Source organism: Heterodontus francisci, chromosome 11, assembly GCF_036365525.1.
Source record: "Heterodontus francisci isolate sHetFra1 chromosome 11, sHetFra1.hap1, whole genome shotgun sequence".
NCBI classification, from domain to species: Eukaryota; Metazoa; Chordata; class Chondrichthyes; order Heterodontiformes; family Heterodontidae; genus Heterodontus; species Heterodontus francisci.
Window position 1 is genome coordinate 108,341,813 of NC_090381.1, and position 72,089 is coordinate 108,413,901.

General features: G+C 43.6%; 3 protein-coding genes across 3 annotated transcripts; 1 reads left to right on the forward strand and 2 right to left on the reverse strand.

Moving 5' to 3' along the window:
* Positions 1-106: 106 nt before the first annotated feature.
* On the reverse strand, positions 107-9,289 carry LOC137375069 (extracellular calcium-sensing receptor-like). Its single transcript, XM_068041697.1, has 6 exons — positions 9,180-9,289; positions 8,177-8,468; positions 4,768-5,604; positions 4,406-4,633; positions 1,107-1,230; positions 107-1,020 (listed from the first exon to the last, which is right to left on the reverse strand). The coding sequence occupies exons 1-6, from the start codon at positions 9,287-9,289 to the stop codon at positions 107-109; spliced, it is 2,505 nt and encodes an 834-aa protein (XP_067897798.1).
* A 9,170-nt stretch (positions 9,290-18,459) lies between these two features.
* On the forward strand, positions 18,460-34,719 carry LOC137375070 (extracellular calcium-sensing receptor-like). Its single transcript, XM_068041698.1, has 6 exons — positions 18,460-18,674; positions 19,716-20,007; positions 25,745-26,581; positions 27,126-27,353; positions 32,661-32,784; positions 33,806-34,719. Exons 1-6 carry the CDS (start codon positions 18,460-18,462, stop codon positions 34,717-34,719), a joined length of 2,610 nt encoding a protein of 869 aa, XP_067897799.1.
* Positions 34,720-59,591: 24,872 nt separating this feature from the next.
* Positions 59,592-70,919, reverse strand: LOC137374955 (extracellular calcium-sensing receptor-like). Its single transcript, XM_068041568.1, has 5 exons — positions 70,662-70,919; positions 68,332-69,165; positions 67,934-68,161; positions 61,882-62,005; positions 59,592-60,505 (listed from the first exon to the last, which is right to left on the reverse strand). Exons 1-5 carry the CDS (start codon positions 70,917-70,919, stop codon positions 59,592-59,594), a joined length of 2,358 nt encoding a protein of 785 aa, XP_067897669.1.
* Between the last annotated feature and the right edge of the window lie 1,170 nt (positions 70,920-72,089).

Genomic DNA, 72,089 nt, shown 5'->3' on the forward strand with positions numbered 1-72,089 from the left:
TCCAGAACGAGGTTATCGAAATAAGAGAATAGGATTCATCTTCTTAGTGTTCATTTTGTTTCGATCAAAGTATCGTTATCAGTGGATTTTGTAATTAGAGGAGTCATCAGGTTTGCTTTAGAAAGATTTTACCCATGATATGTTTCTTAGTATTTTTTTCTTTCTTCAGTAAGATAATGTAACATTTCGGAGCAAAAATACAGGTAAGCAAGGCAAAGCCGGAGGCCAAAATTGCGAATATTTCCACAGCAACAGTATATTTTCCAGGACAGCTTATATAAGCTGGAATGAAAGTTATCCAAACTGCGCAAAAGATAAGCATGCTAAAGGTTATATGTTTAGCTTCATTGAAATTATCTGGAAGATGTCGAGCTAGAAATGCAACAGCAAAGCACACACAAGATAGCAATCCAATGTAACCGAGTGCACAGTAAAACGCTATTGCTGATCCTACATCACATTCGAAAATGATTATGTCCTTAAAGTAATCGCTATTTTTCAGAGGATAAGGTGGTGCTGTAATAAGCCATACAATACAAATTAAACATTGTATAAGTGTAAGAAGAAAAACAGTCATGCGTTGTTGAATTGGTCCAAACCACTTCATCACGTTATTGTTAGGAAGGGTTGCATTAAATGCCATCACTACAACAAGTGTTTTACTCAGAACACAGGAAATACAAAGAACAAAAATCACGCCAAATGCTGTGTGACGGATTGTGCAAGACCAGACTGAAGGTTCTCCAATGAATGTTATTGAGCAAACAAAGCACAGGATTAATGCAAAGAGAAGAAGGAAACTTAATTCGGAGTTGTTAGCTTTAACAATGGGAGTATCTCTGTAAATGTAAAACAAAACAAACACACTTGTTGTGAAGCAGGCTCCAAGCAAAGCCACAGACACTAGAATGGTTCCCATCATTTCTCGAAAGGAAAGAAATTCAATTTCCTTCATAATGCATCGGTTTTGTTGTTCATTTGTTCGATATTCCACGGGACATTTAATGCAATCTATTGAATCTAAGAAGATGTAAGTTGTAAGAAGAAACGTAAATTTGTAAACATTAAATCTGCATGATACATTTTATGCAAGAGTTTATTCTTACCAGTAGAATTGCTAATTTCACCGTAGGGACATTTCATACAATCAAAACAACAAATTGGTTGTCCTTTCCTTCTTGCTTTTCGTGTTCCATGTGGACAGCTTTCAGAGCAGACTGCTTTTGGAATCTAAGTTCAAGAAATACAAGCAAGGATTCTAAGCTAATCACAGCTGTGCAAAAACTACCTTTAATATATATGATTTTCTCCACGTTTTCTAACAAGATACATCAATATTGTTATTCAGCATAAATGATGGTGACTTCTGACAGAGCGACCACGAAGCTGCACTTTCCCATACATGCGCTTTTTTCCCCTACTCGAGTAGATATCCAATCTCCAGTTGAAAATTGCTTTTGAATCTGTTGCCACCACGCTTTCAGGTAATACATTCCAGATCATAACTCACTGTGTAAAACCGTGTAGCCCTCACGTGCTGTTATCTATTATCTTTAAAATGCCAGAATGCTAGAATGAGACTTACCAATGATTCTTGTTAGAAATTTGACCAGACCACCGTGGCTAAACACTTCTTCCTTTGATAACTCTGTGACTATACGAACTGATACTATTAATACCTGTTAGCTTCAGCTTCTATATATTAGCCATAAATCTTTAGCAATGTGTGTGCAATAACACTAAGATCATTTTCTCTCTCAACCTCTTTCAGTATTACTCTCTGCAACTGATTCATGTATTGTCTTTTGGCGTTTATCATAGAGTCATATGGCACAGAAGCCGGCCATTCAGCTCATCGACTCGGTGCATATCGACATGCATAACACTACATTTATCTAAATTAAACCATTTGCCCTTGTGTGCCCACTCCTCCAGCACATCTAAATCCTTTTGAATGTCATTGCTCTCCACTACCATGTTAACCCTTGTTCAGATTTTGGTGTCGCCTGTAAATTTACTTATCCTACTCCTGACATCAATAAAAACCTTGAAAAGTAGTGAACCTAGGACCAATCTCTGATACCAAATAACAACATGTCTCCAAAACAAACCCCATCCATTAACTACAACATTTTGAGTGTGGCATTGCCTCCAATTCCAAATTCAAATTTCTACTGACCACGAGATTCTACCTTATAAAATAAGTTAGACTGAGGTTCCTTATCAAATAGTTTCTGAAAGTCCAGGTAGACAGTGTCTATTGGATTTTCCTCATCTAGTACCCTAGGGACTTCTTCAAAAAAATTATCAAATTTCTGAGGCATGACCTTTTTTTTGAAGCTGTGTTGTAATTTTTAATGGACACTTCCCTTACACAATGATCATAAATTTCATTTCTTACAATCCCTTCTAGCATATTCCCATTACTGGATTTCAGGCCTCGAGTTTACTAGGGCTGCTTTGCTACCTTTGTCCATACATGACCTTTCATCCAGTCTAAGGAAGTTCTTCCTGACTTTATTCAACTAATAAATGTGGCATTATAAACATCAAACTAATAGCAATGTCACCTTGCATAGATTAGGAAACTCAAAATTGATATGGTTCCATGTCCAGATAATGTCTATTCAAAATTAAAGATATGGGCTTAGGACTCACCGAGCATCCATTCCATTCCTTTAAGCACCCTTGAATGGATATTAACTGGATATGGATCCCTATCAATCTTGAGTTTACCTGATCTATCTAAGATGACATTACTATTTATTTTGTTATTGATAAAGCTACTCAATGCTGAGTTACCTCATCTGGAACATAAGCATCATCTATAGACGTATAGACTGACGTGAAGTAGTTTTTTAGCAGCTCTGCCATTATCTAAGAATCAGTTTTAATCTGTATTTAATGATCTTTTGACTTCTGCTAAAGCTGGAAAAGCCTGTGAGAAAACTCGTAGCTCATGGAATAAAAGGGACAGTAGCAACATGGAAACGAAATTGGCTGAGTGACAGGAAACAAAGAGTAGTGGTTAATGGCTTGAGGAAAGTTTGCAGTGGAATTTCCCAGGGGTCGTTGTTAGGACCCTTGATTTTCATGATATATGTTAATGACCTAGCCCTTGGTGCACAGGGCACAATTTCAAAGTTTGCAGATGATACGAAACTTGGAAGCACTATGAACTGTGAGGAGGATAGTGTAGAATTTCAAAAGGACATGGGCAAGTTGGTAGAATGGGCTGACAGGTGGCAGATGAAGTTCAATGCAAAGAAATAAGAGGGGATTCATTTTGGTAGGAAGAGCATGGAGAGATAATATAGAATAAAGGACAGAATTCTAAAGGGGGTGCAGGAGCAGAGGGACCTTGGTTTATATGTGCATGCATCATTAAATGTGATAGGACATGTTGAGAGAGCAGTGAATAAAGCATACAGTGTCCTGCGCTTTATTAATAGAGGCATAGAGTATAAGAACGAGGAAGTTATGTTGAACTTGTGTGAGACACTAGTTCGGCTTTGGCTGGAGTATTGCATCCAATTCTGGGCAGTGCACTTGAGAAAAGATGTGAGGGCAGTGGAGAGAGTACAGAAGAGATTTACGAGAATGGTTCCAGGGATGAGGAATTTCAGTTATGAAGATAGATTGGAGAAGTTAGGACTGTTTTCTTTGGAGAAGTGCAGGCTGACAGGTGATTTGACAGAGGTATTCAAAATCATGAGGGGTCTGGACAGAGTAGATATAAACTGTTCCCACTCATGAAAGAATCGAAAACGAAAGGGCACAGAAGTAAAGTATTTGGTAAGAGAAGCAAAAGTGACATGAGGAAAAACTTTTTTCACGCAGCGAGTGGTTAAGGTCTGGAATGCACTGCCTGAGAATCTGGTGGAGGAAGGTTCCATTGAAGTATTCAAAATGGAATTAGACGGTTATATGAAAAGAAAGAATGTGCAGGGTTATGGGGAGATGGCAGGGGAATGGGACTGAAGCAATTGCTCTTTCTGCTCTGTTGAAATTTTGTGATTCTGTGATTCTGATACTGGTACAACTACGCATCCTCTTTTCCACAGATCGCTTGGCTCATCTTATGGTTGCTTTTGTCTCCCTTTTGAGAACAGATTATGAAGAAAACGAAAACTTTATGTTTGGTTTGCAGTTAGCTTTGGAAACTGTCGCGAATTGAAATGCGTGTCAGACCAAATAAAGCACTGTACATTTCAACAAATTTCAATTACTGACCGGAGGTCGCGTTTTTTTTTAAGCATTCAAACCGCTCCTAGTTGCAGGATTCGTCTTACTCATCTGGCATTTGGATAAAGAAACATTGTACTTCATAGTTTCCCCTGCGACTCGGCGAGGTTGAGAAAACAGCCCACTTTACTAACTGTCTTTCTACACTTAGATGTCTTACCGTAACTTCACCTCCATTCCAGATAATTTTCTCTTCCTTGATCACAAATGTTTTTCCTGGCGGACCAGAGGCATCATAATATCCAACGTTAACAATATCGACACCGCCCAATACATTTGGTTGCCAGTTTACAATGTCATATGTTGCGACCGTGTCCCCATTGCTGTTAAAATAGACTTTTTCACCAATCTTGGTAACGAAATTAACCGTTTTCATATAATGAAGCAGCTGTCAAAAAGAGAAAAGATGGAAAAGGGAGCAGAAAATGTATTTTATATTGATTCAATGTAGGCTTTCATTCTGATAGAAACCCAGAATCTAACGAATATGCATGTGAATGACGTATTAGCATATCTTCTTACCTGCCAAGGTTGGAAACTTGAAATATTTGCACAAGTGCTATTAAAAAATGGTCCCTTGCCATTTTCACACGAGATCAAATTGTGAAGTGCATGAGCTATAGCATAAGTCGCTTTGTATACGTTGTAAGTAACCCTGTACTGAGAAATATCAGTAAATGCATTGCGTACAGACTGCAAATTTTCTCCACCTGTACAGTCCTTCAACTGCGAATGCATTTTGACTTCATCTGTTTCATTGTTCGTTTTTCTTAGAGTGCAACCAAAAGTTGTCTCCCAAAACTCCTTCAATAAGATGTTTCCCGGATATTGAGATGGGTGGATTTGCATTAAAAAATCTTTCAAACCTGGTATATCTACTTTACGAATTGCAATCCCAATTGTACCAGAAAAAAAACGGTAACTTTCTTCAGAGGTGAGCACTGATGTCGCGGCCCATGCTTCACTTCCTATCCATTGGATGTCAGTGACGTTTTGTCGAACGATTTCTTTCACTAAAATGTTCATATCCGATTGTGCAAGAAAGGCAAGAACAACTTTGGTAGAAGATGCCCTAATAGTTTCCAAAGTTTGATGCACCTTCTCCTTCGCGTATGTTTTATGAAAAGACTCAGAGAAAGCAATGCAAACACCCAATTCCTCTACGGCTTCTGTGAAAGCTTGCATTCCAAAGTTACCATAGTCATCGTCACTTTTAATCGTCCCGATCCATTTCCATCCAAAATGTTTCACAAGTTGAGCTAAAGCCCTCGCTTGAAAATAGTCGCTCGGTATTGTTCTGAAAAATGACGGGTATTGAATTCTGTTACTCAAGCACGCACAGGTGGAAAAGTAGCTGACCTGTGGAATAGTAAAATTGAAACACTAAGCAAATGATATTTCAACGGCCATTTCCAACCAGTGAGAAACTACTATATGCAATTCCAACTTTGTTCAGCATTTATTTCATCGTTATCACTTCACTATTTTCCCCATTTTGCAACCCAAATTTTATCCAACAACACGGTTGATTCAGCAGATTAAACGCTCATATAAAATAAAAGCAAAATACTGCGGATGCTGGAAATCTAAATAAAAACAAGAAATGCTGGAAATACTCAGCAGGTCTGGCAGCATCTGTGGAGAGAAAAGCAGAGTTAACGCTTCAGGTCAGTGACCCTTCGTCAGAAAGCTCATGATGCATCAGAGTTCCTTAAGTTGAAAGTCAAGCCCTGCGGGCCAGCGTTTCCCTGGTTGATTTCCCCAGTCAATTTCGTCTCATCCGGGAACACAGGGCTGCGGAATCACCCCTACAGTGCCAGCATTTCCGATCAATGCGCTGCATAGGGCCTTGTTGACACCACATTTGGAGTACCATGTACAGTTTTGGTCTCATTACCTAAGCAAGGATATACTTGTGTTGGAGAAATTTTCTTAGCTTTGCTAATTATTACTTAACTTTGTAGAAGCAGAAAAACAGGACACAGCTTGTAGCTAATCTAACCACTATCAACGGTCATAAATTGTAGACAGAGCAGCAAACCACAATCAGACATTACGGCCAGATATGGTGTCTGGAGTGGGCATTGAATTAAGGAACTAGCTTGTTATTGTTGAAACTGATGTTTCGCTGACCTCGGACCCTGCATTATGCACCGTTACGTAGGCAGTCTTGTGGGTGCTTATCTAATTGTGAAACTGTAAGCTCTGCCTTTTTTATACTATATAAGTCCATGGCGATCTGTAGCTGTTTGGGAGTAGCGCTGGACCGCATTTAGGTAAGGTGTGCTGCCCCATGATATCATGCAATAAAGTGTTTGATTCTCAACGTCTGAGTCCGGAGAATTTGTTCAACAATTGGGCACAATCTGGATTATCTCCAACAACTTGCCTTGGGAGGAGTGCAACCAAGATTCACTAGACTATTTCCCCAATTGAGGGGTTGTTTTATGAGGAGAAATTGGATGGAAGCTTACTGCCTTTAAAGATGTTCAGAAGTCAAGACCAAAAGCGGGACCTGATCCTGCTCGGGAGGCCTGGCTGTCCATATGCATGAGCTTAACGAAGGGGACCAATTAAGAGGCCTCCTCCAAGAACCATTCCAGCTTAGGTTAGCGGGTTAGGATGAGACAGCCAGCTGCCAGCGTTGACCTGCTGGCAGCCCCACCAGGTGGGGTGGGCACTGCAGGAGAGCATGAGGGCGACACAAGGTGGAGATGACCCCTGATGAATTGCAAATTATTTTAAATAATTCGTAGCCACAGCTGCCAGGCCAAACTTGTGGCGGGAAACACCTGCCACATGACGGCCTTCAGACACACCTGTGGACGTATGGTAGAAGCTGTTGGGTGTTGGGGACTTAAACACAGGAGGCTTCACTGGCATCCTGGCCTGCAACTGTGAGGCCTCCTCTTGGGGCCTGCCAGCCTTCACCCACAGCTTGGGGTTGATTCACTACCAGTAAGATCCCAGCAGCATCACCAATCTGGCCCCATTTGGGCAGGTTCTAATTGCCTACGTGCCGCTGCTGGACAATTAGCCATGTTCATTTCTCAGGCACCTCTGGCAAGATCAGCTGACCCAATGTGCCATTCTCAAAAATGTCATCTCCAAAACCACCTGCATGGTTGGGTAAGATTCCACTACTGAGTAGGCTAGGCCTATATTTCCTGGAATTTAGAAGAATGAGAGGTGAGCACATTGAAATATAGATAATCCTTAAGGGGCTTGATAGGGTAAATGCTGGTATGATGTTTCCAGTGGTTGGGGAGTCTGAATTAGGGGTCACAGACTGAAGTGAGGAGAAATTTCTTCACTCAAAGGGTTGTGAATCCTTGGAATTTTCTATGGAAGAGGGCTGTGGATGCTCAGTTGTTGAGTACATCCAAGATGGAGAACAACAGATCTTTGGATACAAAAGGAATGAAGGGTACGGGGATATTGGGAGAGGCGGAGTTGAGGTGTAAGATCAGTTATGATGCATTGAATGGTGGAGTAGGCTCGAGTGATCCTATTTTCTAATTTCAAAATAACTCATAACATTGAACCGTTAGCTGAAATAAAATATATAAAGATGCATTTTTTTTGTATACGTTGCATGGATTTTAACTGCAGTTTTAGAGAAAGTATAAGGAAAGCGAAAGGGGGAAAAAAAAGATTTCATAACCTATCGAATAGCCGCACGGTGATTACTCAGCACTAAAGTCAACGTTTATATTACATGTAAGAAATGTTCTTGGGTTTCTGAAGTTTAATTTAAATACATTTGCATGGAATAGCTTATTACAAAAAAAAAGTGGATAAAGATTTCTTTTGGAGGAATACAATTTTTCTTTCAGAGGAATACAATTATGTGGAACGAATTGGAAGTTAAAGATCCGTTAACTTTTCTGATACGTTGCTCCAGTTATGATATATCTACTCGGTAACTTACCATGGGAATCCTGAAAGAACCGATTAAACTCGCTATGGCCATAGACTGTGAAGATCCAGAGTCACCAACAATTGCAGGCACGGTGGAGAGTTTTTTGCAGTTTAAATTTGAAGATGATCCTTCCCTTCTGTTCAGGAATTCGAAAGCTGCTTTGAGAGAGAGCGGTGGCATGGTGCATGGATCATAAATACGATACCCCAGTGTAAAGTTGGAAAGTAGCTTTGGGTCTTTATTTACTTCTTTGATTGCAAAGATCATCGTCAGTACAAAGCGAAAGGCTCGGAACCAAAACCTGGAGAAGACACATTGCTGTGTTAGAAAGGCAAAGCTGTCTAAAAGAAATTGCTTTGTCTTTGGAAGATATGATATTGATATCTCTCTATTCTGAACAAATGCCAGAACTTCTTAGATAGAACGAGGCAGTGTTTAGGGATCAGATTATATTTGGAAACAATGGTTTGAAGCATTATTTGCTCCATGCTAAGGGTTATGTTTTAATGTTAAATTAAATACAATGCTTTCAACCACAATTTTAGTGTTCACTCTCCAGATATGTCCTCAAGAGTCTTAAATAAAAGTTGCGGAAACTATATAGACTGCTAACATATATACAGAGGACTTCATTTTTTCTCCTTTTCGAAGTATGTTGGGATTCGTGGGTTATTTTAAGACACAAATACAGTTATTTGACATGTTTGCATGGGCCATGCAAAGAAAGAAAGCTGTTAGATTAAACAATCCAAGGAATATTTAGGATTGTGAAACTATTCCCTTTGAAAACAATGCACACAACCATTTTCTCACGCGCAAGCGTTGCTGCATTAACATAGTTTAACCTACAGATGAGTTGTTTATGATCAATTATTAGATCCAGTTATTGGTCGCATATTTGGTCCAGGACTAACAAACAGTCTAAGTGTCTGACCATTTCATCGCTGAACATCACACCATATGAATGCAATTGCAATATTAGCTAATTACTAATGTTCAATCTATCACTTACGTTTTGCATTTTATCGCTGGTGGCTGGATATCAAACAAAAGATCTCGATGTTCAACATTAGCATGAACACTGAAAACCCCGCCAAGAATGATGTCTCCTTCTTTAGACATCCCGGCTAAATCATCCATCTCCCAACGAGTGCAAGTTGGTCGGTCCGTCAACTGCACAGGAACAAGTTCAGCTAACAGGAAACACCATAAAAAATAACGATCCATCCTTAAAAGCTACAATTACAGAAGAAATGCCAAAGTACAGTAAATTTCCTTGGCATGCTGCAAGTGTCATTTATAACTCCTGTTGTTCAACCAAAATTGATGGAAATGTTCAGAAAGGCTAAACAAAGTAGTGAGGATCCCCAAAAGGAAACAAGTCATGACTTGAAACAGCCCTGGGCAAAAAAGCAAAACACAAGAGCAAGTCATTTTAATAACACAGTCAACAGTCGATGAAGTAATGTGTTGACGTTGTTTCGTTGTTTGGTAGAAAAATCAAGCAATATGGGAGTTTTCAGATTTTATTTTATTCATGCATAGGATATGGGCAGCATTTATTGCCCATTCCTAAGTGCCCTTGAGAAGATGATGGTGAGCTGCCTTCTTGAACAGCTGCAGTCGATGTGGGCCAGGTACACCCACAGTGCTTTCGGAAGGGCTTCATAGGATTTCACACAGCGCCAGTGAAGGAATGGCAATATAGTTCCAAGTCAGTATGCGATGTGGCTTAAAGGGGAACTTGCAGGTGGAGGTGTTCCCATGAAATTGCTGCCCTTGTCCTTCTAGGTGGTAGAGGTCGAGGTTTGGGCGGTGCTGTCTAAGGAGATTTGCTGCGTAGCTGCAGTACATATTGTAGGTGGCACACACTGCTGCCACTGTGCGTCTGTGGTATAGGTAGTGAATGTTTGTGGACGGGGTGTCAATCAAGCGGGCTGTTTTGTCCTGGATGGTATCGAGCTTCCTGACTTTTGTTGGAGCAGCAACCATCCAGGAAAGTGGAAAGTATTCCATCACACTCCAAACTTGTGGCTTGTAGATGGTGGACAGGCTTCGGGGAGTTAGGAGGTGAGTTAGGCGCTGCAGGATTCCTAGCCTCTGATCTGCTCTTGTGGCCATGGTATTTATATGGCTATTCCAGTTCGGTTTCTGCGCAATGGTAACCCCCAGGACGTGGATAATGGGGGATTCAGCTATCGTAATGCCATTGAATGTCAAGGGGAGATAGTTAGATTCTCTTTTGTTTGAGATAGCCTGCCTAGCACTTTTGTTTTTAGAATTAGAACATTACAGCGCAGTACAGGCCCTTCGGCCCTCGATGTTGCGCCGACCTGTGAAACCATCTGACCTACACTATTCCATTTTCATCCATATGTCTATCCAAATACCACTTAAATGCCCTTAAAGTTGGTGAGTCTACTACTGCTGCAGGCAGGGCGTTCCACGCCCTTAACTACTCTCTGAGTAAAGAAACTACCTCTAACATCTGTCCTATATCTATCACCCCTCAACTTAAAGCTATGTCCCCTCGTGTTTGCCATCACCATCCGAGGAAAAAGACTCTCACTATCCACCCTATCTAACCCTCTGATTATCTTATATGTCTCTATTAAGTCACCACTCCTCCTCCTTCTCTCCAACGAAAACAACCTCAAGTCCCTCAGCCTTTCCTCGTAAGACCTTCCCTCCATACCAGGCAACATCCCAGTAAATCTCCTCTGCACCCTTTCCAAAGCTTCCACATCCTTCCTATAATGCGGTGACCAGAACTGCATGCAATACTCCAGGTGCGGTCTCACCAGAGTTTTGTACAGCTGCAGCATGACCTCATGGCTCCGAAGCTCGATCCCCCTACTAATAAAAGCTAACACACCATATGCCTTCTTAACAGCCCTATTAACCTGGGTAGCAACTTTCAGGGATTTATGTACCTGGACACCAAGATCTCTCTGTTCATCTACATTACCAAGAGTCTTCCCATTAGCCCAGTACTCTGCATTCCTGTTACTCCTTCCAAAGTGAATCACCTCACACTTTTACGCATTAAACTCCATTTGCCATCTCCCAGCCCAGCTCTGCAGCCTATCTATGTCCCTCTGTACCCTACAACATCCGTCGGCACTATCCACAACTCCACCGACCTTAGTGCCATCCGCAAATTTACTAACCCACCCTTCGACACCCTCTTCCAGGTCATTTATAAAAATGACAAACAGCAGTGGCCACAAAACAGATCCTTGCGGTACACCACTAGTAACTAAATTCCAGGATGAACATTTGCCATCAACCACAACCTCTGCCTTCTTTCAGCTAGCCAATTTCTGATCCAAAGCTCTAAATCACCTTCAACCCCATACTTCCGTATTTTCTGCAAGAGCTTACCGTGAGGAACCTTATCAAACGCCTTACTGAAATCCATATACACCACATCCACTGCTTTACCCTCATCCACCTGTTTGGTCACCTTCTCGAAAAAGTCAATAAGGTTTGTGAGGCACGACCTACCCTTCACAAAACCGTGCTGACTATCACTAATGAACTTATTCTTTTCAAGATGATTATAAATCCTGTCTCTTATAACCTTTTCCAACATTTTACCCACAACCGAAGTAAGGCTCACAGGTCTATAATTACCAGGGCTGTCTCTACTCCCCTTCTTGAACAGGGGGATAACATTTGCTATCCTCCAGTCTTCCGGCACTATTCCTGTCGACAATGACGACATAAAGATCAAGGACAAAGGCTCTGCAATCTCCTCCCTCGCTTCCCAGAGAATCCTAGGATAAATCCCATCTGGCCAAGGGGACTTATCTATTTTCACACTTTCCAAAATTGCTAACACCTCCTCCTTGTGAACCTCAATCCCATATAGCCTAGTAGCCTGAATCTCAGTATTCTCCTCGACAACATTTTCTTTCTCTACTGTAAATACTGACGAAAAATATTCATTTAACGCTTCCCCTATCTCCTCTGATTTCCCACTACTATCCTTGATTGGCCCTAATCTAACTCGAGTCATTCTTTTATTCCTGATACACCTATAGAAAGCCTTAGGGTTTTCCTTGATCCTATCCGCCAATGACTTCTCGTGTCCTCTCCTTGCTCTTCTTAGCTCTCCCTTTAGATCCTTCCTGGCTAGCTTGTAACTTTCAAGCGCCCTAACTGAGCCTTCACGTCTCATCCTAACATAAGCCTTCTTCTTCCTCTTGACAAGCGCTTCAACTTCTTTAGTAAACCACGGCTCCCTCACTCGACAACGTCCTCCCTGCCTGACAGGTACATAGTTATCAAGGACACGCAGTAGCTGCTCCTTGAATAAGCTCCACATTTCGATTGTGCCCATCCCCTGCAGTTTCCTTCCCCATCCTACGCATCCTAAATCTTGCCTAATCGCATCATAATTTCCTTTCCCCCAGCTATAATTCTTGCCCTGCGGTATATACCTGTCCCTGCCCATCGCTAAGGTAAACCTAACCGAATTGTGATCACTATCACCAAAGTGCTCACCTACATCTAAATCTAACACCTGGCCGGGTTCATTACCCAGTACCAAATCCAATGTGGCATCGCCCCTGGTTGGCCTGTCTACATACTGTGTCAGAAAACCCTCCTGCACACACTGGACAAAAACTGACCCATCTAAAGTACTCGAACAATAGTATTTCCAGTCAATATTTGGAAAGTTAAAGTCCCCCATAACAACTACCCTGTTACTCTCGCCCCTGTCGAGAATGATCTTCGCTATCCTTTCCTCTACATCTCTGGAACTATTCGGAGGTCTATAAAAGACTCCCAACAGGGAGACTTCACATCTCCTGTTTCTAACCTCGGCCTATACTACCTCAGTAGACGAGTCCTCAAACGTCCTTTCTGTCGCTGTAATACTCTCCTTGTGTGGTGCAACTGCTAATTTCTGTTTATCAGCCCAAGCCTGGATATTGCCTGGGTCTTGCTGCATTTCTCCACGGACTGCTTCAGTATTGGAAGACTCACAAATGGTGATGAACTTTGTGCAATCATCAGCAAACATCCCCACTTCTGACCGTATGATTGAAGGAAAGCCATTGATGAAGCAACTGGAGATGCTGAAGCCTAGGACACTGCCTGAGGAACTCCTGGAGCTGAGATAATTGACCTCCAACAGCCACTACCACCTTACTTTGCACGAGATATGACTCCAGCAGTGGAGAGTTTGCCCCCGATTCCCATTGCCTACAGTTTTGCTAGGGCTCATGGCTGCCATACTCGGTCAAATGATGCCTTAATGTTAAGGGCAGTCACTCTCATCTCAACTCTGGAGTTCAGCTCTTTTGTCCCTGTTTGAACCAAGGCTGTAATAAGGTGAGGAGCTGAGTGGCCCTGGTGGAATCTAAACGTGAGTGTCACTGAGCAGGTTATTGCTAAGGAAGTGCTGCTTGATAGCACTGTCAATGACACCTTCTATCACTTTACTGATGATCGAGAATAGACTTATGGGGTGGTAATTGGCTAGGTTAGAATGTTGTCAAGGCCCATAGCTTTTGCAATATCCAGTGCCTTCAGTCGTTTCTTGATATCAAGTGGAGTGAATTGAATTGCCTGAAGACTGGCTTCTTTGAAGCTGGGGACTTCAGGAGGAGGCGGAGATGTATCATCCACTCGGCACTTCAGGCTGAAGATTGTTGCAAATGTTGCAGCCTTATCTTTTGCACCGATGTGCTGGGCTCCCCCATCATTGAGGATGGGGATATTTGTGGAGCGAACTCCTCCAGTTAGTTGTTTAATTGTCCACCATCATTCATGGCTGGATGTGGCAGGACTGCAGATCTTAGATTTTTCCATGGGTTATTGGATCACTTAGCTCTGTCTATCGCATGCTGCTTATGCTGTTTGGGATGCAAGTAGTCCAGGGTTGCAGCTTCACCAGGCTGCATCTGGCATGCTCTCCTGCAATCTTCATTGAACCATGGTTGATTCCCCATATTAATGGTAGTGGTAGAGTGGGGAAATCTGGGCCGTGAGGTTACAGATTGTGGTTGAGTACAATTCTGCTGCTGATGATGGCCCGCAGCGCCTCATGGATGCCCAATTTTGTGTTGCTCGATTTGTTCGAAGTCTATCCAATTTAGCATGGTGGTAGTGCCACACAACACGCTTGCGGGGCGTAAAACTGGTGGAATAGAATCATTGCACTCGTTATGTACTCCACTGGACTAACCGTTCCATTGACTTCAATGGAGAGCAATATGGAGTGTGGTGTGGGGAGACCGATCCCATCAGTCTGTTTTACATCTATCTGTAAGGCGAACATTAACCCAATAAACCATTGGTGCAACAGCATTTAGAATTCTGTGTTTAGTTTTGGTCACCATTCTGCAAGAAGGATATTGCAACTTTTGAAAGGAATCAGAAGAGATCAAAGAGAATGATTAGGGGATGGCGGGATTGGATTAAGAGGAGCGATGACGTAAATTGGGAAGGTTCTCACTGGAACAGACAAGGCTGAGAGGTGATATAATTGCTGTTTTGGGAGTTTTTAGCGACTAGATAATGGAAACAATTCAAACTATTTCATCTAGGTAGACAGTGGGAGCAGTTAGCATTGATACATTGAAAAAAAATTGATTCAGTTTAGAAAAGAACATTTGGGATATGTGTACGAGTAATTTGACACCTGGAATATTGTAAGTGTAGCATGCTTGGGAGAATCAGGCAACTTTCAGCTTATTGTTCCCAAGCTCTCCATCAATTGATCTTTCCAGACCTCGTATGTTGGTCTGTTGCAGGCTACTTGATATGAATTGATTGTCATGCTTAGTCAACAACTCCATTATTGTTGTATCTTGCAAATAACCAGGATGGTAGAAAATGCAATCGAAGAAACTTCAGATTTTTATTTGTCCAACGGTTCTTCCAGAGGCTGCTTCGCTGTGCTAAAGAAAAAGTCACCATCTTTGCCATTTTGGTGGTCGACAACTCACAAGTTTATTGGTAGATCACCATGCCCTGATGGAATGCAGCACAGTATGTTCAACAGTCAGAGGGGAGATAGCAAATGTTCCATCCAATAATTTTTCAGTACTCTTTAAGTAAGAAAATAAATGGGAAAGAACTAAGAAACACCTTTGTTGAAGAAGGGAGCGGGGAAACTGACCAACTTTAGAAGAATTAGTCTAATGTGAGTTATGAATACACTACAGGAGTGGAATTCAACTTCGGCGGATATGCAAAACGGGAGGCATAGAATCGAAACCATTTTTATATCCTGTGCCCATGCCATCACTTCAAACAAAACGATAACCGGCCGATTTGAACCCCAGCAATTACATTTCCCCTAAGATCCTGTTTTTCAGATAACATTTAGAAATGCATGGAAAAATCAAGGAGATCCAAGACGTATGTCTTAAAATCAGGTCAAGTTTGATAACATTATTAAAGATTTTTGAAGCAGGGACTGACTGGTTAGATAAAAGGAAAGCAGCAGACGTTTCAGTTTAGTTTAGAGATACAGCACTGAAACAGGCCCTTCAGGCCACCGACTCTGTGCCGACCATCAACGACCCATTTATGCTAACCCTACACTAATCCCATATTCCTACCACATCCCCACCTGTCCTTATATTTGCCTACTACCTACCTATACTAGGGGCAATTTATAATGGCCAATTTACCATGTCTTTGGCATGAGGGAGGAAACCGGAACACCCGGAGGAAACCCACGTAGTCACAGGGAGAACTTGCAAACTCCATACAGGCAGCACCAAGAATTGAACCCGGGTCGTTGGAGCTGTGAGGCTGCGGTGCTATCCACTGCGCCACTGTACCGCCTGCTGGTGGGTGCTCCCATCAACCACGATAACTTTAACAAAAGATTGGGAAAAGGCGCAAATAAATGATGTAAATTGCGTGTCCATCCACCGTCAACCGAAGTTATCACAGTCAATGGAGATAAACCCCACGAAAATATCCAGTGGCCATGTTAAAAGATTTTCGGGAGACAATAAGCAGGTATATCACGAAGAAAGAACTTGCATTTATGTAGCGCCTTTCATTGCATCAGAACGTTCCAAAATGGTTGACAGCCAAATGATGAAGTTTTAAATGTTGTCACTATTGTAATGCAGGGAAATGTGGCATCCAGTCTGCCACAGCAAGATCCCACAAACAGCAGCAAGATAAATAACCAAACAACTAGTTTCAGTGGCACTGATTATAGGATAAATATGGACCAGAGCACTGGGAGAGCTCCCTGCTTCCCTTCGAGCAGAAACGCGGGATCTTTTGCATCCACTTGAGAATGCAGCTCTCCTTGAATATTGAAGTAAAATGTCTGTCTGGAATGCATTATCACATTTCAGGAGTGAAGCTTGAAAATACTAACTCAGAGGTGACTGTGCTTCTGCAGAGCTAAGGCTGAAACCAATACTGTGTCCATGCTGAAACACTTCCTCTTGCGCCATATGCTTTGTATTTTCTGACAAGAACTTTATGGAAAGCATTAAGGATATGGTGCAAGTGGAAATGAGCAGACACTGGGTGATAGGTAGAGTGCACAGAGTTTGAGTCAATGCTTATTGCACAAACTCGCCATGACAAGTATAGTAACTTGCTGTAGTCCTCTTCATTATTGATTCACCATCCATCCCCAAATTTGGGAGCATCCACAATTTAGAAATTGTGTTTTTTTTCCAATGTCTAAATAGTTAATATAAATCGTGAATAACAGCGGTCGTAGCAGTGATGCGTGTGGGAACCCACTTCCCATCTTCTGCTGCTCTGAATACCTGTCGCTTAACCCAATGCCTGTTTCCTGTCTTGCAGCCATCTACCTATCCATTCTGCTCGTAGAATCCTTTAAGACATCCAATGAACTATTTCCTTTCTCTCTAAAAATCAACCGTGTCATGAATCAGCCGTGCATGAGTCGAAGGTGAAATGGGCATTACTTCTCAACGTGGTTTACAGAACAGGTCAGTGGGTAGCATTCCAACTGTCAATCAAGCACAAGATAAACCGGTCTGTGACTGGTTGCTGCAGAATTTGTGCATGTTTCAGTAGACATTGCGAGTGTGGATAAATAAAATACATGGCTAAAATCATATGGGGGCAGATTTTGACTTTGAACAATATTGTAAAAAGCAGCAGTAGTAATCTGCCCAAAGACAGGACCTCTGCTCATTTCGCCACACGTTACGGTCCTGTGCTTTCGTCTTCAGTTGCTCGTAAGAGCATCATTTTTACTTCCATGAGGAATGAGAAAAACGACTAGGGGAAAAGTACATGAGGTTGCTTCCCCTTGTCTTCCTTATGTGTGCTTTAACGGAAATGCAAGTCCTCTTCCCGAAGAATCCTCCCTGTAAGCAGCTTTTTTCCCTCGAGATTCTAGCTCTTCCGCCATCACCACCGAAGATTCTCTGCTTTTGACATTGGCCATGGTTCGTAATCCTGAGCATCGGACCCTTACCTGGGCCTGGGGCCACTCGTAAAAGGGCAGGGACGACCTGAGGTCTTAAATGACCCTGCTACGCTAACTGTAAAAAGATTGACCATGAGCTAGTTGAATGGTACAACATGCCGGAGGGGCTGAATGAATTATTCCTATTCCTATGTTCCTACAATTGGTGGCAGTGACCGTTATCCCGATTTTTAAGTCCATTTACCTAACAGAGATGTAGAACCGGCCATCAGCCTTTTACTCTACCGCACAAAGTCATCATTTATCCTTTTTTAAAAGTAACTCGTCTTTCACTGCATGTCCTTTTGAATTGATATTTGTTGCACTTCAGACGCAAAACAGTGTAATCAAATATCATTCCTATGCCGAATACCTTTATCTGTTAAGCACCAAAATGTAGCTTGCTTTCGTTCGCTGGTAAGATGTTGCTGTTAACGTTTATTTTGTATCGAATTTACCTTTAAGGAATAATTGGAAAACATATATCCACTCTGACATCTGTGCAATATAATTCGGGGCAGGTCGAAGAAAGGACGTTAATTTGTTACATTTTGCACAAATGATTTTACGAATTTGAGCTCAGGGGCCATACTCGTGCTTTGGGGAGCTTCGTTTGGTAAAAGTACCCCTGCTGACATGAACATTCGTTGGATTCCTACCTTGTTCCTTTGTCTGAAATTGACTAATTGGATATTTTGATTTCTTTGGGGAATTTGTTGGTAACTTGTTTAAGGTTCATGGAAAATCAGATCTATTTTAGGGAAACGCACTAATTTGGTTGTGGTATGAAATAGCATAAAAAGATTAGTGACAGCATTTAGTCTAACTGCAATTACTGTTCCTAACAATGTTAGCAATGTATCACCGTTTGTTGTTGGTGTTGTCTTTATTTGCTCTTTTTCCGGTGTACGCCACCAATAGAGCAACCTGCGAACGTTGGGGGCCGGATGATATGTTGGGCTGGTTTAAAGAAGGAGATATCATTCTTGGCGGAGTTTTCCGAGTGCATGCCAAAGTGAATCATCGGGATCTTACATTCAAAATCCAGCCGGAGTCGTTGACATGCACAAAGTCAGTGGAATCTTTTTTTAAAACGTTAGATTTCATTTTTTTGTTGTTGTTATTTTCAGGCCACAAAGGTTTTAATAGGCATGCAGCTTGTTGACAGCGGTTTTCGAAGTAGAACTAATTTAAGATCTAAAACTTCCTTAAATATTAATTAGAATTAATCGATTGTAAATTACATTATCCACATTTTTAACAAACACAGCTCCTAGGTTGAGCGAAGATAACTTTGATGAGTGCTCCCTGATTCTGAACTCTGCTTCCTTCCAGAAATTCTTGTAGAGATCAATCTAGCTCCTGAAATCGGTCTAGAATCGGTGAAGAACTATTGTTTCTTTGAAATCTCAGCAATGCTAGTCTGTGAAACAGGAACGAAGATATAACCATTTCAAGTTCATGTCTAAGGCCAAAGATGCACAGTTCTTGTTTGCCACGTGTTCGTTCCATGTCTGTGTATCCCCAGCGCGTGCAATGTGTAGCAATATATCGCATTTTACTTTCTATATGATAGTTTCCACTGTTTTTCATCATATTAGCATGCTGGACAAATGTAATTCTCCTGCATTACTGTTTTCTGGGTTATTTGGAGGGCCTATATTCTTTAACTGCTCCGTGTTATCAATTTGCAGAGATTTTGATGCAGCACTTGTTCTGATGTGTCTGGGCCATCAGTTTAAGTAGATTCACTTAGAGCTCATCGCGTGGACGGAGTTCAATCTACACAAAGCTAGCTGCGTTCCGGCGTGGAGAGCGCCGAATTTAGAATCTAAGCTGACGTTTCCAATCGGTGGTATGGGTTTCGTGCTTCTGAGCTCGCCAGTCCAAGATTTCCCCGTCAATTGAAAACAATGTTGGAGGAGGAAAATCGCGGACTGGCGAGTTGCAGATGTTGCCAAACGCCGTCCAATCCCACTTGGGAACTTCTGAATAACAAACTCTGGTTGTTCAAAATAAATAGCCAACAGCATTATCAACATCTATGAAACAAAAAACATGGTTCCGCAGATTTATTTGTTTTACAATTAAAACAAAACTATATTCCCACAGATTCTGGTTCAGATTTTTTCGTTTCGCACTGAGTATGATCTTTGCAATTGACGAAATAAACAAGGATTTAACTCTGCTTCCAAATATTACACTGGGTTATCGGCTTTACGATGCATGCACCATGACTACTTTATCACTGAAAGCAGCATTTGAGTTTTTGAACGGACGCCAAGCAAGATCACTGAATGATCCATGTAAAAGAACCCCTGTGGTATCTGCTATTGTTGGTGATTCTGGGTCCTCTCAGTCTTTAGCAATAGCGACTTTAATCGGTATTTTCAAGATTCCAATGGTAAGTCACTAGTTACACTATTATCATATTTACTGCACAGTAACAGAAACAAATGTGTGATTCCATTTCCATTTTAGTTTCGGTGACTGCAGCGTGGATAGCAACGGAGGTGCGTGAACGGGCTTACAGCTGTGAAGTCAATTTCAGCGTAAGTTTAAAAGTGAATTCCCTTTTGTTTTCGGAGGACCAGGGGACTGCTGGGTAAGGAAAAAGGTATATATTTGTGTGGTTTAGAATCTCTTTCTTTTAGTTTCGGTGACTGCAGCGTGGATAGCAACGGAGGTGCGTGAACGGGCTTACAGCTGTGAAGTCAATTTCAGCGTAAGTTTAAAAGTGAATTCCCTTTTGTTTTCGGAGGACCAGGGGACTGCTGGGTAAGGAAAAAGGTATATATTTGTGTGGTTTAGAATCTCTTTCTTTTAGTTTCGGTGACTGCAGCGTGGATAGCAACGGAGGTGCGTGAACGGGCTTACAGCTGTGAAGTCAATTTCAGCGTAAGTTTAAAAGTGAATTCCCTTTTGTTTTCGGAGGACCAGGGGACTGCTGGGTAAGGAAAAAGGTATATATTTGTGTGGTTTAGAATCTCTTTCTTTTAGTTTAGGTGACTGCAGCGTGGATAGCAACGGAGGTGCGTGAACGGGCTTACAGCTGTGAAGTCAATTTCAGCGTAAGTTTAAAAGTGAATTCCCTTTTGTTTTCGGAGGACCAGGGGACTGCTGGGTAAGGAAAAAGGTATATATTTGTGTGGTGGCTGTACCCGAGACACTACACGTGTAGTGTCTCCCACCCACCCTCCTCCTCTAACCATAAAAAAAGGACTCTGGTGTGTTGATAAGGTAAGCTTTTTATTTAGGAAGTTCTGTCCGTTGGATTGCTAACCTAACAAGTTTTGACTTTTTGTTTTTTTTGGTTTTTCAGTAGATTTGTTGGGAATTTGGAATAGTGGGAATGGAGGTTAAGGCAGTTGCATGTTCCTCCTGCAGAATGTGGGAGGTAAGGGTCGCCAAGAGTGTCCCTGCTGACTGCATCTGTGGGAAGTGCACCCAACTCCAGCTCCTCGAGAACCGCGTTAGGGAACTGGAGCTGGAGCTGGATGAACTTCGGATCATTCGGGAGGCGGAGGAGGTTATTGAGAGGAGTTATGGGGAGGTAGTCACACCTCAGGTAAAAGAAGTAGGTAGATGGGTTACCGTCAGGGGAAGGAGAGGGAACCAGCAGGCAGTGCAGGGATCCCCTGTGGCCGTTTCCCTCAACAGCAGGTATACCGTTTTGGATACTGTTGCGGGGTACGACTTACCAGGGGTAAGCAATGGGGTACAGGTCTCTGGCACAGAGTCTGTCCCTGTTGCTCAGAAGGGAAGGGGGAAGAGGAGCAGAACATTAGTCATTGGGGACTCCATAGTTAGGGGAACAGATAGGAGGTTCTGTGGGAACAAGAGAGACTCACGGTTGGTATGTTGCCTCCCAGGTGCCAGGGTTCATGATGTCTCGGATCGTGTTTTTGGGATCCTTAATGGGGAGGGGGAGCAGCCCCAAGTCGTGGTCCACATAGGCACCAACGACATAGGTAGGAAGAGAGATGGGGATTTAAGACAGAAATTTAGGGAGCTAGGGTGGAAGCTTAGAGCGAGAACAAACAGAGTTGTTATCTCTGGGTTGTTGCCCGTGCCACGTGATAGCGAAGCGAGGAATAGGGAGAGAGAGGAGTTGAACACGTGGCTGCAGGGATGGTGCAGGAGGGAGGGTTTTGGTTTCCTGGATAATTGGGGCTCTTTCTGGGGTAGGTGGGACCTCTACAAACAGGATGGTCTTCACCTGAACCAGAGGGGTACCAATATCCTGGGGGGGAGGTTTGCTAGTGCTCTTCGGGGGGGTTTAAACTAATTCAGCAGGGGAATGGGAACCTAAATTGTAGTGCCAGTGTACAGGATGTTGAGAGTAGTGAGGTCAGGGATATGGTTACAAGGACGCAAGAGGGCACTGGCAAGCAAGAACCTGGTTTAAAGTGTGTCTATTTCAACGCCAGGAGCATCCGGAATAAGGTGGGTGAGCTTGCAGCATGGGTTGGTACCTGGGATCTCGATGTAGTGGCCATTTCAGAGACATGGGTAGAGCAGGGGCAGGAATGGATGTTGCAGATTCCGGGATTTAGATGTTTCAGTAAGAACAGAGAAGATGGTAAAAGAGGGGGGGGGGGGTGTGGCATTGTTAATCAAGGAGAGTATTACGGCGGCAGAAAGGACGTTTGAGGACTCGGCTACTGAGGTAGTATGGGCTGAGGTTAGAAACAGGAGAGGTGAGGTTACCCTGTTGGGAGTCTTTTATAGACCTCCGAATAGTTCCAGAGATGTAGAGGAAAGGATAGCGAAGATGATTCTCGACAGGGGTGAGAGTAACAGGGTAGTTGTTATGGGGGACTTTAACTTTCCAAATATCGACTGGAAATACTATAGTTCGAGTACTTTAGATGGGTCAGTTTTTGTCCAGTGTGTGCAGGAGGGTTTTCTGACACAATATGTAGACAGGCCAACCAGGGGCGATGCCACATTGGATTTGGTACTGGGAAATGAACCCGGCCAGGTGTTAGATTTAGATGTAGGTGAGCACTTTGGTGATAGTGATCACAATTCGGTTAGGTTTACCTTAGCGATGGGCAGGGACAGGTATATACCGCAGGGCAAGAATTATAACTGGGGGAAAGGAAATTATGATGCGATTAGGCAAGATTTAGGATGCGTAGGATGGGGAAGGAAACTGCAGGGGATGGGAACAATCGAAATGTGGAGCTTATTCAAAGAGCAGCTACTGCGTGTCCTTGATAAGTATGTACCTGTGAGGCAGGGAGGAAGTTGTCGTGCGAGGGAGCCGTGGTTTACTAAAGAAGTTGAAGCGCTTGTCAAGAGGAAGAAGAAGGCTTATGTTAGGATGAGACGTGAAGGCTCAGTTAGGGCGCTTGAGAGCTACAAGCTAGCCAGGAAGGATCTAAAGGGAGAGCTAAGAAGAGCAAGGAGAGGACACGAGAAGTCATTGGTGGATCGGATCAGGGAAAACCCTAAGGCTTTCTATAGGTATATCAGGAATAAAAGAATGACTAGAGTTAGATTAGGGCCAATCAAGGATAGTAGTGGGAAGTTGTGTGTGGAATCAGAGGAGATAGGGGAAGTGTTAAATGAATATTTTGCGTCAGTATTTACAGTAGAGAAAGAAAATGTTGTTGATAATACTGAGATTCAGACTACGAGGCTAGATGGGATTGAGGTTCACAAGGAGGAGGTGTTAGCAATTTTGGAAAGTGTGAACATAGATAAGTCCCCTGGGCCAGATGGGATTTATCCTAGGATTCTCTGGGAAGCTAGGGAGGAGATTGCAGAGCCTTTGTCCTTGATCTTTATGTCGTCATTGTCGACAGGAATAGTGCCGGAAGACTGGAGGATTGCAAATGTTGTCCCCTTGTTCAAGAAGGGGAGTAGAGACAGCCCTGGTAATTATAGACCTGTGAGCCTTACTTCGGTTGTGGGTAAAATGTTGGAAAAAGTTATAAGAGACAGGATTTATAATCATCTTGAAAAGAATAAGTTCATTAGCGATAGTCAGCACGGTTTTGTGAAGGGTAGGTCATGCCTCACAAACCTTATTGAGTTTTTCGAGAAGGTGACCAAACAGGTGGATGAGGGTAAAGCAGTGGATGTGGTGTATATGGATTTCAGTAAGGCGTTTGATAAGGTTCCCCACGGTAGGCTATTGCAGAAAATATGCAAGTATGGGGTTGAAGGTGATTTAGAGCTTTGGATCAGAAATTGGCTAGCTGAAAGAAGACAGAGGGTGGTGGTTGATGGCAAATTTTCATCCTGGAGTTTAGTTACTAGTGGTGTACCGCAAGGATCTGTTTTGGGGCCACTGCTGTTTGTGATTTTTATAAATGACCTGGAAGAGGGTGTAGAAGGGTGGGTTAGTAAATTTGCAGATGACACTAAGGTCGGTGGAGTTGTGGATAGTGCCGAAGGATGTTGTCGGGTACAGAGAGACATAGATAGGCTGCAGAGCTGGGCTGAGAGATGGCAAATGGAGTTTAATGCGGAAAAGTGTGAGGTGATTCACTTTGGAAGGAGTAACAGGAATGCAGAGTACTGGGCTACTGGGAAGATTCTTGGTACTGTAGATGAACAGAGAGATCTTGGTGTCCAGGTGCATAAATCCCTGAAGGTTGCTAACCAGGTTAATAGGGCTGTTAAGAAGGCATATGGTGTGTTAGCTTTTATTAGTAGGGGGGTCGAGTTTCGGAGCCACGAGGTCATGCTGCAGCTGTACAAAACTCTGGTGAGACCGCACCTGGAGTATTGCGTGCAGTTCTGGTCACCGCATTATAGGAAGGATGTGGAAGCTATGGAAAGGGTGCAGAGGAGATTTACTAGGATGTTGCCTGGTATGGAGGGAAGGTCTTACGAGGAAAGGCTGAGGGACTTGAGGTTGTTTTCGTTGGAGAGAAGGAGGAGGAGAGGTGACTTAATAGAGACATATAAGATAATGAGAGGGTTAGATAGGGTGGATAGTGAACGTCTTTTTCCTCGGATGGTGATGGCAAACACGAGGGGACATAGCTTCAAGTTGAGGGGTGATAGATATCGGACAGATGTGAGAGGTAGTTTCTTTACTCAGAGAGTAGTTAAGGGCGTGGAACACCCTGCCTGCAGCAGTAGTAGATTCGCCAACTTTAAGGGCATTTAAGTGGACATTGGATAGACACATGGATGAAAATGGAATAGTGTAGGTCAGATGGTTTCACAGGTCGGCGCAACATCGAGGGCCGAAGGGCCTGTACTACGCTGTAATGTTCTAAATTCTACACACGTCACTCGAATCGTCCTAAATGTTTACTGAACTGTTTGTTTAATTAAATGGAAATATTTCTTCATGTAAATATATTTAAAGGCTGGAATCGCATCAGCAGTGAAAGAAATTTAGAATATATTTATTATGTATATAACACAATTATTCGTTCACTGCAATTAAATTACAGTTGGCTACACAATACTTTTTCTGTATTTCTCTTTCCAATTAATGTGACAAAATATACGGAAACTTTATTCCTGGCAAAGTATCAGCCGTGGCTCAGTTGTAGCCCTCACGCCTTCTCAAAATGTATCGATTGAACCATGCCTTTAGTCGCCTCTTGGAATCTCACAGCTACTTTCGCTGCCTAATATCATTCCATTTTCAAGTACTTTGGGGCGTTTTAGTACACGAGACACACACATATATATTTGCAATCAAAAAGTTCAAATATATTTTCTCTGTTCCCTTCTGAGGCCAAAATAGATGGGCCAGCAGCACACGTTGTTATTTGCATGCTGGGCATGCACAATCATTCACACAGGGCCTTAGCATTTTGGGGTCTATTTGGATAATATAGAGTATACTGTTGGCGGCCACCGTGTTATCTACTAGAGGGAAATATTGTATTTGAATTCGGATGCCTCATTTCGCGTGTGGTTTGGGGAGACAATGAAAACGTTGCATTACTTGATTTTTTTCTATATGTGTTCATTATGTGATTATATTTATCTGTGAGGATATATGGTGAGGTTGTGGGTAAGCGGGCCAGACGCAACGGTTTACTTGCTGCAAAACACTTGGCTAGAATGTGACCGGTAGCAATGTGACATAACCAGCCAAAGCTACACAGCCAAGATGGTCTTGGAACAAAAGGATAAATATATTTTATTTGACTTTGCCCCAGGTCAGTTACCTGTCGACGTGTGAGTGCCTGAGCAACAAACAGAAATATCCGTCATTTTTCAGAACAATCCCAAGTGATTACTTCCAGGCCAGAGCCTTAGCCAAGCTTGTAAAACATTTCGGATGGACGTGGATCGGAACGATTAGAAGCGATGATGACTATGGTAACTTCGGAATGCAAGCATTCACAGAAGGTGTACAACAATTAGGTGTTTGTATTGCGTTTTCAGAGACTTTTCATGCAATTTACTCCAGGGACAAATTACTTAAAACTATTGGCACTATAAAGAAATCGTCCACAAATGTTGTGCTAGCCTTTCTCGCGCAATCGGATATGGAAATTTTAATAAAAGAAATAATACGACAAAACATGACTGGCATACAATGGATAGGAAGCGAAGCATGGGCTGCCACCCTAGTGTTATCAGCAGAAGAAAGTAAACGATTTCTTTCTGGCACAATTGGAATTGCAATCCACAAAGTACAAATACGAGGCTTGAAAGAATTCTTAATGCAAGTCCACCCTTCTCTGTATCCAGGAAACATTTTAGTGAAGGAGTTTTGGGAAACGACGTTCAACTGTATCCTTAGAAATAGAGGAAACAAAACAGATAGCACTAAATTTGACCCGTGGATTACTGAATGCACCGGATCAGAAGATTTGCAGACAGTGCATAATTCATTTACAGACGTATCACAGCACAGAGTTGAATACAACGTCTACAAAGCGACTTATGCTATCGCTCATGCTCTTCACAATATGCTGTCGTGCGAAAATGGCAAGGAACCATTTTCCAATAACAGTTGCGCAAATACTTTAAGTTTTGAGCCATGGCAGGTAAGAAGTGCATAATATCGTCAACATCGGCTGAAGTCATATATGTAGCCAATAAAAGCAAACATTTAGATTTTAGTTTATTATCTGCCTATACTGAACGTTTACAGTAGATTTATTAAAGAATCTTCAATTTTGTGTCAGTCATGGCTCAATAGTAGCAGTCTTGCCTGTGAGTCAGGAGGTTGTGGATTCAACTTCTACTTCAGAGACTTGAGTGCAAAGCCTAAGGTCCAGTGCAGTTCTGAGGTCAAGCCGCCTTAAAGATGAAAAGAAAAACCGAGGCCCCTTCAAGTGAAAGTAAAAGATCCCATTGCACTATAACGAAGGACAGAGGAATTGTCCTCCGTGCGCAGGCCAATGTTACGGACTCAATCAGCACCACTAAAAAATTGGTGATGTATGCAAATTGGATGAGGCATTTCCTATATTGCAAGTGACTCCAATCCAAAACTTGTCTGTAAAGCCTTTTGGAAGCTCCTGAGGTCGTGAAAGGCACTATAAAATAGTAAGTTTTTTCTACTTTCTTTTATTTTTATCCTTCTAGCTTCTGCATTACATGAAAACAATAAGCTTCATCACCAAGATGGGAGAAAAGGTGCATTTTGATGCAAATGGGGACCCAATCCCCACATATGACATTGTAAATTGGCAGACAAATTCCCTTGGTGACATTGATATCGTAGATGTTGGATATTACGATGGATCTGCTCCCACAGATCGAGAATTTATAATAAATGAAGACGTAATGGTATGGAGTGGAGGTCAAATTGCGGTAAGGTCCTCATTGTGAAATATAATTACTTGAATACGGATGAAGTCTGACAAAGCATCATAGGATGTAATTTATGCTGCTTGTGGTGAGGAAGATATATGCTTTAAAAAAAGTACAGCACTAGAGATAAACGCTAGCGACTATAGGTGATTACTCTTGCATTATTCTGAGATGTTCGTCGTGCATTACAAATTACAATTCAACTCGACACTTTAACACTTAATAGTGTCAAATAGGGATGTTTTTGTTGTCTTCTGTTGACCGCTATAGTTGTGAAGGATTAAATCAGGCATAGAGAGCTGTACTACTAGCATGATGCTTCTTCACGGCCTCTGTTATGCAATGATTAATATCATTGTAATGGTCTGTATGGACGATTTAAAAAAGCTAATTAATACTTAAATGAATCTATAACTTATAAAGCCTCAGGGAACAGTACTAAGCTTGATTCTATTTATAGAATTGCCCCCAAATTAGTTGGGATTCACACAATAACAGTAATATATAGTAACAATAACAAAGGTAGCAATATGGATTCGGCGAGTTAAGTTTTGAAGCCCACTATAATACATCGAACGCATTTCTAGGTATTGAAAGAATTATAGAATCATACAATAATACAGCACAGAAGGAGGCCATTTGGTCCATCCTGTCTGTGCGGCGAGTTATATAATTAGACCCATTACCCTTTGCTTTACAATAGCTTTGCATTTTTGTGCAATCCATTGTATTCTTCCTGACCTCATCTACAGTCGAGTTGTTTGGGTAAACAGCGCCCCATCCCCGATCGTCGTACCCCACCTTCATCAATAGCTCACCACAGGCATCCACGTGCCCGACCTTGATTATTTTGCCCCCAGTTGATAGACAAATATATTTTTTTAGCCCAAACGAGGAACCTACAAGTTAAGCTGAAGATCGAATAATGAATTGAACTCTCACTAACATGACAGCATTACAACCACCACAACAACAGCAACAACGTTCTGAGTTACTTGTAGTTTATGAGCAGAAACCAGTGAGCGACAAAGGAAAACGCTGGGAAAGTGGAGTCCGAAGGTGATGACATCATGGATTGCGTTTTTTATGGGACCGGATTTGTTGACAACGCGAATGGTAGGTGGCGCTGTTTTGGCACATGCGCAAATACAGCATGTGCCACGAAAACGTCACAGATTGCGACTGGAGCAGCAGCCAGGACTAAAGATGGCGCTGCTCAAAGAATCACACAAAGGAAACCTAACGTACACGTGGCAGTATACAATGGCCGGAGTGAGAGAATAGCGCGGCGGACGGGGAGAGCAGAGCGTTGACAGCGACGGCAGGCGGGGAGGGGGGAAGAGAGGGAGGAGGGGGGGAAGAGAGGGAGGAGGGGGGGGAAAGAAAGGGAGGAGGGGGAAGAGAGGGAGGAGGGGGGAAAGAGAGGGAGGAGGGGGGAAGAGAGGGAGGATGGGGGGGGAAAGAGAGGGAGGAAGGGGGAAGAGAGGGAGGAGGAAGGGGGAAGAGAGGGAGGAGGGGGAAAGAGAGGGAGGAGGGGGAAGAGAGGGAGGAGGGGGAAGAGAGGGAGGGGGTGAAAGAGAGGGAGGGAGGGGGGAAAGAGAGGGAGGACGGGGGTGAAAGAGAGGGAGGACGGGGGTGAAAGAGAGGGAGGACGGGGGGGGAAGAGAGGAGGAGGGGGGAAAGAGAGGGAGAGGGGGGAAAGAGAGGGAGGAGGGGGGAAGAGAGGGAGGAAGGGGGAAGAGGGAGGGGAAGAGAGAGAGGGGGAAGAGAGAGGGAGGAAAGAGAGAGAGGGGGAAAGAGAGAGAGGGGGAGTGGGAAAGAGAGGGGGAAGAGCGGGGGGAGAGAGAGGGGGAGGGGGAAAGAGAGAGGGGGAGGGGGAAGAGAGGGAGGGGGAGGGGGAAGAGAGAGAGGGGGAGAGGGGAAAAGAAAGAGGGGAAGGGGGGAAGAGAGAGAGAGAGGTGGAGGGGGAAGAGAGAGAGGGGGAGGGGGGAAAGAGAGAGAGGGGGAGGGGGAAAGATAGAGAGAGGGGGAGGGGGAAGAGAGAGAGGTGAGAGGGGGAAAGAGAGAGAGGGGGAGTGAGAAGAGAGTGAGAGAGAGAGGGGGAGGGGGGAAGAGAGAGAGGGGGAGGGGTGGGAAGAGAGAGTGGGTTGAGGGGGGGAAGAGAGAGAGGGGAAGGGGTGGAAAGAGAGAGAGGGGGAAGGGGAAAGAGAGAGAGGAGGAGGGGGGAATAGAGAGAGGGGGAGGGGGGAAAGAGAGAGAGAGGGGAGGGGGAAGGAGAGAGAGAGGGGGAGGGGAAAAAGAGAGAGGGGAGGGGGAAAGAGAGAGAGGGGGAGGGGGGAAAGAGAGAGAGGGGAGGGGGAAGAGACTGAGAGGGGGAGGGGGAAGAAAGAGAGAGGGGGAGAGGGGAAAGAGAGAGAGGGGGCAGGGGTGGAAAGAGAGAGAGGGGAAAGGGGGAAAGAGAGAGAGGAGGAGGGGAAAGAGAGAGGGGGAAATAGGGAGAGGGGGAGGGGGAAAGAGAGAGAGAAGGAGGGGAAAGAGAGAGAGAGCGGGAGGGGGCAAAGAGAGAGAGGGGGAGGGGGAAGAGAGAGAGGGGGAGGGGGGAAGAGAGAGAGGGGGAGGGGGGAAAGAGAGAGGGGAGTGGGGAGAGAGAGAGGGGAAAAGAGAGAGGGGGAAGGAGAGAGGGGGAAATAGGAAGAGGGCGAGGGGGGAAAGAGAGAGAGAGGGGGAGGGGGAAAGAGAGAGAGGGGGAGGGGAAAAGAGAGAGAGGGGGAGGGGGGAAAGAGAGAGAGGGAAAGGGGAAGAGAGAGAGGGGAGTGGGGAAAGAGAGAGGGGAAAAGAGAGATGGGGGAAAGGAGAGAGGGAGGAAAGAGAGAGGGGGAAAGAGAGAGAGAGGGGGAGGGGGTAAGAGAGAGAGGGGGGAGGGTGTAAGAGAGAGGGGGAGGGAAGAGAGAGGGAAAGAGAGAGGGGGAGGGGGTGAAAAGAGAGAGGGGGGAGTGGAGGAGGGGGTGGAAGAGAGGGAGGAGGAGGGGGGTGGAAGAGAGGGAGGGGTGAGGGGGAGGGGGGTGAAGAGGGGGAGGGGGGAGCAGCGGAGCGGAAGAGGAGTGCCTTTTTCAGTGCATGCGCCAGAAACACAACAGCAAATGACTTACCGGCCAGCCCCTGGAACCGGTGACACCAAGGTCTTCGCACACTCGCTCCCCATGGCCTCTCGCTTCCGGCCCTCTTCATGCAGCCTTTTCCTCCAGCTGCAGATGCCCAATCCAGTTGCTTCTCCTCTACCTCTCCACAGTACTTCAGGCATTGCAACTTTCCTGGTCCCTGCATTTTGCATGCTCCCTCTCCCCACCCCTCCCTGCTCTCCCCACCCCTCCCCCTTCTCCATCTTCACCTCCCCCTCTTCACCCACCCCTCCCTCCCACTCTTCACCCACCTCTCCCTCCCCCTCTTCACCCACCCCTCCCTCCCCCTCTTCACCCACCCCTCCCTCCCCTCTTCACCCACCCCTCCAGCCCCCTCTTCACCCACCCCTCTATCCCCCTCTTCACCCAACCCTCTATCCCCCTCTTCACCCAACCCCTCCCTCTACCCCGCTACCTCCACCCCTCCCTCTACCCCCTACCTCCACCCCTCCCTCTACCCCCTACTTCCACCCCTCCCTCTACCCCCTACCTCCACCCCTCCCTCTACCCCCTACCTCCACCCCTCCCTCTACTCCCCTACCTCCACCCCTCCACCACAGTTGAATATCTGAAGTGCAGTTGCAAAATCGGGGAAATAGCATGCAAAACAAAGCCTCAACAATTCTGGGGTTAATTATTGAGAAGTTTTATTAAGCTCATTAAGCATCCGAGGCACTGCTGTGCATGGATACATGAGTGTTGTGTTTCCAGCATTCCCGTTAGACAGGCCGAGTCTCTGCTATGCACAGCTAAAGAGATTGTTCCTGGAGAGACTTGTGGTGAATGAACTCTTGGCTTTCTATTCCACTACTGTATTGTCCATGTGAAGAAGGCAAAGTCTCAAGAGTCTGAGCTCCGTCTATTCTTGGTGAATGTCCCCCAAGCGCATCCCAATGTGCATTCCCAATTCATCCATAAATGAAATGTTCCTTTCCACATCATGACGAGCTCCGCAGCATGATCCAGTTGCCTTCGTTGCTTGAATGCTGACCTTAAGTCTCAAGGATTGTTTTCTCGACGGCATGTTTTACATGAAAAGAAATAAAGCAAATCAGAGTCGGAGCTTGCCTCCGTCCATCCACTGAAATTACTGTTGTGCACACCTTTTTAAGTTCTGCAGTGAAACGAAAGTGATCGTTTAGATGATAGGTTGCAGCACATGTACTGCCTGCACACAGCAACTCACAACACATGTGCTGCTCCAGACAATGGAAATGTTTTCAAAGCAACTTACAAAGGCAGAGCAACTTACCTTGGAACAATCTCCTGTGTGTAATAAAAATGAAGCAAGTCTCCAAAACGAGTAAATAATTCAGATAAAATGCGAGAAAATGCCCGACGAAACCTCTCCTTCCACTTTCAAAAAGTCGCGTCGAAGCTTTGACGCATGCGCGAATATCCGAAGATTGACGCATGCGCAGAGGCCAACCTGGCGCGTTGCCCAAGGAAGACGACGTAACGCGATTACGTCTTCTGCGCATACGCAAGACGGTCCTGGCAGGCCGGACCGCAGCGCATGCGCAGAGGGCAGGAGACCGTCTGCGCATGTGCGCACCGCGGCGCATCCTGATGACGTCGGTGGTGACGAAGCGTTGTCATGAATCACAGTGTTTTTATGGTGGGGGGGATGTGGCGGAGGAAGAGGGATTCAAGTCAAAGATGGCACTACTACCTAGCCATGTATCAGGCTTTTTTGTCGTTACCTTCATTTGATTCATGTAATAGCAATGTTTCTGATAGGCAGTTTGTGAATTATAAAGCCGTGATTATTTAATCAGATTGGCTGGGTTATAAGTGGTGAATGGTTGTTTTTATCTGAAAGATGAATGGGGTTTCACATGGAAGATTATAACCTAACCGAAAATGGGGCTAATAATGCTCAAAGACGCAGAAGGTAAGAATAACACTCATAATCGATTTCCTAATAAAAAGAAAATCAATATACGAAACGCATCTCAGTCTGATACAAACGGAAGTGTAATTTTAATTCCAGGATTTCATTTATGATATTTGTTGTTTGAAAACCACATGAAAACCACACCAATAAAATAACAAAAATGATTTGTGTTTTTCTATGACAGGGCAGTAGTTTGAATTTCTGATTGTATTATATATTTATCGTTTTAAGGTTCCAAAAGCAGTTTGTTCTGAGAGCTGTACTCCTGGAAAAAGGAAGGCCAGAAGAAAGGGACAACCGACTTGTTGTTTCGATTGTTTACTGTGCCCTGATGGCGAAATTAGTAACACTACTGGTAATAAGAAATATGGGTCTTGAAATTATTCCGTGGGGCACTCGTGTATAAATACATTGCTGAAATTCCTATATGATCCATTTTAACAAAGACGTTGAAAATACTACTTAAGTACAACATCTAGGTTGATGCTTCAGTGCAGAAATGAGGGAGTGCGGCAGTGCTGGATGTGGGTAAAATATCGCATGGCCTTATTTCGAAAAAATTGATTGGCTTTCCATCCACAAACATTCACTCACTCCACCAACGATGTATGGTGGCAGCAGTGTGTACCATGTACAAGATGCACTCAGCAGTGCACCAATGCTCCTTAGACAGTACCTTCCAAACCCACGACCTCTACCACCTAAAAGGACAAGGGCAGAAGATGCATGGCAACAAGTTCCCCTCTAAGCCACACACCATCCTGACCTGGAACTATATCACTGTTCCTTCACTGTTGCTGGGTCAACATCCTGGAACTCCCTTCCTAACAGCACTGTGGGTGTACCTACCCCTCATGGACTGCAGAAGTTCACGAATGCAGCTCACCATCAGCTTCTCAAGGGCAATTAGGGATGAGCAATAAATGCTGGCCAAGCTAGCCATGCCGACTTTCCACAAATGAATATAAAAAGAATGAGGAGTCCTGGTTAATATTTATCCCACAAGCAAAACCTAAAACAGATGATCTGGTCATTATCACATTTTTGTTGTATGGAACCACGGTGACTGCAAATTCGTTGCTCTGTTTCCTACAGTACAGAAGTGCCTACATTTCAAAAGTACTTCACTGGCTGAAAAGCGCATTGGGACCTCCTTAGGTTGTGAAAGGAGCTTCTCAATGCATGTTCTTTGGTTTTTTGATAAAATAGTGGAGTGAGGAAGTTCAGAGAATACAAGAGCATCAATTCACTGGTATCTCATAATGCAATTTGAGCACTACGATTTCATCCTCCTATTTTTAGATATTTTGTGATTTTTTTAAACATTATTTAGGATGAATGTTCTTTTTTTAAAAAAATCATTTCTTTCTCTTTAGATGCTACGAATTGTATTAAATGTCCTTTGGAATACAGGTCCAATCAGGAGAGAGATCAGTGCATACTAAAAGAAATTGAATTCCTTTCATTTGGAGAGACAATGGGAATTATTCTGATAACAGTGGCATCGTTAGGGTCTTGCATCACAATGGGTATCTTTACTACATTCTATTTCTACAGAGATACTCCCATCGTTAAAGCCAATAATTCCGAGTTAAGTTTTCTCCTTCTTTTGGCATTAACGTTATGTTTTCTGTGTTCAATTACATTCATTGGAGAACCGTCAGTCTGGTCTTGCGCTTTACGTCACACAGCATTTGCTATAATTTTTGTTCTTTGCATATCTTGTATATTGAGTAAAACTGTTGTTGTTGTGGTGGCATTTAAAGCAACGCTTCCCAACAGTAACACGATGAAGTGGTTTGGCCCGACGCAACAACGCCTGGCTGTTGTCTTTCTTACAATGGTACAATGTTTAATATGTACTGTCTGGCTGACCACATTACCTCCCTATCCTCGGAAAAGCAGTGATTACGCCAAAGACACAATTGTCTTTGAATGCAGCGTAGGTTCTGCAATAAACTTTTACTGTACTCTGGGCTATATTGGATTCTTGTCTTGCGTATGTTTTGTGGTCGCTTTTCTAGCTCGACAGCTTCCGAATAATTTTAATGAAGCTAAACACATCACTTTCAGCATGCTTATCTTTTGTTCAGTGTGGATTACTTTCATTCCAGCTTATATAAGCTCTCCTGGGGAATATGCTGTCGCTGTAGAAGTGTTTGCTATTTTGGCCTCTAGTTTTGGTCTGCTTCTCTGTATTTTTGCCCCAAAATGCTACATTATCCTTGTTAAACAAGAAGAAAACACCAAGAGGCATGTCATGGTGAATAATGGCTCCAAGACGCTTTAAATATTATTCGGGTACCTTGTGATATCAGTTAAGTGGCAAAAAAAACTTTATGCTCCATATTAAATAATGTTTTCACTTGATTATTATGTTTTCATGCATTTCAACTGGCAAATATGTGGATATAGATTTGCCAAAGCATATGTTTTGCAAGATATGCATATGCAAGATCAGGGGGCAGGTTGTTCAACCTTGCCCGTCTAAGAGCGAAGTCCAAAGTACGGAAAGTCCTCATCAGAGAACTCCTCTTTGCTGACGATGCTGCTTTAACATCTCACACTGAAGAATGCCTGCAGAGTCTCATCGACAGGTTTGCGTCTGCCTGCAATGAATTTGGCCTAACCATCAGCCTCAAGAAAACGAACATCATGGGGCAGGATGTCAGAAATGCTCCATCCATCAATATTGGCGACCACGCTCTGGAAGTGGTTCAAGAGTTCACCTACCTAGGCTCAACTATCACCAGTAACCTGTCTCTAGATGCAGAAATCAACAAGCACATGGGTAAGGCTTCCACTGCTATGTCCAGACTGGCCAAGAGAGTGTGGGAAAATGGCGCACTGACACGGAACACAAAAGTCCGAGTGTATCAGGCCTGTGTCCTCAGTACCTTGCTCTACGGCAGCGAGGCCTGGACAACGTATGCCAGCCAAGAGCGACGTCTCAATTCATTCCATCTTCGCTGCCTTCGGAGAATACTTGGCATCAGGTGGCAGGACTATATCTCCAACACAGAAGTCCTTGAAGCGGCCAACACCCCCAGCTTATACACACTACTGAGTCAGCGGCGCTTGAGATGGCTTGGCCATGTGAGCCGCATGGAAGATGGCAGGATCCCCAAAGACACATTGTACAGCGAGCTCGCCACTGGTATCAGACCCACCGGCCGTCCATGTCTCCGTTATAAAGACGTCTGCAAACGCGACATGAAATCGTGTGAAATTGATCACAAGTCGTGGGAGTCAGTTGCCAGCATTCGCCAGAGCTGGCGGGCAGCCATAAAGACAGGGCTAAATTGTGGCGAGTCGAAGAGATTTAGTAGTTGGCAGGAAAAAAGACAGAGGCGCAAGGGGAGAGCCAACTGTGCAACAGCCCCAACAAACAAATTTCTCTGCAGCACCTGTGGAAGAGCCTGTCACTCCAGAATTGGCCTTTATAGCCACTCCAGGCGCTGCTTCACAAACCACTGACCACCTCCAGGCGCGTATCCATTGTCTCTCGAGACAAGGAGGCCCAAAAGAAAAAGAAAGCATATGTTTTGCTGAAAAGATATTTGCTAGAATTAGAAATAAAGAACTATTAACATGTTATATTCGGAAATTGTTTTGTTGAATGTGCATACTATTTTCTTTCTCTACCGCAGGTTTAATTCATTTTTGTAATGAAGAACATTCATTTGATGATCGATCATTTTCGGAAAAAAAATCTTATCTAGATAATCACCATCCATTGCACTCAACAGTAAATGACACAAATGAACGACTTATATCGTACACTTCGGGACTTCTTTATGTGGCATTAATAATGAACTCACTTCCACAGCTTCGCTTCTGAATCAAAGTCGTAGCTTCAAACCACACTCAAACACTTGAAATACTCCATAGTGTCTAGGCTTGCAATTCAGTCCAATACCGAAAAGCTGCTGCAGGGCTCGATGTGGCATCCCTCGGCTGAGAAGTTACACCAAACGCCTTATATGATCTGAGTCTAGTAATCAGCTGGATGTTAAGTTATCATGGGTTTAGTTGAAGAATAGTCAATAATTCCATCGATATCTTGGCTGATAGTGTCCCTCACGAAACCTCATCAAAAACAGATTAATTGCGATGGCCACTTTGCTACATCTGGGATCTTAATGTACACAACATTCAAGCTGTCTTTGCCTGCATGATATCAGTAGCTGCACAATGAAATTCAAATGCTTTGGAATGTTTCTGAATTTTGAAAGATATCATATAGATCTAAGCCCCTTTCTGTTTTTTTTTTCTCGCCCTCTTCCTTCAAGAAAGCATTTACACAGCGTCTTTGAAAGATTTTCTTTTTGTGAAAGGGACTCCCACCTGACACCAATTTGTTCCAGCTTATCTCTTTTATTGTCACACAGCAAATATTAACACGTTACAGTGTTTAGGCAGTAGTTTACATTTCAAATTAAATCTTTACCTATAAGGATAACAGGAGGAGTAGCGTGCATTGTCCTCTCTCATTCACTTCTCTTCTAGACTCTGCCTTTGTTTTGATAATATAGCAAGGCAAACATTATGCTCCAGCCAACAATGGCTTTCACTTGCTCAGGTTAAGGTACTGGTTAGATTATCGTCAATCTCTGCATCGTTTGTTAGAAATCCCTTTTGCCTTATACCTTTGTCACATAGAGTCATAGAGTTATACAGCACAGAAACAGTCCCTTCGGCCCATCGTGTCTGTGCCGGCCGTCAAGCACCTATCTATTCTAATCCCATTTTCCAACACTTGGCCCGTAGCCTTGTATGCTATGGCGTTTCAAGTGCTCATCTAAATAATTCTTAAATGTTGTGAGGGTTCCTGCCTCTACCATCCCTTCAGGCAGTGTGTTCCAGATTCCAACCACCCAATGGGTGAAAAAAAAATGTTTCCTCAAATCCCCTCTAAACCTTCTGCCCCTTACCTTAAATCTATGCTCCCTGGTTATTGACACCTCCACTTTAAGAATTTCGCCCCCTTCAAGCCTTTTGCACTCAGATTATCCTAGTTAATATTGGGGATGTTGAAATACCCTACTATTATTACCCTATTATTTATACACCTCGATGAGATTTGCCTACATATCTGCTCCTCTATCTCTCCCTGACTATTTGGAGGCCTGTAGTACACTACCAGCCAAGTGATTGCCCCTTTTTATTTTTAAGTTCTACCCATATGGCCTCATTTGAGGAACCTTCTAAGATATTATCCCTCATGACTTCAGTAATTGACTCCTTGATCAATAGTGCAATTCCACCTCCTCTTTTACTACGCCCCCTCCCCCAACCCCCGCCATCATGCCTGAACATTCCATATCCTGGAATATAGAATGGCTTTCAGTCCTACCCTTCCCTCAACCATGTCTCTGTGATAGCAATACTATCATATTCCCATGTGTTCCTCAACGCCCTCAATTCAGCTGCCTTACTTGTAAGACTCTTTACATTAAAATAGATGCAATTCAGCCTTGCATTATTCGCTTGTGTCTTAACAGGTCTAAATTTTCTCTGCCTTCCAGACTGACTTAATTTCTCTTCTATATTTGGCTGTGCATCACCCCCTACTGTACCTCCACTCTGTATCCCACCCCCTGCCAAATTAACTTAAACTGACACCACCCACACACCCCCCCCCCGCCCCACCCCTCACCCCCACAACAGCACTAGCAAACCTCCCAGCAAGGATGTTGGTCCCATTCCAGTCCACATTACACAATGGATCCAATCATTCTTTTCCACATAATATCTCTTGCTCTGCTGTGCCCCCTTGCTCTGCTGTGCCCAGTAGAGGTGGTGGCGTAGTGGTATTGTCACTGGACTAGTAAGGCAGAGGTCCAGGTTAGTGTACTGAATCTCACCACGGCAGTTGGTGAAATTAGAATTCAATTAATAAATCTGCAATTAAATATTAGTCCAAATGTAACATGAAACCATTGTCAATTGTTGTAAAAATGCAACAGGTTTACTTATGTCCTTTAGGGATGGAAATCTATTATCCTTACCTGCTCTGGCCTACCTGTGACTCCAGATCCCCCAGCAATGCTATTGACTCTTAATTGCCCTATGAAATGGCCTAGCAAGCCACTCAATTCAAGGGCAATTAAGGATAGCCAGCAACACCCACATCCCATGAGTGAATAGAAAAAAAAACACTTCCCTTACCTCAATGATATATCTCGAACAAGTTTTTGTTTTAAATTTTCTCTGCCTTGTGGTTTTCTTGTCTGATATCATTGTCTAGCTCTCATCAGCTTGACTTTGCAATTTTTTGCAACCAATAGCTGCTTATGCAGCTCAGGGATCTCGGTCACTCAAACATCTTCTTTCCTAAAACTAAGCAGGTTATCATATTAGTACAGGCATTAAGGCAAATACCAGTTAAATGAGCAAAAAGATTACTAGTAATTAAATCAATCCGTGATCATCTTACACCTTTCAAGACATATGGCCGTCCAAAAGCTATTTATAGTCAATTGACTTGTAGTCACTCTTATAAGGTAAGGTATGCGAAGACAATTTGCACAGAGTGAATGTGAAAATAATCAGATTATCTGGGTTTTATATATTTGATTGCAGAATTAATACTAGCCAGGAGACTAATAGAATGCTACTGTGCTTCTTCGAATACTACAATGGGAACTGTTAGATATAAGTGAGAGGGCACATCAAATGACTCATCTCAAAGATGGGTTCTCCGACAGCTCAGCGTCCTCCCAGTACTGCACTGAAATGTCAACCTAAATTAAGTGCTCAAAAATCAGAAAAGGAGCTTGAACCTACAACTTCTAACTCAGAGGTGACAGTGCTACAACTAAGCCACAGGCAACTCCATGCAGCCTTTCTTGCATAATAATATAATCATAGAATGATGTAGCACAGAAGAAGTCCATTCAGTCCATTGTATCTGTGCCTGTGGCAGCTGTTTGACAGAGATTTCGAATTTGTCTCATTCCCATGCTTTTGCCTCATGGCTTTGTTAGTTATCCCTGCAAGTTTTTCCCAATTCCCTTTTGAAAATTAATAGTTAACCTGCCTCCACTAACCTTTCAGGTAATGTGTGCACCTACACCACATGGACTGCAGCAATTGAAGAAGGCAGCTCACCACCACCTTCTCAAGGGCATTTAGGGATGGGCATTAAATGCTGGCCTAGCCAGCGACACCCACATCCCGTGAGAGAACAAAAAGGTACTTTCTAGATCACAACAAATTATTGCATTAAAAATTCTTATGTCATCGCTGGTTCTTTTGCCAGTCACTTTAAATCTGTGCCCTTTGGTTGCCAACACCTTTGCCACTGAAAACCGTTTTTCCTTACTTAGTCTATTAAAATTCTTTATGATTTTGAACAGCACTATCAAATTTCGTCTTAACTTTTTCTGCTTTAAGGACAACACCACCAGTTTCTCTAATGTCTTCATAGAACTGAAGTTCATCACCCCTTTTATCATTCTAGTAAGACCCAACTGTGACCTCGCAGGCCTTGATATTCTTCTTAAAATGAAGTGCCCAGAACTGAAAACAATAGCCTGGATTTTGTGTTCAGTGGTGAAAGCACAGCACTCACCACTGACTTCGAAGAAAGCTGCCCACTAAGATTTAGCGATTGCTGTGGCATGCATTTCCTCCTTCTGGCACCAAGTCAATAGGATCTCCAGGCGTCCAGCAAAAGTGATTTCATCAAGCAGCGAATCACATTGAAGTATCCTCACAGACAGCAAATCGGCAAATAAAATGCACTGATTAGTTCTCTTTTAATTAAAGTTTTACAGAAAGCAAAATAAATGGTTGCAACATGCCTATGGATTAAGGTAGACGAAATATCATGAGCAAACTTCCTTTAAAATTGTTTTCGAAATATGAGGTGTATCATAATGGAGAAATATAAAACTAGTTTTGTCAGTATTTAGTATGCAGCTTAAAATGCAGCTACACCTCATTCAACAAGGAGTAACTTTTTCAAGGTTTTTACAGTGAGTCTAATAGTATAAAGGAGCAAGTTCTCATGAGTTCAGTGATATCTAGTTGACTGCAGTCTGAGGAATCTTTAACAGTGCACTTTATGGGGAAGAGTAAAATCACTGATATCAACTGAATTTCCGTGATGAACTGCACGCAGACATGACGGGATGAACGACCTGCTTCTGTGCTGTTGTTGTCGTCAGCTGCCCCTTGATTCGAGGATGACGTCTACTCAAGGTCACCAGTTTCTGCCATGGGTCTTTAGGTGACTGAACAGGCCGATTCTCGATCTTGGGACATATGGGGCAGGACGTCCCATGAGGTAGTGGGATCGGGAGTGCAGGATTGTCCTCCTTATCTTTCCTTCTCTGCCGCCATTCTGCCTCATCATTAAGGCATTTGGACTCAAAGCATGATGCAGCTTGATGGACAAATTGTCGCCATTTGGTAGCAAGCTCCTCCAAGTCATCAAGGTCAATGCTGCCATGCTTCAAAGAGAGCTTCAGAGTTTCTTTGATGCGTTTTCTTTTTCATCCCCTGGAATGCTGGCCATTTGAGAGTTGAGAAAACAGGACCTGGCAGGGGAGACAGCTTCTGGCCATGCAGACACAGTGTCCAGTCGAACGAAGTTGGTTCTCAGGAGTTTTACCTGAATGCTTGTTGGTCTGGCTTCAAGAAGGGCACTTGTGTTTGTTTGATGGTCCTCCCATTGAATCTGGAAGATGCACGGAGGCATTGCTGATGGAATATCTCTAGCACTCTTATCTGTCGCTGATACACAGTCCGGGTCTCACTGCAGCACAAGAGTGCAGTGACAACAACTGCTCTGTACACTAGGACATATTTTGACTTGTGGAGGCCTTTGATGTCAAACACTCGCTGCTGTAGTTTGTGGAAGGCTGAGGTGGCACAGCTGATCTGGTGTTAGATCTCTTCATCAATGGTGGCCTTTTGAAAGAGGTGGCTACCAAGGTATGGGAAGTGCTCAACATATTCCAAAGGCTCTCCTTCAACATAGACGGGAGGCGTGGGTTGATATATGAATTTTGTTTTGGCAACATTCAAGGACATGTTGAGTCTCTTCTATGCAGAATTGAAGAGATCAAGTGCGGCTTGAAAAACTGTTGCAGAGTGGGCAATGGGAACTGTTGGAATGCTGCCTTCTTGCTTTGGAACCTTGAGCTGTTCTGCTAGGTAATGAAGGCTGCTCGTTTTTGTTTCAGGAGTTCACATATTTCTGCATCATTTTCATTGAACCAGTCCTGGTGATGATGATGCTCGAACCCAATGACCTGGGCACAGGAGTCTAGTACAGTTGACTTTATTTGTTCCGACTGTTCTGAAATTCAGTTGGCTGTGTGAAACTTTTCCAGATTGGCTGTGAGCTGCACTTGGAATTCCTCTCTTCAGTCGGGCTGCTTTAGGGCTGAGACACTTATCTTCTTCCAGGGGACTTTTGGGTTTTGCGATGCCTCAGTGCTAGGTGAATGTTCATCATCGATGTGACAAGTCGATGATCTGTCCAGCAGGCATCAGTACCCTGCAATGGATTGAGTGATGCAGACATCACTTAGATCTTTGACTGGAGCAATGACATAATCCAGAAGTTGCCAGTGCTTTGATCTAGGATGCCTCCATGTGGTTTTGCATTTGTGCTGTAACCATTCTATGATTCCAGTTGATGTCAGTTTCAAAGAAGTAATGATGGCAAACGCTGACAGTTTTGCCAATATTATGAATGCAAAACATTGCCAAAAATCCACCTGAGTGTTTTATCAAGGATTTCTTGCTTTCATAATTTATGGATGAATTTTACCAAAAGAGAGGAAGTCCCAACTTCGGGGTTCAACACGGCCCATGGCGCCACATGGGCGGGCGGCGGGACTTCTCTGCGGATTTTGGTGTCTGCAGCCAATTAACGGCCTGCAAGCGGGGGAACTGGCCACTAATGGATGACAGGCGAGAGGAAGTTCGGGGCAAATTCCATATTTAAAAGGAACACAGGCAACAAACAAAGAGGGCATTGGAAGGAGTGCTGAACAGAAGCAGGCTGAGAAGGAATGGTTGGAGTCAGAGAGGGGTCGGACCAAAGTTTCGTGACACCTCACTGGAGATGCTCCCGCAGACTGTGAGGGAGTGGAGAGAGGTGATGTTCCTAGTAGACAGAAAGAGGAGGCAAGCAATCCTCACCAGGAAGGTCTAGTTGGAGGTGGCTGAGGAAGTCGGCAGCCATGGTGTGGTTGCACTATCATAGGTGCAGTGCCACAAGAATTTCAATGTCCTGAACCTGTCTGGCAAGGTGAGTGGCATTCATAGTAACAAGTTCGTATCTTTGCAGGTCATAAATAGTGCCCATGAGATGTGAGCCTGAACCCATGGGGCCAATTCATGCATCAGGCATGACCAGGTACCCAGCATCCACAGTGAGATGCAAAGTAACCTCACACAGGAGGCCCATCATCAGGGTTGATCGCTGTATTTCCAAAACTGAATGGTCACTTGCAGCAAGATTACCAGGGGCATGATGCTGGACATAGAAGCTGGCAGAGGATGATGAGCACCAAGGGCCTATGAGAGATGAGTGACACTGTGCATGCCTGTGGTTGCAGGAGAGCCATGCTTGCAATGCAAGGGTGTGCAGAAGAGCTGGAGGCTATTCATAACTCTAATGACCCCAAAGCAGGAGGAGGAGGCAATGGAAATAGGCTGGGATGCAACAGGGCAGCCTGTTGCTAAGGGAAAGGTGGGTGTGCAGACTGTGGAGAGTGAGTAAAAAGTGATGAATGGAGCATCAATCATTCTGGTGAGTAAGAACTATGGCACCCATGTGGGCGCTGATGACCACAGGATGCTCCAAATGAAGGAAAGGTAGCAGTAGTTGAATTAAAGTGCAACACAGGAACATCACTCTTGTCTCTCCCGCAGGCCCAGCAGCAGATGAGGCTCGAGGACCAAATGAAAACCGCAGAGGAGGCTCTGCCATCTGAGGAGACAGCGTCTCATCAGTCCACCACCACAGATACTCTCAAGTCTGTGAAAGGGATGGCACCAGCTGGTGAGCACTGCACATACGTACACAAGCAGGTAATGGAGGCAGTGATATCTGTGATCACTCCTTATTGGAGTATTGAGGAAGGGCCTAGCGATGCACAGATTCACACAGATGACAAACCTCGAGAGTTGCATCAAAGTGGAAGTTGCTGGAGCAGCAGTGTGAAATGTGTGGATATCTGTCAGAGTTTCTAGAGGCTAATAACTCCCATGCACATATGATGGAGCAGTCCATCCATGCCATGAGTGCGAGATAGTGAGCCCTTGAGATGGAGGGCATGAAAAGGCGTGCACTGAATGAGGCCACTGGGAAATGCATCCCTCGGATTAGAAACAAAGAACAAAGAACAGTACAGCACAGGAACAGGCCATTCGGCCCTCCAAGCCTGCGCCGATCTTGATGCCTGCCTAAACTAAAACCTTCTGCACTTTCAAGGACCGTATCCCTCTATTCCTATCCTATTCATGTATTTGTCAAGATGCCTCTTAAACGTTGCTATTGTACCTGCTTCCACAACATCCCTCGGCAGCAAGTTCCAGGCACTCACCACCCTCTGTGTAAAGAATTGCCTCGCACATCCCCTCTAAACTTTGCCCCTCTCACCTTAAACCTATGCCCCCCCCCCAGTAACTGACTCTTCCACCCTGGGAAAAAGCTTCTGACTATCCACTCTGTCCATGCCGCTCATAACTTTGTAAATCTCCATCATGTCGCCCCTCCACCTCCGTCGTTACAGTGAAAACAATCCGAGTTTATCAAACCTCTCCTCATAGCTAACACCCTCCAGACCAGGCAACATCCTGGTAAAAATCTTCTGTACCCTCTCTAAATCCTCCATGTCCTTCTGGTTGTGTGGCGACCAGAATTGCACGCAATATTCTAAGTGTGGCCGAACTAAAGTTCTGTACAGATGCAGCATGACTTGCCAATTTTCATACTCAATGCCCCGACCGATGAAGGCAAGCATGCCGTATGCCTTATTGACCACCTTATCCACCTGCGTTGCCACTTTCAGTGACCTGTGGACCTGTACGCCCAGATCTCTCTGCCTGTGAAAACTCCTAAGTGTTCTGCCATTTAATGTATACTTCCCACCTGCATTAGACCTTCCAAAATGCATTACCTCACATTTGTCCGGATTAAACTCCATCTGCCATTTCTCTGCTCAAGTCTCCAACCAATCTATATCCTGCTGTATCCTCTGACAATACTCATCATTATCCGCAACGCCACTAACCTTTGTATCGTCTGCAAACTTACTAATCAGACCAGCTACACTTTCCTCCAAATCATTTATATATACTACAAATAGCAAAGGTCCCAGTACTGATCCCTGTGGAACACTACTAGTCACATCTCTCCATTCAGAAAAGCACCCTTCCATTGCTACCATCTGTCTTCTATGACTGAGCCAGATCTGTATCCATGTTGCCAGCTCACCTCTGATCCCGGGTGACTTCACCTTTTGTACCAGTCTGCCATGAGGGACCTTATCAAAGGCTTTACTGAAGTCCATATAGATAACATCCACTGCCCTTCCTTCATCAATCATCTTTGTCACTTCCTCATAAAACTCAATCAAATTAGTGAGACATGACCTCCCCTTCACAAAACCATGCTGCCTCTCGCTAATAAGTTCGTTTGTTTCCAAATGGGAGTAAATCCTGTCCCGAAGAATCCTCGCCAATAATTTCCCTACCACTGACGTAAGGCTCACCGGCCTATAATTTCCTGGATTACCCTTGCTACCCTTCTTAGACAAAGGAACAACATCGGCTATTCTCCAGTCCTCTGGGACCTCACCTGTAGCCAATGAGGATGCAAAGATTTCTGTCAAGGCCCCAGCAAATTTTTCCCTTGCCACCCTCAGTATTCTGGGGTAGTTCGCATCAGGTCCTGTGGACTAATCTACCTTAATGCTTTGCAAGACACCCAACACCTCCTCCTTTTCGATAATGAGATGACTGAGACTATCTACACTCCCTTCCCGAGGCTCATCATCCACCAAGTCCTTCACTTTGGTGAATACTGATTCAAAGTACTCATTTATTACCTTGCCCATTTCCTCTGGCTCCACATATAGATTCCATTCTCTGTCCTTGAGCAGGCCGACCCTTTCCCTAGTTACCCTCTTGCTCTTTATATACGTATAAAAAGCCTTGGGATTCTCCTTAATTCTGTTTGCCAATGACTTTTAGCCCTCCTGACTCCTTGCTTAAGTTTCTTTCTACTGTCTTTATATTCCTCAAGGGATTCGTCTATTCCTCACCTTCAAGCTCTTACGAATGCTTCCTTTTACTTTTTGACGAGGCTCACAATATCCCGCGTTATCCAAGGTTCCCAAAACTTGCCAAACTTATCCTTCTGCCTCACCGGAACATGCTGCTCCTGGATTCCAATCAACTGACGTTTGAAAGACTCCCATATGTCAGATGTTGATTTACCCTCAAACAGCCGCCCCCAATCTAAATTCTTCAGTTCCTGCCTAATATTGTTATAATTACCCTTCCACCAATTTAGCACTCTCACCCGAGTACTACTCTTATCATTATCCACAAGTACCTTAAAACTTATGGAATTATGGTCACTGCTCCCGAAATGCTTCCCGACTGAAACTTCGACCACCTGACCGGGTTCATTCCCCAATACCAGGTCCAGTACGGCCCCATCCCTAGTTGGACTACCTGCATATTGTTTCAAGAAGCCCTCCTGGATGCTCCTTACAAATTCTGCCCCATCCAAGCCCCTAGCACTAAGTGAGTCCCAGTCAATATAGGGGAATTCAAAATCACCCACCACTACAACCCTGTTTACCTTTACATCTTTCCAAAATCTGTCTACATATCTGCTCCTCTACCTCCCGCTGGCTGTTGGGAGGCCTGTAGTAAAACCCCAACATCGTGACTGCACCCTTCCTATTCCTGAGCTCCACCCATATTGCCTCGCTGCGCAACCCCTCTGAGGAGTCCTCCCGCAGTACAGCTGTGATATTCTACTTAAGCAGTAATGCAACTCCCCCACCCCTTTTACATCCCTTCTATCCTGCCTGAAGCTTCGAAATCCTGGAACATTTAGCTGCCAATCCTGTCCTTCCTTCAACCAAGTCTCTGTAATAGCAACAACATCATAGTTCCAAGTACTAATCCAAGCTCTAAGTTCATCTGCCTTACGTGTTATACTTCCTGCATTGAAACAAATGCACTTCAGCTCACCGCTGTGCTGTGCAACATCTCCCTGCCTGCTCTTCCATTTAGTCTTACTGGCCTTATTTACGAGTTCCCCCTCATTTATTTCACTTGCTGTCCTACTGCTCTGGTTCCCAAACCCCTTCCACACTAGTTTAAACCCTCCCGAGTGACCCTAGCAAACCTCGCAGCCAGTATATTTGTGTCCCTCCAGTTTAGATGCAACCCGTCTTCCTTGTACAGGTCCCATCTGTCCCTGAAGAGAGCCCAATGGTCCAGATATCTGAAACCCTCCCTTCTACACCAGCTGTTCAGCCACGTGTTTAGCTGCCCTATCTTCCTATTTCTAGCCTCACTGGCACGTGGCACAGGGAGTAATCCCGAGATTACAACCCTGGAGGTCCTGTTTTTAACTTACTACCTAACTCCCTGAACTTCCCCCTGCTGGACCTTGTCACTCCTCCTGCCTATGTCATTGGTACCAATGTGTACCACAACCTCTGGCTGTTCACCCTCCCCCTTCAGAATGCCCCCTGTCTGTTCAGAGACATCCTTGACCCTGGCACCAGGGAGGCAACATACCATCCTGGAGTCTCTTTCACGTCCACAGAAGCGCCTATCTGTGCCCCTGACTGTAGAGTCCCCTATAACTATTGCTCTTCTGCGCTTTGTCCCTCCCTGCTGAACAACAGTGCCAGCCGTGGTGCCACTGCTATGGCTGTTGCTGTTTTCCCCTGATAGGCCATCCCCCCCAATAGTGTCCAATACGGTATACTTGTTAGAGAGGGGGCTAGCCACAGGGGATTCCTGCACTGACTGCCGGCCCCTTCTAGCGGTCACCCATCTATCTGCCTGCACCTTGGGTGTAACCACTTCTCTAAAACCCCTGTCTATGACGCTTTCTGCCATTAATGATTAATGTAATATGGGAGTCACTGAAAAGATAATGACATTTAACGAAAGACCACCAGGGTTACATTAGGGAGAAGAGAGAAGCATTTCCAGGGGCACTTAACAGCATCTCAGGAGAAACATTTGCCTATGATTGTGTCACATATCTCCCTGACAGGCATGTCAATTTCGTAGAGAGCTACAGCACTGAAACAGGCCCTTTGGCTTACCGAGTGTGTGCCGACCATCAATCATCCATTTGTACTAATCCTACATTAATCCCATATTCCCTACCACATCCCCACCTTTCCTCAATTTTTCTACCACCTACCTACACTAGGGGCAATTCACATTCGGCAATTTACCTATCAATCTGCAAGTCTTTGGCTGTGGGAGGAAACCGGGACACCCGATGAAAGCCGACACGGTCACAGGGAGAACTTGCAAACTCTGCACATGCAGTACCCCGAACCAAACCCGGATCACTGGAGCTGTGAGGCTGCAGTGCTAACCATTGCACTACTGTGCCGCCCATTTCCATAGCAATTTACGTAAGTTCCACGAGAGCGTTTCCAATGTCCGCATGTTCTCGACCCCCTCCAACTCTTCCTTCTCAGAGGAGGAGCAGGTGGCATGCTCAATGTCTTCATCAGTCTGCAATCTCTCCAATCTCCCCTCCAGTACACCAGGTTGTGCAGAGTACAGAATACCACCATGATACATGTGAAACTTGTTGGGGCATATTGCAAAGCTCATCCAGATCTATCCAGCGATTTGAACCTCATTTTCAAAGGCCTATGGCATATTCAATCGTTGCCCTTGTAGTCATATTGTCCATGTCATCTGCTTCTGTTGGGGTTCTGCACAAATGTAAGCAGCCATGTCTTCAGAGCAGCCCCTTGTCACCCAATATCCATCCATAAAGAGGTTCAGGTGACCTGAAAAGCTGAGGCATCGTGTCAGGATACAAGATACAAGATGTCAGCTTCCTCAGAATCATGCGCACAGCTGCAGGTTCCTTTTGCATTGGTGGAAGGCTATAAATATTCAGTTAGTGGCACCCCTTCCCATTCAGGCAGGCTCATGTCTGCTCTGCAGAAGCCTTGATGACCAGATGCATGCAGTCAATTACCCCCTGCACGTCTGGGAATCCAGCAATGTCACCAAATCCTATTGTCCTCTCAGCCTGACTGGCCTGATTGGTGTGATACCTTACATATTGCCCTGCTCTCTGGTACATGGCATCAGAACCTGCTTGATGCAATGATGGGCTACTGACTGCGATATTCTGCAGATGTCTACAGATGAACCCTGGACTGATCCTGAGGCATAAAAGTTGAACACCATGGTAACCTTCACTGACACAGGCAACGGGTGGCCACCACATCCCATTGGCTCCAACTCCTCCTCCAGCATTCTGCTGAGCTCCGATACCAGCTGCCTGGACAGACACAGTCTTTGGAGATACAGTTGCTCTAAAATCTTCATGAAGCAGAGCCTCTGCTTGTAAATCCTTTCAGCTGGATAGCACCTTCTGCGAATATTAGCCTGCATTCATGGCGCTATGCGTCCTCCTCATCTGCATCCCCTCACATCCTCATAAGGCTGGGGCTCCTCTAGCTGTTGCAGTCTCACTCCATATAGCTGAATTTGTCTCTCATACCCTTTCTCCTCACTGGACGGGTCAACATCTGAGTGCATACGGTCATTGAGAATTGCAGCCCTCAAACCTCAAAGCCTCTCAATCCCTCAGTGCTGCCTGCACTAGGGAAGTGGCCGTGGACGAGACCCTTCTAATAAGTCCCTTCCAATTTGAGCTTCCACTGTGTACTCCACCCAACTTTTCACTCCGTTGTTTGAATGAATCTCAAACTGCCTGTCTGACAACACAGCTGTACTTAATAGCATCCACTTCCAGCCACAATTCACCTGCCACTGAGCTCTTGCCTGTTGGAAAGCTGCTGCCTCCGTGGAGCCCGAGCACCAATGGTAAAATATAAAATGAACCTCAAAATCACTGACAATTGATTGCTTACCAGCCTTAATTGGATACTTGGCACCATTATGCGTCATCATGATCCTGCTGCCCAACTATCCCTGGCAAAGTTGCCTTGTGGTGCAAAGACATTGGAGTTCAACTCCTACACATTCCCCCCACCTTGATACTGGCAAACTTATCTCCAAGCCCATTGCCGTATATGATTCGAATAATAAAGCAAAAGATCCCATATGCCTTTAAACAGCCTTCTAGCCTTCCGCCTTCAAAGATTTTTGTAGATATTCCTTCAGATGTCTCTGTTCTGCATGCCCTTTAAGCTTGCACCAATTATTATATTTTGCCTCTACTCATTCTTACTACAAAATTCATCACTTCACACTTCTCTGCATTAAATTTCACCTGCCATGCATCTGCATATTTCATCAGTATATGTCCCACTGAAGACTGTAACTAACAATTTCACTGTTTACTGCATTTCTGAGCTTTATGTCATCTGCGATTTTTGAAATTATGTTCTGTGTACCCAAGTCCACTTCATACTGCTCTTCAGTCTGAAAAATAACCTTTCACCACTACTGTCTGTTTTCTTTCTCTTAGCCAAATTCATAGCCACACTGTCACTGTTCCTTTAATCGCATGAGTTTTAATTTTGCTAATAAGTCTATTATGTGGTACATTATCAAGTGCATTTTGCTTGGGAGGCAGTGGCGTAGTGGCATCATCACTGGACCAAAGGCCCAGCAACCCAGACTATTTCTCCAGGGGCATGCATTCGAATCCCACCACAGCAAAATGTGGAATATGAAATTAGCTAATAAATCTGGAATTAAAAGCTAGTCCAATCATGGCCATTGTCGATTGTTGTAAAAACACATCTGGTTCACGAATGTCCTTTAGGGCAGGAAATCTGCTGTCCTTACCCGGTCTGGCCAACATGTGATTCCAGACCCACAGCATTGTGGTTGACTCTGAAATGGACGAGCAAGCCACTCAGTTGTGTCTAACTGCTACAAAGTCAATGAAACCAGACAGACCACCCAGCATTGACCTAGGCATCGGAAACGACGATGGCAATTCCAGTCCTGTCGATCCTACAAAGCCCTCTTTACTAACATCTGGGAGCTTGTGCCAAAGTTGGAAGAGCTGTCCCTCAGACAAATTAAGCAACAGCCTGAAATAGGAATACTCACAGGATCATACCTTACAGACAATGTCCCAGACACTACCCTCCCTTGGTATGTCCTGTCCCACCAGCAGGACAGACCCAGCCGAGCTGGTGGCACTGTGGTATGCAGAGGGGAGGGAATCGCCCTGGAAATCCTCAACATGGACTCCAGGCCTCATGACATCAGGCAAAACATGGGGAAGGAAACCTCCTGCTGACTCCCGCCTACTGCCCTCTCTCAGCTGATGGGTCAGTAATCCATGTTGATTACCACTTACAGAAAACACTGAGGGTGGCAAGGGCACAGAATGTTCTCTGGGTGGGGGACTTCAATGTCCATCACCAAGAGTGTCTTGGTAGCACCACTAATGGCCGAGACCTAACAGACATAGCTGCTAGACTGGGTCTGGGGCAGGTGGCGATGGAAAAATATACTTGATCTTATCATCACCAATCTGCCTGCTGCAGATGCATCTGTCAAGGAAAGTATTGGTAGGAGTGACCACCACAGAGTCCTTGTGGAGACCCTCCATTGTGTGGGACAGATTTCAAACACGTCTAGCAATGTGAAACGAGGCATCCATGAGGCACTGTGGGCCATCAGCAGCAGCAGCAGAATTGTAGTCAACCACAATCTGTAACCTCATGACCGGCATATCTCCCACTCTAGAATGACTATCAAGTCGGCGGACCAACCCTGGTTCAATGAAGAGTGCAGGAGGCCATGCCAGAAGCAGCACAAGGCGTAGCTCAAAATGAGGTATCAACTGGTAAAGCTACAACACAGGACTACTTGTGTGCAAAACTGCATAAGCTGCATGCAATAGACAGAGCTAAATGATCCCATAACCAACGGATCAGATCTAAGCTCTGCAGTCCTGCCACATCCAACCATGAATGGTGGTGGTTAATTAAACAACTAGCAGGAGGAGGTGGCTCTCAAATATCCCCAACCACAGTGATGGGGGAGCCTAGTACATCAGTGCAAAAGATAAGGCTGAAGCATTTGCAACAATCTTCAGCTAGAAGTGGCGAGATGAAGATCCATCTTGGCCTCCTCCCAAAGTCCCCAGCATCACAGTTGCCAGACTTCAGCCGATTCGATTTACACCACGTGATCTCAAGAAACAATTGAAGGCATGGGACACTGCAAAGTCTATGGACCCTGGGCAATAGTACTGAAGGCCTATGCTCCAGAACTTGCCGTGCCCCTAGCCAAGCTGTTCCAGTACAGCTATAACACTAGTATCTACCTGGCAATGTGCAAAATTGCCCTGGTATGTCCTGTACACAAAAAGCAGGCAAGTTCAACCCGGCCAATTACCGCCCCATCAGCCTACTCTCAATCATCAGTAAAGTGATGGAAGGTGTCATCAACAGTGCAATCAAGCGGCACTTGCTCAACAATAATCTGCTCAGTGGCTCCCAGTTTGGGTTCCGCCAGGGCTGCACACCTCCTGACCTCATTACAGCCTTGGTTCAAACATGGACAAAAGAGCTGAACTCAAGAGATGAGGTGAGAGTTACTGTCCTTGACATCAAGGCAGTATTTGACCGAATTTGGCATCAAGGAGCCCTTGCAAGACTGAAGTCAACGGGAATCATGGGAATACTCTCTGCTGGTTGGATTCACACCTAGCACAAAGGAAAGGGTTGTGGTTATTATAGGTCAATCATCTCAGCTCCAGTATATCACTGCAGGAGTTCCACAGGGTAGTGGTCTAAGCCACATCTTCAGCTGCATCATCAATGACCTTCCTTCAATCATAAGGTCAGAAGTGGGGATGTTCGCTGATGATTGCACAATGTTAAGCACCATTCGCGACTCCTCAGATATTGAAGCAGTCCATGTAGAAATGCAACAAGACCTAGAAAATATCCAGGCTTGGGCTGATAAGTGGCAAGCAACATTTGCGCAATGACCATGTCCAACAAGAGAGAATCTGACCATCTCCCCTTGACATTCAATAGCAGTACGGGTTACCGTTGACCAGAAACTGAACTGGAGGAGCCATATAAATACCATGGCTACAAGAGCTGGTCAGAGGCTCGGAATCCTGCAGCGAATAACTCACTTATTTATTCCCCAGATCCTGTCCACACGGCACAAGTCAGGAGCGTGATGGAATACTCTCCACTTGCCTGGATGGGTGCAGCTCTAACAACACTCAAGAAGCTCGATACGATGCAGGACAAAGCAACCTGCCTGATTGTCATCCCATCCACAAACATTCATTCCCTCCACCAACGGTGCACAGTGGCAACAGTGTGTACCATCTACAAGATGCACTGTAGCAACGCACCAAGGCTCATTAGACAGCACCTTCCAAACCCGCAACCTCTACTAACGAGAAGGACAAGGGCAGCAAATGCACGGAAACAACATCATCTGCAAGTTCCCCTCCAAGTCACCAACCATCCTGACTTGGAACTATATCACCATTCCTTCACTGTCACTCGGTCAGAATCCTGGAACTCCCTTCCTAACTGTGCATTGGGTGTCCATACCTCACATGGACTGCAGCGGCTCAAGAAGGCAGCTCACCACCACCTTCTCAAGGGCAATTATGGATGGGCAATTAATGCTGGCCTAGCCAGCGACACTCACATCTGCTGAATGATTAAAAAAAGTCCATCTATACGACATCAATCGCACTACTCTTATCAAACATCTACGTTACTTCATCAAAGAACTCAACTCAGCTATTGAAACTCAATTTGAAGTTGTCAAACTAGTGCTGATCTTCATTGAGTGACCCATACCTTACCAACTCACAATTATTTTTGCTCCAGATAATTTCTCCTGCAAGTATTGCGCAGCTGATGTTAGGTTGACTAGCTTGTGATTGTCGGGGTTATGCTAACCCTATTTTAATCAATGGTGTAACATTAGCAATCTTCAGACATCTGATACAACACCCAAATTTAAGGAGGTTTAGAAAATTGCGTTCAGTACATTCACTATTTCAACTCTTACCTCCCTCAGTAACCTAGGGTGCATCACAAGCTAGTTTAAACTAGTCTGGCAGGAGGTGGTGGGGGGTGGGGGGGGGGGGGGGGTACCCAAGTAGTAGTCTCTCCAATGAGATAGTTGAGGCAAATGTAGAGGTTAAAGCAAACAAGTCCAGTAGGCAGGCCGGGCAGTGGCAGGACAGGGAATGTGGAAGGTCTGGTAGGCTAAACTGCATTTACTTTAATGCAAGAAGCCTTACAGGTAAGTCAGATGAACTCAGAGCATGGATCTGTGCATGGGCTTGTGATGTTATGGCTATTATGGAAACGTGGCTGAGGTATGGGCAGGACTAGCAGCTCAATGTCCCAGGGTACCAATGCTTCTGGCGTGACAGAGGTGGAGGTAAGAGAGGAGGGGGAGTTGCACTATTGATGATGGAGGACATCATGGCAGTACTCAGAGAGGATCTCCCGGGGGGAACGTCCAGCAAGGCCATATGGGGAGAACTTAGAAATAAGAAAGGTGTGGTCACTTTGATGGGATTATACTATAGGCCCTCCAATAGTCAGAGGGAATTGGAGGAGCTAATATGTAGGGAAATCAGAGATATGTGTAGGAATCATAGGGTTGTAATAGTAGGTGATTTTAACTTCCCTAATATTGACTGGGACTGCCTTAGTGCTAAGGGATCAGATGGGGAAGAATTTGTTAAGCGTGTCCAGGATAGTTTTCTGAAGCAGTATGTGCATGGCCCTACTGGAGGAGGGGCTACACTCGACCTCCTCTTAGGAAATGAGGATGGGCAGGTGGTTGATGTGTCAGTGAGGGAGAATTTTGGGACCAGTGACCATAAATCTATTAGTTACAAGATAGTTATGGGAAAGGATAGGACTGGTCCTCAAGTTGAAATCCCAAATTGGAGGGAGGCTAATTTCGATGACATCAGGCAGGAACTCTCAAAAGTGGATTGGGAGATGTTGTTTGCAGGTAAAGGCACGTCTGGCAAGTGGAGGCTTTTAAAAGTGAAATAATAAGAGTTCAGGTCCGGCATGTTCCTGTTAGATGGGAGGGCAAGGCTGGCAAGTTTAGGGAACCTTGGTTGACGAGGGATATTGAGGGTCTAGTCAGGACAAAGAAGGAGGCATATATCAGGTATAGGCAGCTGGGATCAAGTGAGTCTATCGAGGAGTATAAGGGATGTAGGAGTACACTTAAAAAGGAAATTAGGAGTGTGAAATGGGGCCATGAGATTTCCCTGGCAGATAAGATAAAGGAGAGTCCTAAAAGATTCTATAAGTATATTAAGAGTAAAAGGTAGCTAGGGAGAGAGTAGGTCCCCTTAAGGATCAGTGTGGTAATCTATGTGTGGAACCACGGGAATGGGCGAGGTCTTAAGTTAATACTTCTCATCTGTATTTACCATGGAGAAGGTCATGGAAGCTGGTGAGTTTCAGGGAGGGAACAGCGATATCCTGGAGCATATCAACATTACAAAGGAGGAGATGTTGGAGGTTTTGAAGTATTAGGGTGGATAAATCCCCAGGGCCTGAACAGGTGTATCCTAGGATGTTATGGAAAGCAAGGGAGGAGATTGCTGGGGCCCTGGCAGAGATTTTTGTATCATCATTAACCACGGTGAGGTATCGGAAGACTGGATGACTGCTAATGTTGTGCCTTTGTTTAAGAAGGGCAGCAGGGATAAGCCAAGGAACTACAGGCTGGTGAGCCTTACATCATTGGTGGGACAGTTATTGGAAGGGATTCTGAGAGACAAGATTTATATGCATTTGGAAAGGCATGGTCTGATTAGGGAAAGCCAGCATGGCTTTGTGCGTGGGAAATCAGGTCTGACAAATTTGATTGAGTTTTTTGAGGAGTTGACCAAGAGGATTGACGAGGGCAGGCGGTGGATGTTGACTACATGGACTTTAACAAGGCCTTTGACAAGGTCCCGCATGGTAGGCTGGTCCAGAAGGTTCAAACACATGGGATCCAGGGTGAGCTAGCAATTTGGATACAAACTTGGCTTGATGATAGGAGGCAGAGGGTCGTCGTGGAGGGTTGTTTTTCAGATTGGATGTCGGTGACCAGTGGTGTGCCGCAGGGATCGTTGCCCTCTGTTGCTTGTCATATATATTAATGACTTGGATGTGAATGCAGGGGGCATGATTAGTAAGTTTGCAAATGACACCAAAATTGGTGGTATAGTGGACAGTGAAGAAGGTTGTCTAAGTTTACACGGGATATAGATCACCTGGGAATGTGGGCAAGGGATTGGCAAATGGAATTTAACGCAGACAAGTGCAAAGTGATGCATTTTGGGAAGTTAAACCAGGGCAGGACATATACAGTGAATGGCAGGGCCCTGGAGAATATTGTTGAGCAGAGAGACCTTGGGGTGCAAGTACATAGTTTCCTGGAAGTGGCAACACAGGTAGACAGAGTGATGAAGTAGGCATATGGCATGCTTGCCTTCATCGGCCGAGGCACTGAGTACAAAAGTTGGGACGTCATCTTACAGTTGTACATAACGTTGGTTAGGCCGCATTTGGAGTTCTGTGTGCAGTTCTGGTCGCCGCACTACAGGAAAGATGTGATTAAGCTAGAGAGGGTGCAGAAAAGATTCACAAAGATGTTGCCTGGTTGGAGGGCTTGAGTTATAAAGAGAGATTGGATGGGCTGGGTGTGTTTTCCCAGGAGTGAAGGAGGCTGAGAGGGGACATGATAGAGGTATACAAAATTAAGAGAGGCACATATCGGGTAGATAACCTGAGTCTGTTTCCCATGGTAGGGGTGACTAAAACTAGAGGGTATTGACTTAAGTTGAGAGGGAGGGGGCAATGTCACTAGATGAGAACTCATTGTCATTGGGACCATGGATCGTTCACACAAAGAAAAATGGGTATCTGGAATGAGCTGCCAGAGGAGGTGGTGGAGGCAGGAGCAGTAACAGCATTTAAGAGGCATCTGGGCAGGTACTTGAATGAGGAAGGCATAGAGGGATATGGAATTAATGCAGACAGGTGGGATTAGCATAAATTGGCAATATGGTCGGCATGGATGGCCCTAAGGGCCTGTTTCTATGCTGTACGTCTCTATGACTCTAAGTCAATCCAACAGGGTAATTTATTTCCATTTTAAGTCCTGCCAAACATACCAGTACCTCCATTTTATCTATTTTTTTATCGACAATCGCTACTTCCTGCTACTTTGCAGCTACATTGGCACAATCCTCTTCTCTAGCCAAGACTAATATAAAGCATTAACTTGAACCTCAGCCATGCCCACTGCTTCCACATGAAGATCTCTTTCTTAATCCCTACTTGACTCCACTCTTCCTTTGACTACTCGTTTGCCATTTATCTGTTTTTGAAAATAGTTTCAGTTCTTTTTTTTACGTTCGCTACCAATTTCTTATTATTATCTTTAGCTTTGTCCTTCTTATTCAATTTTTAGATCTTCTCTGCACCTTTATATTCAGCTTACTTCCCTACTGTGTTATGAACCATGCATGTATCATAATCCCCTTTTTCTGTTTCATTTCAATCCCTATATATTTTGTCATCCAGGGAGCTGCAGCTGTTGATAACCTTGCTTTCTCCGTTTTGGGACTGTGTCTTTTCTATACTGGTACCATATTAATTTTGAAGGCCTTCAATTGTTCAGTTACTACTTTGCTTTTCTATTTTTTTATTGCAGTCAATTTGGGGCAGATCCATTTTCAACTTACTGAAGTTAACGTTTCCCCAGTTAAGTATTTTTATGCGTGAATGTTCCTTATCCACCTCCATAACTATTATAAAGATGATTATTGTTCCCTTGGAGGCATACTGTATACTTGTACCTGATTTTCTGAAGTGCCAAACTCATAGCGGTAAGCATAGTTGCTTTCCAAGCAGTTGAGCAGGGTAAACAGCAAATGGGGGAAGGTGGTGGTGTCATGGTAATGTCACTAGATGAGCACTCCAGATGTCATTGGGACCAAGAACCTGCAACAATCTCTTTCTTCATTCCCTGTCTCTGTGCTGTGAAAACCTGTATGTGTTTAGACCCAGCTCTCTCTGCATCCACAAAATTTGTTGGAATTGCCTCACAATGTGTCGGAAAAACCTTTGCTAGGTAGTCCTGTCATAGTTTATTTGCACTTGGCAAGCAATTTGCACATTACATTGAATGAATACCTGCAGCTTTGGGTGATCAAGTTTTTCTAATAGTATGTTGACAGTTGCACAAGCATACACAAATTCCATTGTAACCAACTGACAATTTTATGAGCACTCTGTCCACTTCATGAAATGAAATGAAACTATTGCTTGCTTGTTTTGTGGATGTACCCATTTTCCTGCAGTGCAGTGTTAGATGCTCCCTTTCTGCTGTGATGACTTTTGAACTCTAAGTGCCGCTGAACTGTTGCCCACCATGTGTGATCCAACGAAAACATTGCAACTCATATAAAAGAGTATACGACCATCAGCATGCAGAATTTGGCTTCCAAGTTCTTTCACTCCATGTGCTGAAGTAATGGTTTTGGCCCTTTTGATTTGCTGATTCTGGCATTCTCATTTATCGGCTCACACTTGCCACTGCTTCTCTCAAAACTGCACTCGAAGCACTGTCTCATCTGCCAATCAGCAAGTTGAGCCTCATATAAAATCACTGAAATGCGCAATGTCCGCAACATGCCCATCAATCAGCAAGGTGAGCCATGTGTCAATGACTGAAACAGGCGAATTTCACAAAATCGCCGATTTCATGGAGATTAAATCCGAGATTTAATGGCTCGTGTTGCACTTTTCCACGCCATGAATTTGGTAGGGCTCTACTTGTGTCTATGTAAGTGTGCCATTCTGCTAAACTGCAATTCCAAGAAAGCATGCAAAAAAATAAAGAGCTTGCACTTACGTAGCACGTTTCACTATCTCAGGGCGTCCCAACCGGATTTCAACCAATTAAGTACTTTTGAAGTGCAGTCAATATTGCAATGTTGCAGGAAACGGGGCAGAAAATTTGCACAAGCAAGGTTTTAGAAACAAAATTGGGACAATGGACAGATATTTAGTGACATTGTTTGATCAATAAATATTGGTCGGCACCCCGGAAGAACTCCATTGCTCATGTTAGAAATACTTCCATGGGATCTAAGAGAGCACTTGGAGCTTCGGTTTAACATCTCATTCAAAAGACGATACCTCCAACAGAAAAGTATTTGCGTTCAGGTCTCTGCAGCAAGGTTCGAATCCCAACGTTCTGACTGAGGTGAACGTGCTGCTCACTGAGACACTATTGATACCCTCAGGCTTCGTCACTTTCTTCAGTCTTGCATAATATTTAATATAGATTTTGGCTTACAAATATGAAATCATAAGTCACTCTGAGAATGCAAAAGACATTGAGTCAACAAAAAAAAGCTTTGATGCTTTAAAGAAGCGTCCTGGTTTTCAATTGGACACAAACAAATGCATTGTGGCACATACAGCTTCCTGGATAGAAATGAAAAGGAATCAAAACACAACTCTTAGACGAGGCAGCATTATTTTTCAACATTACATTCATTTCTAAAAATAAAATCCAATTTTTCATCAAGGCCTGGTAAGCTTAACATAGAAGAATTAATGTCCTGTTCCACTCTGCCTCCTTCTGCGATTGTCTCCCATCTCTACTCTATCCTACTTTCCACCCTTCCTGCTGTACCCCTATCCCAAACTCTTTCCAATGATAAAAGAAGTGATACATATTTTAAAATTGCCTACTGAATTTCAATACATGCAGCTACAACTTTACGACTCCATTTGACACAGTTACAAAACAGAATTTTCACTTTTTACAAGTACTGTATATTTTATTCTAATATTAATATTGTTATAAGTAAAATGATGATAACAGTATTTACTTCAAGTGAATAAATTTCCTTCACCTGCGTTACATTACAAAGCTTTGGAGGAATCATCAAAGGTCCTTAGAAGCCATTTTATCCATCATATGCTTCTTCGTATTCTTTTCTTTTTTCAGCAGGATAATATGACATTTAGGAGCAAAAATACAGACAAACAGTCCAAAGCTGGATGCTAAAATCGCAAACACTTCCACAGCTACGGTATATTTGCCAGGGGAGCTTATATAAGCTGGAATGAAAGTTATCCACACAGCGCAGAAGATAATCATACTAAACGTGATGTGTTTCGCTTCGTTGAAATTGTTTGGAAGTCGTCGAGCTAGAAAAGCAACCACAAAACACACACAAGACAGAAATCCAATATAGCCGAGTACACAATAAAAAGCTATTGGCGACCCTACATTGCATTCAAAAACAATTATTTCGTTATAATAATCACTGTTCTTTAGAGGATAAGGAGGTGATGTTCTTAGCCAAACGGTGCATATTAAGCATTGCACTAGAGTAAGGGCACAAACAGATAGGCGCTGCTGATTAGGTCCAAACCACCTCATCTTGTTATTACTGGGAAGGATTGCATTAAATGCCATTACCACAACAACTGTTTTACTCAAAACGCACGAAATACAAAGGACAAAAATGATACCGAATGCTATGTGACGTGATGTACAAGACCAAATGGAAGGTTCCCCAATGAATGTAATTGAACACAGAAAACACAGAGTTAATGCAAACAGAAGCAGAAAACTTAACTCAGAGTTGTTAGCTTTAACAATAGGAGTATTTCTATAAACATAAAACAAAGCAAATACGCCGATCGTTATAGACGCTCCAAGCAATGCCAGCGACATCAAAATAATCCCCATCATATCGCTAAAAGAAAGAAATTCAATCTCCTTTAATATGCATTCGTCTCGTTGCCAATTAGATCGGTATTCCCATGGACATTTAATGCAATCTGGTGAATCTAAACGAAAGGAAATAAAAATACATAGAAAATTGAATCTGGTTAAACACTCCTCCTCATCTCAGTCTTAAATAGCCTACCCATTATTCTGAAACTATGTCCCCTGGTTCTGGACTCACTAGTCAGGGGAGACATTCTATCTACATTCACCCTCTCACGTCCTCTAAGAATTTTGTAAGTTTTATTGCGATCACCTCTCATTCTTCGAAACTCTGGAGGATACAGGCCCAGTTTCCTCAATCTCTTCTCAGAAGACCATTTCGCCATCCCAGGGATTAGTCTGGTGAACCTCCGTTGCACTCCCTCTATGGAAAGTATGTCCTTCTTTAGATGTGGAGACCAAAACTGTATACGATACTCCATGTTTAGTCTCACCAAGGCTCCATACAATTGCAGCAAGACATCTTTACTCCTGTGCTCAAATCCCTTTATGATGAAGACCAACATATCATTTGCTTTCATAATTGCTACTGCACCTGTATGCTAGTTTTTAGTGACTCGTGAACAAGGACACTCAGGTCCCTTTGGACATCAGCACTTCCCATGTTCTCACCATTTAAGAAATACTTAGTCCTTTTTTTTCTATCAAAGTGGATAACTTCACACTTATTCACATTACATTCTGCCTGCTGTGTTCTTGCCCATTCACTTAGCCTGTCCAAGTCCCATTGAAGCCTACTTGCATCCTCTTCACAATTTACTTCCCACCTAGTTTTGTGTCATCAGCAAATCAGGAAATATTACCTTTGGTCCCCACATCCAAATCATTTATCTCGATTGTGATCAGCTGTGGCCCCAGCACTGATCCTTGCGGTACTCCACTAGTAACAGCCTGCCCTCCTGAGAATGACCCGTTTATTCCTATTCTGTTTTCTGGCTATTAACCAATTCTCAATCCATAGCAGTATATTGCCCCTAATCCCTGTGCTCTAATTTAGTTTACTAACCTCCTGTGTGCGACCTTGTCAAAAGCATTCTGAAAATCCAAATACACCACATCCACTGGTTCTCCATTATCTATGCTACAAGTAGCATCCTCAGAAAATACCAACAAGTTCGTCAAATATGATTTCCCTTTCATAAATCCATGTTGACTCTGCCCAATCATATCATGATGCTCTAAATGTCTAGTTCTCGCATCCTTTATAACAGATTCTAGCATTTTCCCTGCTACTGACTTGAAACTAACAGGTCTGTAGTTCTGCATTTTATCTCTCCTTTCTTGCATAGTGATCTTGTTCAATGTTTGCTTTTCAAGGAAAACCGCAAAGGTTTCTTAAAATACTTCTTGCCCGCTTTCTTTTCTTTTAGGAATCAGAAGAAATCATCTCTCACCAGGCATACAACAACAAGCGATCCTTCTTGTTGCTTCTTACCAGTGACGTTGCTAATTTCACCATCAGTGCATTTTATGCAGTCAAAGCAGCAAAGGGGTTCTCCTTTCCTTGTTGCTTTCCTCGTCCCACGGGGACAGTTTTCGGAACAAACTGATCGTGGAACCTTGTTATCAAGAAGAGAAAATTCTATTATTTAGTTATTAAGTGACATTGCATACTTCACGCCATTATTTAAGAAAGGTGAAAGAGAGATAACAGGAAATTATAGACTTGTTGTTTTAACAACAGTGGTGGGCAAGTTATTGGAATTTATAATTAAGGACAGAGTGCTGAGCACTTAGAGAAATTTGAGTTGATTAAAGAGAGTCAACATGGATTTGTAAAAAAGAGTAAGCTGTCTAACAAGCCTAATTTAAATGTTTGAGGATATAATTAAAGTAGTATACAGGGGAATGAAACAATCAGACTGGCTAATGGATGTTGACATTTATAATTAGAGAGTTGGAATATAAAGAGGAGGGCGTTTTCCTACAACGATATAAAGCCATTACTAGATCACATCTGGAGTACTGTGTACATTCCTAGGTACTACCACACAGGAATTTGTATATTGCGCTTGGAAGAAGTTCAGCACAGATTCGCCAGAAAGATATCAGAGCTGCAAGATTAGATTATGAGGAGCGAATACATAAATTAGGCGTGCATTTCCTGAAGTATAGTAGGTTAAGGGGCTATTTGCTTAAAATATTCCCGAGGTTTGGATCAATAGCTAGGAGAGATTGCGAGTGAACTTTGTTGCTTGGATAGACTAAGGCATAAGTTCAAATCCCACTGCAGTAACTGGGGAATTTAAATCCAGTTAGTAAACACATCTGGAATAAACAAATGGTACGACGAATAGTGGCCATGTAACTACCGGGTTGTTGTACAAAACCTACCTGGTTCTTTGCCTTTGAGGAAAGGAAATCTGCCTTCCTTCCCTGGTTTGGCAGCTATGTGTCTTCAAACATTTGCCAAAGTCGTTCACTCTTAACTTCCCTCTAAAATTACTTAGTAAGCCACTCATCTAAGGGTAATTGGAGTTGAGAAATACATGCTGTCCTTGCTAGCAATGCACGCAAAATGAATAAACCAATGGGGGACACATCTGGAATAAACAAATGGTACGACGAATAGTGGCCATGTAAAGTGGCCATTAAAGTCGAAGACAGACCATTCAGGGGAGAAGTTAGGAAATACTTATTCACGCAAAACGTGTTGACAGTGTGAAACCCTCTCCCTAAAATATTCATTAATACTTTTAAATCTGAGATCGATAGATTTTTTCTCGCCAAGAGTATTAAGGAATAAGGAAACAAGGAGGATGGAGTTAAGGTCCAGATCAATCTTGATCTCGTTGAGTCGCACAGCAGGCTAGATGGGATGAATGGCCAACTATTGCATCTATGTTATGCAACTAATACTGTGCTGCTCAATACAGCTCCATCGACTTCTGCGAATATGTTGCTGCTTTTATCTGGATTTTAACAGCAAATATCATTAGTATCACTCGGAAAGAAAATTGCCCCCTTCGCAAAGCAATCACAGTGCAAATGTGAGTATATGTCTGAAATAACATTACTTTTCCATAACATAATTTGAGTTACCAATCTGATTTTCTTGATCTCCAAATGAAAGTATGAGCTTGACTTCATCAAGTGCGAAGCAAAGCTACACGGACTGGAGATGTACAGATTCTGCTGACGCCCACTGGAAAATATCTGTCTGTGGGCTTATGAAGTAGATAGAATCTGATTTAGCTGTGTCAGTGCAGACAGTCAATAGCTCCAGAACAATCGCCGACAAGCCTCGTACACGGAGAGTGTCACTTGCTACCATCTCACGTTTAGCAGAAGGTGACTGAGGCATGGAGATAATGGGAGATTGAGGGTAAAAAAATATATTATTATATACGCCGAGAGGTTTCCAGATTTGTGGCTTATTTATAGATTAAACAATCTTAAAAAAATATTTTATTTTTTTTAAGTTATTGCGATGCTTGTCAAGAATATTGCTATCGATTTCTGAACATTAAGGACGAAATCTTTTGCGATTGAAAATAGTTTTTTCACAAGGCGTATCATGGGTATTTTTCAATGGTAGCATCTAAATACGCCAGTTATAGTTCAAATCGCTGTTGGTCAATATACGTCAACTTGGATTGTTGGTGGAGATACTTCTTGCAATCACAATTTCTGCCCATGATTTTCGATCAGCAGTCATAATTATTACTTGCTTTGTCAATATTTTCCATGAAGACAGTCAGGTCAATTCCTCCTTTCTAAGTTTCAAGAAAAATAAACAGGTCAGGTAATTGGACTATCTCATTTTATGTAGTTTTGTGACATGGGGTTAGGACTCTTGACAAAGCCGGGAGTGAAACACTCAGCATTGAAAAGGCAAACACAAACACAGCACATAAAGGAATTCGGTGGAAAGGGAGTGAAACACCACTGTGTGCGAATGCAATGAATTATTGGATCAAAACAATACAAACTGAAATATGAATGCACCTGCTTTTGAAGAAAAGTAAGTTAATTGTCCATGGCCCCATTTTCTCCCCGAAAAGTTTATTTGGGAAGCTGAATCAGTAGTAGGTTCGCCGACTGGTTCAACCTTCCAAATAGATATTGCTTGGGAGACTCTAATCTGATGTGACATCTCCAAGCTCCTATTTGTTTCTAATCAGCAGAATGGATGTCATAACTGCTGGCCAGTTGACTTACTGGCTTAAAGCAAAGTTATCCGTTCAGAGCAGAATCACCATCGATATGATTCTGCAAAAAAACATCTCTCAGAATTAACATATAATTCACAAACCTAGAAACGGAGGTAAACAATAACCTGGACATCTGAGGCCAGGAATTCACTTGACAAAAGTTATAAAGTTATTGTTGACAACATGTAACAATATGAAATGGCCATGCAATAACTTCCTTCAAATTTTGATAAAAGTGTCACCCTCATTGGAAAGAAATAATCAATCATATGTATTATTTCAATTTAGGATTTCAAGACAAGTAAATTCTTGAAGTTGTATCGTTGCTTTTTTAGATTTTAACTACACCATTTGCCGCAGTGTTGTGATCTTAGTGGGAACCTAAATTGTAGTGCCAGTGTACAGGATGTTGAGAGTAGTGAGGTCAGGGATAAGGTTACAAGGACGCAAGAGGGCACTGGCAAGCAAGAACCTGGTTTAAAGTGTGTCTACTTCAACGCCAGGAGCTTCCGGAATAAGGTGGGTGAGCTTGCAGCATGAGTTGGTACCTGGGATCTCGATGTAGTGGCCATTTCGGAGACATGGGTAGAGCAGTGGCAGGAATGGATGTTGCAGGTTCCGGGTTTTAGATGTTTCAGTAAGAACAGAGAAGATGGTAAAAGAGGGGGGAGGGGGGGGGGGGGGAAGGTGTGGCATTGTTAATCAAGGAGAGTATTACAGCGACAGAAAGGACGTTTGAGGACTCGTCTACTGAGGTAGTATGGGCCGAGGTTAGAAACAGGAGAGGTGAGGTCACCCTGTTGGGAGTCTTTTATAGACCTCCGAATAGTTCCAGAGATGTAGAGGAAAGGATAGCGAAGATGATTCTCGACAGGGGCGAGAGTAACAGGGTAGTTGTTATGGGGCACTTTAACTTTCCAAATATTGACTGGAAATACTATAGTTCGAGTACTTTATATGGGTCAGTTTTTGTCCAGTGTGTGCAGGAGGGTTTTCTGACACAGTATGTAGACAGGCCAACCAGGGGCGATGCCACATTGGATTTGGTACTGGGTAATGAACCCGGCCAGGTGTTAGATTTAGATGTAGGTGAGCACTTTGGTGGTAGTGATCACAATTCGGTTAGGTTTACCTTAGTGATCGGCAGCGACATGTATATACCACAGGGCAAGGATTATCGCTGGGGGAAAGGAAATTATGATGCGATTAGGCAAGATTTAGGATGCGTAGGATGGGGAAGGAAACTGCAGGGGATGGGCACAATCGAAATGTGGAGCTTATTCAAGGAGCAGCTACTGCGTGTCCTTGATAAGTGTGTACCTGTCAGGCAGGGAGGAAGTTGTCGAGCGAGGGAGCCGTGGTTCACTAAAGAAGTTGAAGAGCTTGTCAAGAGGAAGAAGAAGGCTTATGTTAGGATGAGACGTGAAGGCTCAGTTAGGGCGCTTGAGAGTTACAAGCTAGCCAGGAAGGATCTAAAGGGAGAGCTAAGAAGAGCAAGGAGAGGACACGAGAAGTCATTGGCGGATAGGATCAGGGAAAACCCTAAGGCTTTCTATAGGTATATCAGGAATAAAAGAATGACTAGAGTTAGATTAGGGCCAATCAAGGATAGTAGTGGGAAGTTGTGTGTGGAATCAGAGGAGATAGGGGAAGTGTTAAATGAATATTTTGCGTCAGTATTGACAGTAGAAAAAGAAAATGTTGTCGAGGAGAATACTGAGATTCAGGCTACTAGGCTAGATGGGATTGAGGTTCACAAGGAGGAGGTGTTAGCAATTTTGGAAAGTGTGAAAATAGATAAGTCCCCTGGGCCAGATGGGATTTATCCTAGGATTCTCTGGGAAGCCAGGGAGGAGATTGCGGAGCCTTTGTCCTTGATCTTTATGTCATCATTGTCGACAGGAATAGTGCCGGAAGACTGGAGGATAGCAAATGTTGCCCCCTTGTTCAAGAAGGGGAGTAGAGACAGCCATGGTAATTATAGACCTGTGAGCCTTACTTCGGTTGTGGGTAAAATGTTGGAAAATATTATAAGTGACAGGATTTATAATCATCTTGAAAAGAATAAGTTCATTAGCGATAGTCAGCACGGTTTTGTGACGGGTAGGTCGTGCCTCACAAACCTTATTGAGTTTTTCGAGAACGTGACCAATCAGGTGGATGAGGGTAAAGCAGTGGATGTGGTGTATATGGATTTCAGTAAGGCGTTTGATAAGGTTCCCCATGGTAGGCGATTGCAGAAAATACGGAAGTATGGGGTTGAAGGTGATTTAGAGCTTTGGATCAGAAATTGGCTAGCTGGAAGAAGACAGAGGGTGGTGGTTGATGGCAAATGTTCATCCTGGAGTTTAGTTACTAGTGGTGTACCGCAAGGATCTGTTTTGGGGCCACTGCTGTTTGTCATTTTTATAAATGACCTGGAAGAGGTGGGTTAGTAAATTTGCGGATGACACTAAGGTCGGTGGAGTTGTGGATAGTGCCGAAGGATGTTGTAGGGTACAGAGGGACATAGATAGGCTGCAGAGCTGGGCTGAGAGATGGCAAATGGAGTTTAATGCGGAAAAGTGTGAGGTGATTCACTTTGGAAGGAGTAACAGGAATGCAGAGTACTGGGCTAATGGGAAGATTCTTGGTAGTGTAGATGAACAGAGAGATCTTGGTGTGCAGGTGCATAAATCCCTGAAGGTTGCTACCCAGGTTAATAGGGCTGTTAAGAAGGCATATGGTGTGTTAGCTTTTATTAGTAGGGGAATCGAGTTTCGGAGCCACGAGGTCATGCTGCAGCTGTACAAAACTCTGGTGAGACCGCACCTGGAGTATTGCGTGCAGTTCTGGTCACCGCATAATAGGAAGGATGTGGAAGCTTTGGAAAGGGTGCAGAGGAGATTTACTAGGATGTTGCCTGGTATGGAGGGAAGGTCTTAGGAGGAAAGGCTGAGGGACCTGAGGTTGTTTTCGTTGGAGAGAAGGAGGAGGAGAGGTGACTTAATAGAGACATATAAGATATTCAGAGGGTTAGATAGGGTGGATAGTGAGAGTTTTTTTCCTCGGATGGTGATGGCAAACACGAGGGGTCATAGCTTTAAGTTGAGGGGTGATAGATATAGGACAGATGTCAGAGGTAGTTTCTTTACTCAGAGAGTAGTAGGGGCGTGGAACGCCCTGCCTGCAGCAGTAGTAGACTCGCCAACTTTAAGGGCATTTAAGTGGTCATTGGATAGACATATGGATGAAAATGGAATAGTGTAGGTCAGATGGTTTCACAGGTCGGCGCAACATCGAGGGCCGAAGGGCCTGTACTGCGCTGTAATGTTCTAATTCTAGTGTCCCTACCGTATTCTGACCTCCACTCCATACAATTGCTTCGTCCTTTATCACTAGTTCTTGTCCTGGGGGAGCTGATCCGTCATAGACTCCAACACCTACGATATCCACGCCACCAGCGACATTGGGCTGCCAGTTTACGATGTCATATGTTGCAACTGGATCTCCATTTTCATCAAAATACATATTTTCACCGATCTTGGTAGTGAAATTGACTGTTTTCATATAATGCAAAAGCTTTAACATGGAATTAAGAATGGAGAAGTTAGCAATACTTTATTAAGAAGAAACCTGAAACATTTAATATAGCCTTTAACTCCTATACTGCTACCACTGTTTGAACTGAAACCAGTTTATAAACATACATATTTTAAATCACCCAACTGTTAACAATATTTTCCCCTTACCTGCCATGGTTGAAAACTTGAAATATTTGCACAACGTTTTTGTGGAAATGGTCCTTTGCCATTTTGACAAGACAGCATGTTATGAAGAGCGTGGGCTATTCCGTATGTTGCTTTATATACGTTATAAGTAACCCTGTACTGCGAAACATTAGTAAATTCATTATATGCCGTCTGCAAACTCTCTCTTCCAGTGCATTCATTCAACACAGCAGATGGCATTTTATCTGTTTTGTTTGCTGTTCTCAGAAATGTACAGTTGAAGGCTAATTCCCAAAACTTCTTAATTAAAAGATTGCCTGGATGCACAGAAGGGTGGACATCCATGAGAAATTCTTTCAGGCCTGGGATAGCTACCTGACGAATTGCAACTCCGATTGTGCCAGACACAAAATCTCGGCTTTCTTTCTGAGGTAGCGATTGCGTGGATACCCAGGCCTCGCTTCCTATCCATTGTACACCCGTCACATTCTGTCGGACAACTTCATTCAATAAAATTGTCATCTCCGCAGGCGCAACAAACGCTACAACAACCTTGGTTGAGGATTTCTTTAGAGATTCTACGATTCTAAGTATCTTGTCTCTGTGGTATGTTCTATGAATTGACTCAGAGAATGCAATACAAACGCCAAATTGTTGGACAGCTTCTGTGAAAGCTTGCATCCCAAAGTTACCATAATCATCGTTGTTTTGAATGGTCCCGATCCATGTCCAGCCAAAATGCTTTACGAGCTGGGCTAACGCCCTTGCCTGAAAATAGTCGCTTGGTATTGTTCTGAAAAACGATGGATATTCCTTCCTGTTACTCAGGCATGTACAGGTGGAAAAGTAGCTGACCTGTGGAAAATTAAAATTGGAGCATATTAAAATTTCCTAAGTCGACTCTGATAATTCCTGTGACATGCAATGTACTGCGTAGAGTATGTATTCTTCATTCAGTTCCAGAAAATTCTGGAAGCACTCACTACGGATGTGGGAAAAAAATTACAGAAAATCCAAAAGATGGTTTAAAACGGAAACATTGACTTCCTTTTCTTCGTCTTCACAAATTGTGGAAGACACTGCTGAGTATGTTCAGCATTTTCGGTTTTAGTTATAGATTTTTATGTGTTGGAGAAAGTTCGGGAAAGATTTACCGGAATGATGCTAGGGTTACGTGGCTTCACAGGTGGATAATATAGATACTTCGGGATTATTCTCCTTAGAGTAGATAATAATTTGATATATACTCGAATGGGAAACGTTGAAGGGCTGGGGGGAAGGAGCAGTGGGTTGAGATTAATTGGATAGCTCTTCAAAAAGCCGACACGTGCACGGTGGGCTGAATAACCCTCCGTGCAGAATAATTCTGAGGAGTTAAAGGAAAAAATACAGCAGTTACAAATCAGATGAGTCTTTTAGAAGAGAGGGCACCCGGAACACGATACTGAGAAACAGAACAAGTTAGTTCTGAAGAGAAAGTAATATCTGCCCTGTTAACACTTCATTATATGAATTTCAAAACTTTGTTCATGACCCACCAGTTTATTTTTAATATCCGTACATATGAAAATAGATCGGAATAACATCACTGATACAATTCATTTAAAATATCTTTTAGATGCAAGAAACCATTAAGTAACAGAGGATTGCATACTCTTTTACAGCACAGAAGCAGGCCATGCGGCCCACAGATCTATACCACTTTTTATGCACCGCACGAGCCTCCTACCACTTTACTTCATCTCGCCCCATTAATGTATAATCGATTCCTTTCTCCCCATGTACTTATTCGGTTTCCCCTTAAATGTATCGATGCTATTCACAGCAATCATTCCATGTGATAGCGAGTTCCATATTTCTGTCACAATTGAGGAAAGAAGTTTCTTATTGGATTCATGAGGGGCTATTTTATTTTTATGGTCCCTAGTTCTGGACACTTCCAAAAGAGGAAGCATCTTCTCTAGATCTATCCTATCGAAGCTCTTCATAATGTTAAAGGCCTCTATCAGATCATCTTTCCGCCTTCTCTTTTCTACAAAAAAGAGCTCCAGCCTGTTCTATCTCTGCTGATAGTATTATAAAGCAATAGGTGCCTTTAATCATAATTTAGACGTAAAGCAAAAGGCAATACTTATCAAATTGCAAAAAATGTAGTTTTCTATAAATAACGCTGTTCCCCGCTGCAGTTATTAATTAGTTAGCGTTTAAATAGACATATCAAGAAATGGTCAGTATGAAATTAAAGTGGAATGATTAACATTAGAGTCCGGCAATTAATTGGAATAATCCATTGCTTTGATATTGTAGTTACTATATCTTTAGCTATGATCAATGACCAATAAATATCTTACCATCGGAATCCTGAATGGACTGATTAAGGTGGCCATTGCTACAGACTGCGAGGATCCAGAGTCGCCGACAATGGCAGAGACTGTAGAAGACTTTTTGCAAGAAAAATTAGAAGACTTGTCTTCCCCTCTGTTTAAAAACTCAAAGGCTGATTTCAGAGTAAAAAGAGGCATGGTACATGTATCATAAATCCGGTAACCCAGTGTAACATTAGGAAGCAGCCTTGGGTTCTTGTTGATTTCTTCAATGGCGAAAATCATCGTCAGCACAAAGCGAAAACTTCTGAACCAAAAGCTACAGAAAAATACATTTGCGTGTTGATAAAATTGAGATTATTTTTTCATTCCAAAGATATATTATCATTAATTTATTTTCAGATACCAGAAGTAAGTGTCCGAACTGATTGTTCACGAATTAAGACGCACCGCAATCAAAAAGCTAATACAGTAGACAATTGCTTAGGCATAATTGCTTTAAAAATCAATGCTCAAGTGCAACTTTCCGCACACATGCTTGATGATTATTAACTATTCTATACTTGTATATAACTTGACAATACTTTTTGAATCTTCTTTAAAGTATGTAAAGGTAATGACCTTGCTTCAGCATTGCCATTAGATAAATAAAATAGTGGTGGAGCAATTCCCCGCTAAAATGATACGATTAACATATTTTTCTTGGAGTTCGCTCACCCTCCCCAACTTATTTCATGTTTCTGGAAACTACAAGCCTCTGCGCTTTGATGGTGCCATCTGTAGTCCTTTTATATCTATCATCTCTTGGGTTCATTACCGCCTCTCACCACAACTGCAATGGGCAGCTTTCTTGCAATACAAACTTGTCTCCAATTAGCTATGATTCCTTTATTCAATCAAACGTGTACTTTCTCCTCATTGATTTTGAACTGCCATAAAAAGGCCAAGAATTAAGTGTTGCCCCTATTTCTTTGTGGCTCCGTCACATCAGCCTCACCACCCCACCTCACAACCCCACCCCATTTCACCCCCTCCCAACATCCCCTCCCCCCCCCCCCACCCCCCTCCCCCGCCTCCACCATCGCCAACACCACCACTCCCTCCCCCACGCCGGATAAGGGCTTTAGAATACAAAAATAATATGTGATCTAATTAACTAATCTTCCGGATTGCTAGCGTACAACTTGTGGATTTGGCTCTAAAATAAAATCAAAATACTGCTGGTCTTGGCAATCTGAAATAAAAACCGGAAAAGCTAGACACACTCAAAGAGTCAGACGGCATCTGCGGAACAGCGAAACACTTAACGTTTCTGGTTATTGGTCTTTCATCATGAAGAGTTCCGATGAAAACTTAACGAGTGAAACATTATGCCGATTTGACTGTGTTCAACCTCGGTATATTTCTTCTCTGGCGCTCTGTCCTTCTGTCTCGCACTCTTTCTCTCTGCCAGTC

Coding starts and splice junctions, on each gene's coding strand:
- LOC137375069 (XM_068041697.1), bottom strand. CDS start 9,289: ATGTCTAAAGAAGGAGACATCATTCTTGGCGGGGTTTTCAGTGTTCAT. Junction 1,231..4,405: donor GGAATGGAGGTGAAGTTACG/GTAAGACATCTA, acceptor TCTTGAACTTAG/ATTCCAAAAGCAGTCTGCTC. Junction 1,021..1,106: donor TGAAATTAGCAATTCTACTG/GTAAGAATAAAC, acceptor ACATCTTCTTAG/ATTCAATAGATTGCATTAAA.
- LOC137375070 (XM_068041698.1), top strand. CDS start 18,460: ATGTATCACCGTTTGTTGTTGGTGTTGTCTTTATTTGCTCTTTTTCCG. Junction 18,675..19,715: donor GAGTCGTTGACATGCACAAA/GTCAGTGGAATC, acceptor ATATTCCCACAG/ATTCTGGTTCAGATTTTTTC. Junction 20,008..25,744: donor GTATTTTCAAGATTCCAATG/GTAAGTCACTAG, acceptor ACTTTGCCCCAG/GTCAGTTACCTGTCGACGTG.
- LOC137374955 (XM_068041568.1), bottom strand. CDS start 70,919: ATGATTTTCGCCATTGAAGAAATCAACAAGAACCCAAGGCTGCTTCCT. Junction 68,162..68,331: donor CAAGTTTTCAACCATGGCAG/GTAAGGGGAAAA, acceptor TCCATGTTAAAG/CTTTTGCATTATATGAAAAC. Junction 60,506..61,881: donor TGAAATTAGCAACGTCACTG/GTAAGAAGCAAC, acceptor CCTTTCGTTTAG/ATTCACCAGATTGCATTAAA.